Consider the following 72,089-nt stretch of genomic DNA (forward strand, 5'->3'; position numbering starts at 1 on the left):
GACGAAAAGGACGCCAAGAGGGCACATCAGCAATAATTTTGAAACGGCATGCAGTATCAAGGGGAAAGTTCCGGAATATCATGAGGGGATGTTCAACGGACCAAAAGGCAACATATACGTACTACTACTGTTATTAATACTACTGCTACTACTGTTACTTCAACTACTTATACACCGCTACTAATGCTACTACTTCTCTTAGTACTACTACTAGTACTATGATACTAGTATTATTAAGGCTAAAGCCTGTGAAGGCGAAAATTCGAGAGAATGCTTAGAGGAAACTTGAACTAAATCAAAATACAATACATGCATGCACATTGTCAAAAGAGCGTATCTCAAAAATAGATTTGAGCATTAAGTTGGAACTTTCAGAAAATGCTTAAAGGAGGAAATCATTTGACAAAAAGACAATATATGCATTTTACTACTAATACTACTACCACTGTCGCATTTACTACTACTAATTCAACTACTACTTCTATTGCCAATACTTGTAAGACTAAGAACATTAAGATGAAAATTTCAAGAAGTATGTAAATAGGTTGTCAACATCTCATATCTGCAATGTCATAGCGACAGCTGATAATTTTGAACTTCCAGGACTTGATGAGAGGGTTATTCAACTGACGAAAAGACAATAAGTTAATACTACTACTAGGTCCACTACTGTGACTACTATTACAACTATGCTTAAAGGAATGAAGGCGAAACGTTCAGGGAATTTTGACGGGGGGAGGATGAACTAAATCACAACACACCGTCTGTATACAGGTTGTCAAAATACCGTATCAGCAGTATTTTAGGAACACTTTGGTGTGTGAAGTTGAAACTTACAGGCCTTGTTGTGGGCTATTTTGAACTAACCATAGGACAATATTTGCATCCTAATGCTACTGCTTCTACTTATACTACTACTGTCGCTATTATTACTACTGTAAATGCTACTAAAGCTGAGGCTACTACAATTAATTATACTACTACAACTGCTACTACTATAACTGCTGGTGCTACCACTACTACTACAAATAAACCCAAGGGTATGAAGGTGAAAAATGTAGAGTATACTGAAACTGTATTGAACTAAATCGAAACACGCTACACCCACAAAGCTTGTCAAGAGGACGTATCAACAATACTTCAGGAACGGTTGATGGTATTAAGTTGAATTTTTCAGCGTGTATGGAAGTAGATGTTGAAGAAAACCAAAGGTGCTATGCGCATACTGCTACTAATGCTTCTACCGTTACTACAGCTATTGCTACTACGCATATTAAGGGCATTAAGGTGAGACTTGCAAGGAATATTTAAGTGGTTTTTGAACTAAATCAAAAGGAACTAGGAACAAGAAGAAAGACAAAAGGGTCACAAAGCAATATCTCAAGAACTTCTTACATTGCTAAGTTAGACCTTTCAGGGTATGTTGTGGCAGATTTTCAAATAGCGAGAAGGTAGTATGTGTACACTATTAATACTACTACTACAGCTACTATAACTATTGACGCTGAGGGTATTAAGGTGAAACTTACAGGGAACATTTAGACGGAATTTAAATTAAACGAAAAAACAATATGCATACTCTTTTGAATAAAAAGACATATAAGCAGTATGATAGGCAGCACGGCTCTATCATAGCTAGCAATATCATTGAAACTTTTAAACGAGCTAATTTGATTCGAAATTGAAAGTACTTGTCCTTTTCAAGAGTCAAAAGTGATTGGAGGGCAAGCAGCCCCCCTCCCAAGCGCATTAATTTTCCAAACAAACGCAATCAAAATTTTGAGACATCCATTTAGTTTAGCATATTTCAACTGTCCAGTTAATACGTGTATTATACTGGTAAGCCACGATAGCCCCAGTATTCGTGTGGTAAGGTACGGGTGTCACCACTTATTGGTGCAAAAATGGTGCTACACCGCTTACTGGAGGGAAAAGCCCTCAGCGGCGCCAAATATTATAATGGGATGCCCGCGCTTACCACAACGGTTCTTTAAATATAGAGTTTGTTTATACCCAATTTACAATATACCCTACCTCAGGGTGTGATAACGTGATCGAACGGTCAAGTGGCCAAATTCTAAGGCCAAGGGTGCACCCAACTCGGTTCACCACTAAAATTTCTAGCTATCTCCTTGGAAGGTAAACGAACCCCCCTGTCAATATAATAATGACGGTATCTCGTAACTCTGTTCCTACCCTGTCTGGGTTCCTGGTAAAAAAAAGTCTACACAGCTGTAGAAAATATCTTACCTGTAATCTTCCAAAAAGTCACACACATATAACGACTCTGAAAAAAAAAACAGACTTCCCCAAACGAGGTCTCAATGTCGACTAACTCAAAAATAATATTCGTTCTGTACAATAAACTTTGCATAGGGGTGGACCTTTGATTGGCCCTGGCCAATCCTCTAAATTAACGTCGAAAATCCATTCTACTTTTCCGTAATTTTGTCTTTCAATGGCCCAAACCCGGAAGACCAAAATAGAATTTAAGTTCAAAGCTTACTTATTACGAAAGAATCTAGCTTAGCAACGAGAGTCAACTTATGATTAAAATTATATTGTAGGCAAATATAATTACAGCAAATAAAATAGGTCATTTACCTGTAAAGAAAAGAAATAAGGGGTGGAATTCCAACACCTTCCCCCATAAGATAAATGACCACCAATGCGCCACGCTGGTCCACCCTTACAAATATAACACTGAACTTCAAAATCACCAAACTTGTCCATCTTCTCTTCTTTCTTCCATCAGTGCCTGTGCTTCCACCGCTAGACTCAGGATTCGTCGTCATCCACACGTCTCTACCGTAGAACCACCATGGTTCTATTACGCGGCATCCGCATCTTGTTTTGAAGATTGTAACCCCAAGATTCGCAGGACACAATCGTGCTCAGCACAATTGAAAATACAAGTTTTCTCGCTCTCATGAATTTACATGTGAGAGGAGCAGAGAATCAGTTTCTTGCACATTTGATGATGCCAGCCATCATGAAAAATTAGCTGCACTAGCCTCTTAATTTCCATCTGTGGAAACAACCCCACATCTCAATTAAAATGCAAATTGCCCCTTCGCATAATTTCAAATAATCTAAGGCGAGAAATGCAAAGGCCTGTGAAAACGATAAGGGTACAGGGAATAAAGTAAAATTTTGAGCGAACCATGAATCCCCTTTTTTCTGGGTTCCCTCCCCTGGGATAATCCAATGAAGAATATGCGTTGATAGTAGGAACCCATTATTGACTCCGAACAGGCACCACTGCTGCCATCTATAACCAGTCTAACTGTACCTAACCACATAGACAATGTTATTGATCCCTGTACGAACAAGATCACGATCGGGACATGTGACAACATCAGATAAGAATATTTAAATATTGGAATATTCTTATCCGAGAGTTGAAAATACAGACAGGACAATCTAACTGATTGACACAATTTCTCCAGGAGACCAGATAAATTTGAAAGTAGAAACGAAAATGGTAAACCATCTGAGGGAATGCAAACTCCTATTAAGAGATACATATTATTTTTTTTATTTGGCCGGTTCTAGACTGTGTTCGGTTTAATACACAATTACCATTTGAATGGTGTTGTAACGTCCCCTACCCCTATCCCCGAAGCCCCTCCCCCTCCCCCAACTTTTTTGCCCCCCCCCCATTTTTTTTACATTTTTTGCGCACTTGAGACACAGAATGCCCCCCTCCCCCATTTTTGTAATACTTTTTTTGCACGCTTGAGACACGGAAAGCCCTCCTAACCTCCAAATTTACGGGCCCCCTCCATTTTACATGTCTTCGAATGAACAAGTACACAATAAGGGATTATGTGAGACGATTATGGATTTGAACATCAAGGACAGCAACCATCAATGACCCTAGTCATCAAGGACCTCAACCTCCAAGGCCCCCATTACCCCAACTCCCAAGGGCCCCCCTCAACCCAACTTTTAGCCCCCCTCCCATTTTTTACACTTTCTTTTAACTTTTTTATATTATTTGATTTCAACATGGTATTTTTTTCAACTTTTTTTTACATGTCTTCGAATGAGATAAAACATACTTAAGACACAAAAAATTCACATTTAATATTTTCGAAACTCAAAATGTGAACGCTGTTGATAATGTTAGTCATGACTTTTATTATTAGATAAAGTAATGTTTGTAGTAGCACTTTTTTTGGACAGAATTTTTTTGGACTAGATATTCAACTTTTTTTTACACATCTTAAAATGAGATGAAATATTCTTGCGGCTCTACCAATCTTACTCTATGTTTTCTCATAGACACGATGCAGCTTTCCACTGGTACTCTATGGCGTTTATTGACACTGCATAGTTTATTGCATGTATTAAATCAGTATTTTTCACGCTTTGGAGCGACATAGACATAGCTCATATCTTTAAAAAAGTGAAGATGAAGCATTTTAAGAAAGTGTATTCACATGTTAATGTTATTGTAGCATCGAATACTGACACGGAGAAGCATTTGAACTATGAAACAAGTACCACTATTGGAAATGTATGCGTGCATTGTCATGACAGTAAGGAAATAAATTTCTTTGGAGCACCATAAAAATTCAACTCTTATGATTATGGATATGCGAGATTGAGATTTCCGGAGATGATCGCACTCAAAGAGAATGCCAATATAAAAATAATAGTTGATGAAGAGGGGCATCTTCTTGCTAGTGCTTCTGGTAACATGTTACCCTGTGTTAAACCATATCGTCATCTTTCGGGTATTAGCATTCAACGGAAAGCAAAGAGGAAAAGAAAGGCCAACTCTTCTACTAACATCATAAACCAAACCTTGTCTACCTGCAGGAACTGTTACCTATGTAAAAATAATATGGTAATAGACAATGAAATTGCCAGAAAAATAAAAAGGGCAATGGCAGAAAATATCACTAAGGAATATAAAGATGAATAGATGAAAAACAAAGTGCCAGCAAACGTTATTACTACTATTGATCGTATAGTAAATGACCTAATAATACCAAAGACAAACGCACATTGAACATTTAGAACATTACGTATATTGAACATTTCTACCGGTGACACACCAGTAGAAATGTGTTCACATGTTAGTGTTATTGTAGCATTGAATGCTGACAAGGAGAAGTATTTGAACTATGAAACAAGTACAAGTGGTCGCACTATCGGAAACGTATGCGTGCATTGTCATGACACTAAAAAGAATTAAATTTCTTTGGAGTACCAAAAAAATTCAATTATACAAATAGGTGGATATGCGAAAGTAGCATTTCCAGAAGAGTTAGTACTCAAAGAGAATGCCAACATAAGAATAATCCTTGATGAAGAGGGGTATCTTCTTGCTAGTGCTATAGGTAACATGCTACCTATTGATAGAACATATCGTCATCATTTAGGAATTAGCATTCAAATGAAAGTAAATGGGAAAAGAAAGGCCTACTCTTCTACTAATATTATAAACCATATCTTGTCTACTTGCAGGAACTGGTACCTTTGTCAAAAATAATGTTGTAATAGACAATGAAATTGCAAGAAAAATAAAAAGGCCATTGGCAGAAAACATCACTAAGGAATATAAAGATGCATCGATGAAAAACAAAGTGCCAGCAAACGTTACTACTACTATTGATCAAACAGTCAGTGAACCTAATAATACTAGACGAAACGCATATTGAACCTGTCGATGACACACCAGTAAATATTGTCTATGACTCAAAATGGAATAATGATTATTCTACTGATTACGAGCGAAGAGAAGACAATAGCTACATTATCAAGAGAGAACATGGTGAACTATTTTATGGAACAGATTCAAAATGTCCAAAGTTTCTCATTGATATTAATAATGTATCATAATATATGTTTTATATTAATATTATGTATGGCATTATTTCATTAAAAATATACTATGCATTACATTTTTACGTGTTCATTATTTTTAGGATATGCTAGAACTTCAAACGTTTAGAATATCCACTAAAACATTGGAGATGTAAGAACAGGAATTTGCACACATCTATTGTTGGACACATGAGATAACATTAAAAAATCTAAGTATCAGAGTGAATAAATTCTTTATCAACATCCTTTGTCGGATACGTAGGATAATATTGACAAAATTTAAGTATCAGAGTGAATGAATTCTCTATCAACATCTATTGTCAGATACATGAGATAACATTGACAAAATCTAAGTATCAGAGTGAATAAATTCTTTATCAACATCTATTGTCGGATACGTAGGATAACATTGACAAAATTTAAGTATCAGAGTGAATGAATTCTTTATCAACATCCTTTGTCGGATAAATCGGATAATATTGTCAAAATCTATGTTTTAGAGTGGATAAATTCTTTATTAACATCTTTTGTCGGATACATGGGATAACACTGACAAAATCTAAGTATCAGAGTGAATAAAATTGAGAAAATCTAAGCATCAAAATAAATAAATTCTTTATCAATATCATTTGACAGATACGTTGGATAGTGTCAGGGTGATTAAATTCTCTATCAACATCTATTCTCAGATACATAGGATAACATTGACAAAATATAAGTATCAGAGTGAATAAAATTGAGAAAATCTAAGCATCGGAATAAATAAATTCTTTATCAATATCATTTGACCGATACGATTGATAGTGTCAGAGTGATTAAATTCTCTCTCAACATCTATTGTCAGATTCATGGGATGACATTGACAAAATCTAAGTATCGGAGAGAATAATATTGAGAAAATCTAAGCGTCAGAATAAATAAATTCTACATCATTGTCCTTTGACAGATACGTTTGTTAGTGTCAGAGTGAACAAATTCTTTATCAATGTCTTTCTTGAATTCACCTCTTGGATACACAATACAGAAATTTTATTCAAAAATTATGAAAAAATTTTAAGTAAGTACCAAATGCAAAAATTTTGATACACAATACAGAAATTTCATTCAAGAAATTATGAAAACATTTTAAGTAGGTAACAAACTCTTTATTGAATTCACCTCATGAATACACAATGCAGAAGTTTCTTTCAAGAAATTATGAAGAATTGTAAGTAAGTAACAAGCTCGTTTTTGAATTCACCTCTTGGATACACAATATAGAAATTTCATTCAAAAAATTATGAAACAATTGTAAGCAGGTAAGCAAGAAATTATGAAAAATTGTAAGTAAGTAACAAGCTCGTTCTTGAATTCACCTCTTGGATACACAATACAGAAATTTCATTCAAAAATTATGAAAAAATTTTAAGTAAGTACCAAATGCAGATATTTTGATACAAAATACAGAAATTAAATTCAAGAAATTATGAAAACATTGTTACAAGAAATTTATTGTACGCGCTTTTCCTCGTAAAGTTCGAGAAATTTTAGTACAATATGAAAAAGAAAATGTCAGAGTTCAGTTCCCATTTGATGACGAAATATTTGTTTCTGGGGTAAAAGTAAAGAAGAGTAAAAGTGAGAAAAAAGATGCAAGACAGAACTACAATAAAGAAATACAGTCAAAGATATTGAACGCTGGAGTCCATTTCAGATTTCATAATGATTTAATATGCCCGATTGGAAGGTTTGAGAAAAATAAAGATGAAAAGAGAAGTGAAAAAAAGAAACAACATTTGGCGATTCAGTCTGCAATGGCGAGAAATAAAAAGTTGGATGGGTTGTGCCTAGCTAACATAAATAAAATGGAAAATAGGGTGAAAAATAAAAAGTTGGATGGGCTGTGCCTAGCTAACATAAATAATAGGGGTACAAAGAGGTCCAAGACCCATGGGAATAAAACAAGATGATTACAAAATAGAGATGAACGACCTACACCGGGTTTGGAAAAAGTTCGGAGATATTGAATGTCGGGTTGGATTGGAAAAACTTGGGAAGGAATCTGGGATTAGTACTATCAACTCAAAAGTTTCTGGCACATCGATGATGCCATTCATCATGAAAAATTGGCTGCACTAGCCTTTTAATTTCCATCCGTGGAAACAACCCCACATCTCAATGAAAATGTAAATTGCCCCTTGGCATAATTTCAAATAATCTAAGGCCGGAAATGCAAAGGCCTGTGAAAACGATAAGGGTACAGGGAATGAAGTAAAATTTTGAGCGAACCATGAATCCTCTTTTTTCTGGGTTCCCTCCCCTAGGATAATCAAATGAAGAATATGCGTTGATAGTAGGAACCCATTATTGACTCCGAATAGGCACCACTGCTGCTATCTATAAGCAGTCTAACTGTACCTAACCACATAGACAATGTTATTGATCCCTGTACGAACAAGATCACGACCGGGACATGTGACATCATCAGATAAGGAAAAGATGACAGCTGTCAATTACCGGATGCAATACTATGATAACAAGGTGACATCATCAATTAAGAAAATTTCAACATTGGAATATTCTTATCCAAGAGTTGAAAATATAACCAGGACAAGATAACTGATTGACACAAGATAAATTTGAAAATAGAAACGAAAATGGTAAACCATCTGAGGGAATGCTAACGCCTATTAAGAGATACATATTATTTTTATTAGGGCGGTTTTCGATTGTGTTCGGTATAATACACAACTGCCATTTGAATAGTGTTATAAGGTCCCCTACCCCAACCCCGAAGGCCCCCTCCCCTCCCCCTAATCCCCCCCCCCCATTTTTTTAATACTTTTTTTGCGTGTTTGAGACACAGAAGGGCCCCCTTTCCCCCTACTTTTTGCCCCCCACGCCCTCCCCATTTTTTACCTTACTGTCATGACAATGTACGCATACATTTCCAATAGTGCTACCACTTGTACTTGTTTCATAGTTCAAATACTTCTCCATGTCAGCATTCAATGCTACAATAACATTAACATGTGAACACACTTTTTTAAAATGCTTCATCTTCACTTTTTTAAAGATATGAGCTATGTCTTTATCGTTCCACAGCGTAAAAAATACTGATTTAATACATGCAATAAACTATGTAGTGTCAATAACCCGCCATAGAGCACCAGTGGGAAAGCCGCATCGTGTCTATGAGCAAGCATAGAGTACGATTGGTAGAGTCGCCAGCATGTTTCATGTCATTTTAAGATACGTAAAAAAAGTTGAATAATTTCTAGGTCCAAAAAATTCTGTCCAAAAAAAGTACTACTACAAACATTATTTTTCTAAAAGTAAAAGTCATGACTAACATATCTATAGCATTCACATTTTGCATTTCGAAAATATTAAATGTAAATTTTTTATGTTTTAAGTATGTTTTATCTCATTCGAAGACATGTGAAAAAAAGTTGAAAAAAATACCATGTTAAAAAAATAATATACAAAAAGTTAAAAAAAGTGTAAAAATGGCGTGGGGGGGCGGGGGCAAAAAGTTGGGTGGAGGAGACCCTTGGGGGTTGGAGTAATGGGGGCCTTGGAGGTTGAGGTCCTTGATGGCTAGGGTCATTGATGGTTGCTGTCCTTGATGTTCAAATCCATAATCGTCTCACATAATCCCATCTTGTGTACTTTTTCATTCGAAGACATGTAAAAAGGAGGGGATCCACAAAGTTGGAGGTTAGGGGGGCCCTTCCGTGTCTCAAGCGAGCAAAAAAAAGTATAAAAAAATGGGGGGGCTAAAAATTTGGAGGAGCGGGGGCCTTCTGAGTCTCAAGCGCGCAAAAAAAGTGTAAAAAAATGGGGGGGGGGGCAAAAGGTTGGGTGGAGGAGGGCCCTTCTGTGTCTTAAGCGCGCCAAAAAAATATTAAAAAATAGGGGGAGGGGCAACAAAGTTGGGGGAGAGGGGAGTCTTGGGGGTTGGGGTAGGGGACCTTATAACACTATTCAAATGGTAGTTGTGTATTATACCGAACACAGTCGAGAACCGCACAAATAAAAAAAATAATATGTATCTCTTAATAGGAGTTGCATTCCCTCAGATGGTTTACCATTTTCGTTTCTACTTTCAAATTTATATTGTCTCATGGAGAAATTGTGTCAATCACTTATCTTGTCCTGTCTGTATTTTCAACTCTCGGATAAGAATATTCCAAAATTGAAATTTCCTTATCTGATGATGTCATCTTGTTATCATAGTATTCCAACCGGTGATTGACAGCTGTCATCTTTTCCTTATCTGATGATGTCACATGTCCCGGTCGTGATCTTGTTCGTACAGGGATCAATAAAATGGTCTATGTGGTTAGGTACTGTTATTCTGGTTATAGATGGCAGCAGTGGTGCCCGTTCGAAGTCAATAATGGGTTCCTACTGTTGATACTAATTGAAGATGAAATTTGGATACATCTCCCACTGAATACAGTTTTCCGGATATAATTGTCGATTCTCATGAAGAATAAAAACTATGAATAGAGTTACTGGACACAGGTTTGAACGAAGCATGAAGTGACTGGGAGCGAGTATCCCCCAAGGACTCCAGATCAGAGAGGCAAAATCTCGGTAAAGAGATCACAATTTGTCCGCCAGTTGTGCATTGAGGAAAAGGGCTACGTTTTGTGACTTCCCGCAGGGGATCTTCCCCAAAGGATTCCTCCCCCTCATAAAGGATCGAAATCTCTTTTGAGTTGATAGTACTAATCTCAGATTCCTTCCCAAGTTTTTCCAATCCAACCCAACATTCAATATCTCCCAGCTTTTCCCCAACCCGTTGTATGTCGTTCATCTCTATTTCGTAATCATCTTGTTTTATTCCCCATGGGTCTTGGACCTCTTTGTACCCCTATTATTTATGTTATCTAGACACAGCCCATCCAACTTTTCATTTTTCACCCTATTATCCATTTTATTTATGTTAGCTAGGCACAGCCCATCCAACTTTTTATTTCTCGCCATTGCAGGCTGAATCTCCAAATTTTGTCTCTTTTTTTCACTTCTCTTTTCATCTGTATTTTTCTCAAACCGTCCAAACAGGCATATTAAACCATCATGAAATCTGAAATGGACTCCAGCGTTCACTATCTTTGACTGTATTTCTTTATTGTAGTTCTGTTTTGCATCTTTTTCTCGCTTTTAGTCTTTTTTACTTTTACAGCAGAAACAAATATTTCGTCATCAAATGGGAACAGAACTCCGACATTTGCTTTTTCATATTGTACTAAAATTTCTCGAACTTTACGAGGAAAAGCGCGTACAATAAATTTCGTCTCCTTTTTCTTTGGTACAATCAGTGCTTCATTTTGGGAAACAATTTTTGGCGTCTCACACTCGTTAAAAGTGTTCTCAAGTTTTCCATTTTCTGGAAATTTTCCCGAAAATTCATTCTCGCGCGTCTTATTTTCAATATTATGTTGTCTTTTAACTTCCGCATCCCGTTTTTGTGGATTATCAACATTTCGAACACGAGTATCAAGCATTTCATTTTTCAGACAGGGGGGCTCAGCCTCCTAATTTGTTTTATGGGCCGGTCCACCTTCCTCCGTGGTCAACGAAGTTGTATATTTTTCCGTCTTAGAATTTAATGTCTGGTAATTTTCATTTTCTCGCGATTGATTCTTAGACACATTATTATGGCTATCTGACAGCCTAGAAGTTAGTTGTGATAAAATCTTACTTTTCGGAAGTCCCCAGCGGGCTTCTATTAGGCCTATCGTGGTTCTTTTAAACTCTTGGTGATATCTTTCTTCTTTCTATCTAGCTATTTTATCATTCTCCTTTTTTCGTTCTCAAGCTATTCTATCAGCCTCCTCCTTTTTTCTGGCTATACTGTCAGCCACAATATTAGTCTTTCTACGGGTTTATCTTGTTCTTTCTAACTCCTCTCTATCTCTTTTAATTTCATCTATTTCAACCAGCATTTTTCCATATATTCTCGGTGCTCTCTTTCGCTACTTTTCCTATGGCCTCTCTGGCTTTTCTCTCTTCCTCTTTCTCTTTTATCTTTCTCTCTTTGTTTCCTATCTTCCTACTCTTTTCGTTCTCTGGTTATTCTATCAGACTCTTCCTTTCGTTCTCTGGCTATTCTATCAGCCTCGTCCTTTCGTTCTCTGGCTATTCCCTCTTCCTTCATGAAATTTAATATATATTATGTCATATCTACATGACTACTTTTTCGTGAGCCCCTGGTGGATCTCGATTCAACGCTGCTCCTTCTATTCGGACTACTTTGATTCCGTCTGTCATTATTTCTTCTTAATCCATTTTCTGAATCTGTTCGTTCTCTATCCGTATTTTCTCTTATCCGCAACTCCCTTTCATTTTGCACAGCATCTGAGGGGTGAGTTCGTCTTGTTTTTTCATATGTTATATCTTCCTTGTTTATTTCGTACCCCATAATTTTACTGAGTATACTCCTTCCCGATTATATTATCTCTTAATTAATTAGTCAATCTTGTCAAGTTCAACAATTGGCACACGCAAAAATCGTGGTACACAATTACTATTGTCTATTGTAAGCTCCGTGTAATAATATTCGACAAATTTTCAAATACCCAGAATATGTAGACTTCATTAGGGATTAACGACTTCTTTCGCAGAAAGCAATTTTATGCGAGTGAAATATTGTATATCTCCAAAAACGAATTAACAGGGGTTGGACGAGAAAATAAACCGAATGACCGCGCGAATATTCCACTAGTGAATTAGCTGGACTAAACTCCAACAGGAGAACGACCCTGTAAAAAGATTATTTTTCCTCCCTGGATACTCGTACTCCAAGTGTTATCTCCTCTTAGGCCGATCACTCAATAGGATAGGTGCCTCCCACATTCCTTGTCCAATGTGCGCACAAAACTGACAAATTCTCCTAATTTGCCGTCTTCAATAATCTTACAACCTTCGTCACTGAAGATTATATCTAAGTCCGCCAATTTACTCAAATAATAACCCGACTTTCACTGTTTTCTTATCTGTCCTTAAACCCTGTAATACTTTCTAATAAGGAGAGATTCCCCCACCGTAAACTCAAAACTCGATTAATTTCACGTTATTTCTTTTTATTATTGTCTAACTATTCCCACGAAAAACGGTCGATTTTAAGTGGGAGGCGAAACCTCCCTTGTCTCACAAATTAATAAGTCACGTGATATATTGATTCCTAAATTTTATTTCTTATTATTGTCTAACTAGGCCCATTTAGATCTTCCTAATATTTTTAATTAATTTCCTTTTTTCTATATATAATCACAAAAGGCTACTTTGAAGGCCAAACTAAATTGTCTCTTCGAAAACGCGGAATTCTTTTACTATCAGGTTTACCGATAGGACCTTTGCTGCTGCCACCAATATTATACTGGTAAAACACGATGGCCACAGTATTCGGTGCAAAAATGGTGCTACATCACTTATTGGAGGGGAAAACCCCCGGCGGCGACAAATATTATAATGAGATGCCCGCGCTCACCACAACGGTTCTGTAAATATAGGGTTTGTTAATACCCAATTTATAATATACCCTGCCCCAGGGTATGATAACGTGATCGAACGGTGAAATGGGCAAATTCTAAGGCCAAGGGTGCACCCAACTTGGGTCACTAGTAAAATCTCTAGCTATCTCCTTGGAGGGTAAACGAACCCTCCTGTCAATATAATAATGACAGAATATCGTAACTTTGTTCCCATCCTGTCTGGTTTTCTGGAAAAAATAGTATACACAGCTTTATAAAATATAATACTTATTATCTCCAAAACGACACCCATATATCTCGACTCTGAAAAAAAAACGGACTTCCCCAAACGAGGTCTCAATGTCGACTAACTCAAAAATAATATTCGTTCTTTACAACAAACTTTGCATAGGGGTGGACCTTTGCATGGCCCTGGCCAATCCTCTAAATCAACGTCCAAAATCTATTCTACTTTTCCGTAATTTTGTCTTTCAATGGCCCAAACCCGGAAGACCAAAATAGAATTTAAGTTCAAAGCTTACTTATTACGAAAGAATCTAGCTTAGCAACGAGAGATCAGCTTATGATTAAATTTTCTTGTAGGCAAATATAATTACAGAAAAGAAAATAGGTCATTTATCTGAAAAGAAAAAAAAATAAGGGGTGGAACCCCAACAACTAAAAAACTAAATCAAAAGGTACTGTTCATATGTTGATTGCCAATAAGTCATCTCAGCAATATCCCATGAACGACTGAGGGTATTAAGTTGAAACTTTCAGGGCTACTAATATTACTACTTCTACTCTTACAATTTAGCTCAATCAAAAGAGTGTCAGTGTATTCTGGTTCTTAAAGAGCATAGGCAGATTTTTTTGAGAATGGCATTAAGTCTTATTTTTCAGGTAAACTTGAGGAGGTACAAAACTAAATTAAACAATACTATTTGTGTCCAGACTTTCAAAAGGGGGTATGTTGTTAAAAATTATTGCAAAAGATTCGCCAGCATTTAAATAGCAAGCCAAGCTATGGATTCTTATAGAATATATATGCATATATATATATATATATATATATATATATATATATATATATATATATATATATATATATATATATATATATATATATATATATATATATATATATATATATATATATATATTATTGTACATAGGAGGCATTTCGCTCTTTACTAAGTCCATGACAGTGCTTATCCAGAAACTATTGTTGTCTTGCGTTTAAAAAGGGTTGGGAATATTTTTTCTTCTTTTTCCAGTTGAAGTTCTATCTCAGCTTTTGATTGATTTATTCTTTTTATATATTTATTTTCATTTATTTTTCCTTAAAGAATGTGATTTTGATTTGACTTTCTTGACTTAAGCTTCCTCCGTCCTCAAAGGCCGTTTTGGGACCTCTTTGTTTACTATGTAATTGAAGTGACGGCTGTATCAGTGTCTATCTTTAGCCGGGTGGAGAAGCTACGGCAGGTGAGGTGTTGAAAAGTTAATTTCTATATCTTCAGGGGCGATTCTTAGGGCGAGAACCATCCACATGACCATCGAAGACTATTTTTGGAAGATGGAAGTGTTCTATACGTTGGATGCAGCCTAGCATCCTAAGTTGCCGTAACTTTTTTTAATCAAGTATAGTGTGTTTGATCTTTTAAACTTTAACGGGCTAAGTTCCCCCAAGAGATCTTCGTTCCAGACAACAGATTTTCAAGAAAATAAGAAAAAAAATCAGGTGAATCCTTTACCTCATTGAATCATTTAGCAAAATATACAATTTTCTTGCAAAATAAATCTTATTACCAAATTGTCGAAAATTCTTTAACTCTTTTCTATATTATGTTCTACAACTTAACCGCGGTTCAGTATATTTTCAAAATATTTTGCCTCTCTCTCGTTAATGTTGTCCCTCCCTCTCTCATTAACTTTATCAATAACTGAGGCCATGGGCGTAGGGAGGGCGGGGGGAGGGCAACTTACCCCCCCCCTAGACCTTCAAATTTACATTACATATGGCTGAAAAAGCAGTTGATAAAACTCCATCACATTATCGACTGCCCCCCTAGACAAAGTGCTGCCTACGCCCATGACTGAGGCCCCAACAGTTCTCACTAAATTCTGTCTTCAGTACTAAGAACCTCAGCTTGTGCTCTTTTGGACTTGAAACGAGGGTAGCAGTTCGTTAACATTGGGACCCAGAGGCATTTAAAGGTGATATAATCCCTCCCTAGACTAATACTCCCTTTTGGGGTCCTTCCATCTATATTGCTGGGTTACTGTGCAACTGAACCGTGGTTTAATTCATTCCATTTAACTGAACCCTTGTTCATCTCAATCCCCGTGCAAATCAACCACAATGCAAGTCAAACCCCATGCGATTCAACTTTTATTTAACAATTTGACCGACCCTTTTTCACTCAAACCCTTTTAAATCAACAGTATAACTAGACAATGTAATTCCCGTTGTATCGGAAGTGATAAAAGTTGACTCGATCAAAATGATCTATATTCATATTGTTAATTCTTATGAGGTTTTTATTTTATTTTATGGTGATTTCATGCAAAACTATTCCTTCTCTCCCCATCTGAAAAGAAACAATTTATCATTCCGTCTTACACCTTTGAAATTAGCAAAACCTTTAATGCCCAATATATGCCCTTTTTATACCCAAACACACTTGAAGTTCATGGTTGCAGCAATAGCTGCAACCATGAACATTTTCATGGACTAAAAAGACTATGAAAATCTTAACGGGTCAGTATATAATCGCGGTTCAGTATATTGATACGGTTACATTAACAAAAAAAAATGCATCAAAAATTTGTTTATATTCATTTTTTTACGTTTTTACGAATCGGGAAAACATTTCGAGGGGTGTGGGGTAAAGCCCCCTACCCCCACCCCCTGGATACTGGAGACTTGATGTTTCTTTATGTAATCTTATGGAATAGATGTTGGTTGTATGCCACTGGCTAGCATCATAGGGCACTGGAGCATCATAGAGAGCTGTTTAAGGTCTCATTCAAAAGAAAATTGCTATATTTAGTACTTTTAGTAATTATTGAAACATTATATTTAGATTTTTTTTTGTCGTGTTAGCAAATATATAAAGAGAATAAAGAGAATAATTTACATTTCTGTATATTTTTTGTAAAAACAAAACCATATAGATCCATTCCTGAAAGTTTCTTTTAATTTATAACAAGTTCTGGAGTTAGCAAGTTGGGCAAGCTTTTCGTGTTTTCCACTAATTTTTAAAGTGAAAGTTAACCATTGGATTCGCAACACAGAGTTGTTCCAGATTATTATCACGGCTAAATTTGCAACTGCATCCCAGCCTCATTATATCCTCTAGGCCTCTAGCATCATCCCATCACAGACTCCGTACCTCTATTACCAGGATATAGCCCTAGGCTATATATAAAACTTCCAATTATTTTGTCGGTTTGTATTATTTTTGTGTGCTTATTTCTCATCAACAGTTTGTTCATTTTAAGAATTAATCCCAATAAAAAAAAACGAAATAAACCTGCGACATTTTGTATATAATTTAGGGCTGCATTCAGGCAATAGGTGAGCTGGGACGCAATTACATAATGCCACATAACATATTTTTTATGTGGACATAACATATTACATAATTATATTATGTAACATAATATTATGGAACATATTATTTTATTTGGAAAGAACACTGGATCGTAAATCGAGTGATTTGTTTATCTTTCAGCTAGGAAATGAATCTCAGGTTAAAAAAATTTATTGCTAAAACATTTAGGAAAAATACCTTAAGGGGCGACCATACTTGAAGCGACCTTCCTATCTCTCCCATAGTAAGCGTTTTGAGTTTGTCTGACATTAATAGTTGAGGCAGTTAGGCGGTCTCAGTCTTTTCTAATAGAATAGAATCAGGTGAACATTTTGATTTAGCAAAATGCTAAAGCCGACACCTATTTTTCCTGAAATCCCAAAAAAAACTCAAAAACCTATTTTGGGTTTGCCAGCAAGATCGCTGCAGTCAATATTGTCGTAATTGGTACTTAAAAATGCAGCGAAAAATATTCTATTGAAGCGGTTGCAGGATATTTTTATAAAAAACACTTGCTGACTGCAGTCCCTTCAAATAGTTTACATACCAACGTTTCAAATTGCTTATCACCCGACAAAGAGCCTAAAATGCTTGGAATCAAACGGATGTAGGCGCATAAATTATGCTGAGGGGGTTAACGCTTCCTTTTGTTCAAAAGCGGTCAGTTGTTCAAAAGCGGCTTCCTTTTGTTCAAAAGCGTAAGGAACCCCTGGAAGTCGCCCTTTTCGAGTTTGTTTACTCAAGTCTGTGTGAAATCTGATACCTTTGTGTTTGAGCCTTTTTGCCGACCAGGAAAAGGGCTCGAATTGGCCAAAACGGCTTTGGACTGGCGTCCCCCCTTAAAAAGCTTGATTTCAGTTAAAGCTTAAACCCTGTAAAACTATTAAAACGTCAGATCTCACCTTAAGTTTAGGGCATTGCAACATAAGTTGGAAACTGCAAGCGAAGAAAGAAGCAAATTTTGAGCTTCTAATCAGCGTTAGTTCAAAATTATTAGTAGGCCAGGGGTTGAGTAGGGTCAAACAGGGATTAGATTAAATGGGGTTAATTTACAGGAGGGTTGAGATAAAAAGAGTTGGGTTAATCAAGGTTGACATAATTGAAAGTTAAGTTGCATTAGGATAGAACTGAAAGAGGGTTGACTTGGATAGGGGTTAATTGCACGGGCGTTGAGTGAAGTGAGGGTTGTGTTGCACGCATACCATATTCTTGACTTAGGTATTTCTGGAGCAACGATTTTAGCAAGAATTGATACACTGGTATATCTAGGCACTGTTGTGCCCTTTAGGATTACTTTATTTATTTCCTGAGTACCAAATTAGCAAACTGCTGCCCTAAATTTAGATCCAAAGAAACCCCAACCAGGTGCTATAGAAACGACTTTAGTTTTACCAGGCTGTTTCTATCCTTAACTGGGACAATTCCCGAACAAATACTGAAACTTCTAAATTCTCAGTAATTTTATCCATGACCTCCATTTTATATACCCTTAAATCACACTTCAACACCTACTCTACTTCCCTTATTTTTCCCTTATTCTCGTAAGATCCATCTAACAAGCCCCTGCTCTAACAAGCAATATGGCTAGTAACCTAGGCTGACGTTTTAACTTTCCTCCCTAAGACATCTTCTGCTACTATGCAAACTATTTTCAGAAATTTTCCATCATTTTCAACATTACCAAATTCTAAACTATTTAATTTCGTATCCAAATGTTCTTGAAAAGTTCCCCTGAATCTTTCATTCTGGAGTCTATTATCAACCTCATAACCACCCCGGAAGAAGTTACCACACATACATTAACAAAGACATTAATTAGGTGCAATATAATTTTATTATTTACCCATACTATCAATAGAGCCACAAACCATAGTAGTTTACAAGAAGAAATAACATAAGTAACACACCAAAAATAAAGTCCACTGAATCGACAAGTAATTAAGGTTTCCATCAACCACAGTTGACCACAAATTAAAAAAAAAAAAAAAAAAAAAAAAAATCAGACAGTAAAAAGAGAAAACATAATAAAACAACGCAGTCTAGCGGGATGGGCGGAAATTATAGATATTCATGGTGTCACCCAGCGTATATGAACAAGAAGAGAAATATAGAAAAGAAAACATTACCAAAGAACAATAAGCCCTGAATAACCCTTTTCAAACCGACCTGGCAAATAGCTTCAGTATTAAAATTCTGAAAATAGGTTCGATGACTATTTCTTAGTTCTTAGCTTGAAAACTAACTAATAACTTACTTTATTCAGAATAATATTCTAATTAAAATAATAATCTACGGTAAAACTAAAATTAATTCATCAAAAAACCTTTAGATAACCAAATTTCTTCAGTGCATAGAACGATGAAATAGTAAATGATTTCTTGGACAACACTGCTTTTCCATTTACGAAAAATTAAGCAAGAAAATTTTAATAAAGGAGGTTTTAATTTTAATAAAGCAGTGAAACAACAAATAAAAACAAATAAACACTTTAATTAAAAAAGACTCCCGGACGTGGGGCCGAAATATTCAGAATATTTTTTAATTAAAGTGTTCATTTGTTTTTATTTATTGTTTCACTGCTTTATTAAAATTAAAACCCGTTTTTTCTTGCTTAATTTTTCACGAAATAGTAATTCAAAAATTTTGCTCAAACAAAAAAAAATATCTCACTAGATTCGGCCTCACATTAAGTTTAAACTGCACAATCTTAAACCCCATCTTAATTAGTGAAATAGCTTGAATTAGCTAGCGATTAGCCCTAATGCAGAACACTGCTGAATTTTTCTTACTCATCTTAGGATTAAAGAAATGCCCGGTTAGGTCATATATATATATATATATATATTTATATATATATATATATATATATATATATATATATATATATATATATATATATATATATATATATATATATATATATATATATATATATATATATATATTTATATATATATATATATATATATTGATTATGAGAATTAGGAAGCTATGGTCTCTTTTAATCTTCTTATATCTACTAATTAGGAGTCTAAGATAATTTCTTAAACCACATTAGCCTGACATAACATGAAGAAAGAAAAACGAGCAAAATTGGGGTTTTTATGGTTGGTAGGCATTTGGTTTTAATCGTTATAATTTTTGGCTTTTATTGAATTTTATTCATCTTTTAATTTTTTGTTTTTTTCATTGGTTTTTCCACATTCACATTGACTTTCCGCGTTTTAATTTGTTGGTTTTTTCTTCGGCACTCTCATTGATTACATTTTTTCATTTCGCGCTGAAGAAAAGAGGTGTTTGTCACCTCGAAATACTCGCTTTGTTGTGTTTTGTCAGTATTTTTATTTGGCCTTTAAAAACCCCATTTTTGCTCGTTTTTCTTTCTTTATGTAATTAGGAGTCTAATAAAGGGAGTCTAAATAAAGGAGACGAAGGAGTTTATTATAGGAGAAAAATATATACTAACAAGGTGACTAAAAAACAAAAGGAAGGTTTGGTTCAATCTAACCGTCATATACGTGGATCGAAACTTAAAAATTTACTTTCTACATTTCGCCTCTTAGGGTGTATAATCCCTATGAATCTTATCATACCAATTAGACGGGGCTTTAAGCACAAATGTCTGATTAGGTAAAAGAAAAAGAAATTAACTGATTTACTAAATTGTGTATGCTTCAACAGTTTGCTTTGAATCATGAGTAAAAATGACAATTCTGTGAAAAGTATAACATAATTTCAGCACACATGTGAATGTAAATAAATATGTTTAAGGGTGAGAAGAAAGTAGCAAAGTAGAAGAGGAAAACAAAGAAGGGATTTGGAAGAAAGCACTTTTATAGAGAATGAAAATAAAGAATGAAGAAAAGAATGGAAATGATTTTCTAAATATTAAGGATAATAAACAGGATGGGGAGATGTAGTAAAACAGGAGAAACTTAACTGATCAAATTTGGATCAGACTTCCTTTTCTTTGATTCAACCCAAACTATGGCCCTAAACTGGCCAAAATATAAACTCCTTAAAAGCTACTATCCGGTTCATCGCAACACTATCATCATTTAAAACGGTGGTAGCTTGCTGTATTATAAATTACAATTTGTTATCATTAATTAATTTTAATTCATTTTTATTTATTACCGTATTAGCTATTTCTATTTAACTATATAGCAATTTAAACATTGTGCACGTTTTTTAAGATTGTGAGTTATTTTTTTGATTATTAATACCAGTCTGGCCCTACTGAGGAAATATGTCTGAAAATACTCCACATCAGGCGTTACCATAAATTAATTAATTTTAAATGTTTACTATTATTTGAATTTGACTTTAATTCAAGTTAGTTTTTTTTATTATTATTTAAAGTTTATTGTTTTTTATTTATTTTTTTCACTGCTTTATTTGAATTAAAACCATTTTTTCTCTCTTAATTTCTTAAATGGAAAAGCAGTGTGGTCTAAGAAATTATTTGAGCTGCTAATATTTGTTAAAGAAGAAGAGATAATAGATATTGAAGAAGAATAAAAAGTAAAGAAGTAGGAGGAGCGGGAAGAAGGAGAAAATAGAAGGGGAAAAAAGGTCTCTCAGCCATAATACAATAAACGGTATAAATGCTCGAAGCAAAGCAAAAATAGTTCTTCTAAATATTTCATCTAGGGAAAGTAATAGGGAGAGGCGAGGGATGGAAAAACAAAAAAATATTATATTTACATGAGGCCTTGGAACTATTTATTCTCTTAGAAATGGGCGATCTTAGAATTAGGGAGAAAAGTTTGGTTTTAATCAAAGATATTGAAGAATCTAGATCCAGCAAAAAAGGTTAAATATAACCTTGTTAAAATTTTTATTCTCAATTTTATCTTAATTACTTTATTTTCTGTTTACACTAGTTAGACAGTGAATTTGGGTAAAATTATATCAGCCATTTTCTTTCATTACTATCTTAATAACCTTAATCAGAAATAGATGTATAGCAAATCTGATATTTTATTGTCATTTAGGTGCCTGAAAGTAGGGCTTTAAGATTTTTTTCAGATTATTTTAAGATATACTTTAGTTACTTCTTCATTTTGGATATTTCTTATGGTTCGGTGCCCTATTGATGCAACAAGCACAACTTATAAAGTATCACCGTATCCAACAAATTATCTGAGTTTCCTGAATAAACTAATTTTAATAAATAATTTAATTATGTTTGCAAAATTCAACACTTGGTTTATTTATTTTGTTAATAGTGCATTAAGTTCATACCAATTGACAAAAAAAAACTCAGGTGGAAGACCGAACGTGTTGTTTGCGTACAATTTCCTATGAACATCCTAACAGCAGAAACATATATTAATATGTTCTTAATGTATTAAAAAAGGCAATATTCCAAATAAAAGAGTAAAAAGAAGCCATTAATGAGATACATAGAAAGAAAATTCTGAAAACACATAAAAAAGTGGTTAAACAGAGCAAAGCTTTAAACTGCTTCAGGTTTCACTTTCCAAGAACATCCATTAAATCATTTGACATTTAATAAGGTCGATCTTCACTTCCGTCGTTATTTTCACAATCGATCACTCCATAGAAGCTCTTGTTGGAAATAAATCTTTTTCGACTTTGCCGGGTTTTATTTTATCAATTAGGTCAAGTATATTTGGTGTTATGCCTCGGTGTTTAATTTCAGCCTGATGCAGACCCAATTTACGTTGGACCCAACCGTTAACTTCTGCCTCTGACACATTGATTAGTCGATTACAAGGCCCGTCGATTAGATGATCTCTCCATCCTTCAAGCCCTGTGTTCATCAAATAATTCTTCATTAGTACCAAAATATATACTCTAGTGTCCTTCGTAAATCATTTTAAAAGCTTTTGTAGTTGAAGCTTTTCTTCAGACAAAGAAATATTCAGTGGTAAACACCTGTACCAATTCGCATAAATGTTACAGCCTATCAACCTGTCTAAACTCTCGGTTATTAGTCGAACTTTTCCAATGTCTGTTAATTCTCCATACAATAGAGGTGCTTTGGGCCAGTCAACAACTCCACGTTGGATTTTGTCCATTAATTGAAGCAGCACTCCGTCAATGTCACTGTTATCAAGATCAGTGTAAAGCCAGTTCACATGAGGGCTAACTCCCATTGAAGTCATCCAATTTGTATAAGCTGCGCAACCACCTTTACGCTCCTTATTTTCCCAGTACTGTTCCAGGGGTCCTAAGCTTCTTAGTACGTTTTCTTGGTCCTGAGCACCAAGCACTAAACCATGGTGCTTGATAAATAAATTTCCTAAAAAGAGCAACTTCAGCTTAACAATTCCATTCATGACATCTTCAGGCGTTACAAAATTTTGAGAGCATAGTTTTTCTGCTTGTTGCAACATTATTTCTGCTCTCTTTTCCAAGTCTTTCTCCTTCAAAACCTCTATGGGACTTCTTACTCCTATATTTGGTGGCAAAATCTTCTTCTGTAGACATGAATATATCTCAGAGTCACATAAATCGGTAGTAAGGTCAAAACAAAATCTTGCACTCCCGTCCTTTTTAAGATAGTAGTTGATCCAGTCCTGCAATATCGCTTCTGGTGAAAATTGTTTCTTAGTAAATCGTCTAAACATTGTTTTCCACCATTGCGTTGATTTCTTTTTATCATTTGGATCAGGTTTCTTTTCATCATTTTCATCTGCAACGAGGTAAAGCAATCCAGGATAACGTTGTAAAGTGATTTGATTCATGTATCCGTTGCGAACGATCTGCCATATAAGCTAGGTAGGTAGGTAGGTACAGGTTTATTAATAAATCTGTTTCATAGCACTTGCTAAATTACAAAGATTTTTAAAAACTCAAATAAAAACAAACAAAAAAAAAAACAAAGGGTAAAAATACCAGCTCTTGTTATACATTTTGGTAAAAAACGGCACGAAAGAATATTCATGCCTTCGCTGCAGAAGTCCTACAATATTGTAAATTACAGTCACAAATAAAGCAAATCATATTCATTTATCACATATGAATTTCAACTGAAGCTACAAAAGATACGGCGAGTATTTATATGAAAGTGAAAGTGGTCGAAATTAGTCTATAGTATAATCAAATACTGAATAATCTACAAGTTACCCTCGGCTTTTCGCAAACTATAAATACAACGGGCGTCAGATGAATAGGACGACTATCTCTTGACCATAACGATAAGCAAATAGTATCCTGTTAGAAAGTTCTCACAAAAAACTCAAGTATAATAAAGAGTTTTAAAACAAGCCTCTATAGAAAACGATCCGATGCAGAAAATATTATTTTGGTAAGATTTGGAAGTAAGGAATGCAGAAAATAATGTTTGGGTAATATTTGGAAGTAAGAAAAATGAAGGGAGAAAAATGATGACAGGCGTGCCTTATACCTACAGCATGCCCTATCGCGCACCAACCTTTACGCCTTAAAAAAGAGGAGGGCGAAATGTGACCTCTTAAGAATTTGTCCGAAAAATGCCCCTAGTAGAAAATTTTTCTTGAAAGTAAAACCAGACTAAATCGCAATTTATAAGTCTCAGATCTCCTAACTTTACTTTTAATACAAAAAAAAACTTTGGCGTAAAGAACAAGGCGTCGAAGATGGGACAGACTTTTTCATATACGAAATAATGACTGTTCATGACTATATCTAATTTTTAATAACTAATATTTATTTGAATTTACGAAAAACCTAAATGGCCTGTTTTATAGTAAAACTGCCTTTCCATTTTTTAATTCCTTCAAGGAATTTTGCATAATAAAGTTGATCAAGTTAGTTCCCTGCAAGGTCGAAAAGTTACTCATACGAGTGTTAATAGGAGTTTTCTATTATATATCATGATAACTGTGAAACTTACTATAAAAAGCTATGAAAAGCTAGAGGTAGTTATATACATCGAAAATAAAAAGCATTATAAACGTACTAGGGACTGAATCTGGTACCCTAGACACTGAATGGATCCAGGGAAATAGAGCAAATTTGTCTCTAAACTATTTGAATACTCAGGCTAATATAATGACTTACCAAACAATGTGGTGAAGTCCAACAAAAAAGTTTAGGTAACATTGTGTTTAAATGTATACACCCTTTTCCAAGGGCTATTTACTAATTTAGACCAAAAATTAAGCCAGTTACTAATAGTTAAGGTAATAATAAGTAAAATGTTGCATCTTATTAATTTAAAACCTTTTCTTTTGTTTGATCCATAAGAATAAACATATAAATTAACAATTTGCTTGATATATAGTAAAATAGTAAACAAAATAATCTGTTCAGTTAAAATTAAGTAAAATAAAATAAACAAGGTGAAATTAGAATTAAAAACCAGATATCTAAGTGGTCAAGAATTGAAGTCCACCCTAATAGCTCGAAAAATTAAACCAGTTACTAATAATATTGTATCAAGTATAATTTTTTCAGATTCATTTTTGATTAAATTTGGTATTACTTTACATTGATTGTAATTTAATTTTCTTCATTGTTTCAATCTTTGAATGGGGGCTTCAGTTCTACAGACTACAGAAAGGAAATATTAAGAACATCAAGAAATATTTTAGAACTTTATCAGACGGGAAAGTTTGATTTTACTTGATCAGCTCAAAGTGGAGAGACAAAGAAGGGATTTGAATTTTGAATAGCGTGGTCCTGAAAAGATTGAAGAGCACAACAATTAGCATGAGTCGACCAAAGAGTCAATCCAGGTTGTGTTCAGATAGTCCGAAAGGTCATGATGCTAGTGCGAAAAGAAAAAGACTAAGCAGTGATTCAGAAGGTGCTCCGTCTGGTGAAGAAGGTCCTACAAAGAGGAAATCAAAGAAACAGCAGACTTTGAAACGAATTGCTGCAACTCATTTACTTTGCACTGAAGAACTGGATTCACACAATTTCATTTTGTCCTTCTCTATTTGGATCAATGCGAACTTTCGTGAGGATTCAGATTTGAATCATTTACTACCCATTACAGAAGAATCGCTTTTTGATGCTGTCAAAGACGGCATTTTGTTGTGCAAGATTATCAATCAGTCTTGCCCAGACACGATACACGAGAAATCCATCAATAAAGGAAGTCTGATCTTGAAGAACGCATAGGAAAATATAAACTTAGCATTATTTTCAGCTAAGTGGTTCGAGTGTAACATAAAAAATATAACAGTGGACGATTTGGCGAATGGGGAACGTCATTCAGTTCTGCAGCTCATATGGCAGATCGTTCACAACGGATACATGAATCAAATCACTTTACAACGTTATCCTGGATTGCTTTACCTCGTTGCAGATGAAAATGACGAAAAGAAACCTGAGCCAAATGATAAAAAGAAATCAACGCAATGGTGGAAAACAATGTTTAGACGATTTACTAAGAAAAAATTTTCACCAGAAGCGATATTGCAGGACTGGATCAACTACCATCTTAAAAAGGCCGGGAGTGCAAGATTTTGTTTTGACCTTACTACCGATTTATGTGACTCTGAGATATATTCATGTCTACTGAAGGAGATTTCGCCACCAAATATAGGGGTAAAAAGTCCCATAGAGGTTTTGAAGGAGGAAGACTTGGAAAAGAGAGCAGAAATAATGTTGCAACAAGCAGAAAAACTATGCTCTCAAAATTTTTTAACACGTGAAGATGTCATGAATGGAATTGTTAAGCTGAAGTTGCTATTTTTAGCCAATTTATTTATCAAGCACCACGGTTTAGTGCTTGGTGCTCAGGACCAAGAAAACGTACTGGGAAGGTTGTCGAATTATGTGTATTTCTTAGTCCAATAGGAATACGGGTGACATATCTCAAGTGACGCCTTAATGTAACCCTAGGTAAATTCGAAAAGTATAGTAGCTAGGATTTGCAGCTAAGGAGGCAGTCAATTTTCAGTCTAGATAGAATCCAGTTGGAGTGTATTCTCGGTGTATGGAAAATTTATTGTCGGTTTTTTTTTGCAGTTTTCTGAGTCTATTATGAGACTATTTTCGAACTTAATGCAATAACAATTGTGCTCTGTAACCATAGTGCCCGTACCAGTGTAAAAAGTGCCCTTATATTTGACGTTCTTTTACGCAGTATTATTTCTCTCATGTGAGTGAAAATAAATCCATTACTTTCTTATTTGCGTCTCTTTATGTTATTATTTCTCAGAAAAGTAGTCTTTTGTGCCTCCAAATCGCTCCTAAAGGAATCTGAGCCATATGACCTGATGTATTGGTAATAAAAAGAAACTTAGTAGTAAGACGACCCTAGATATTATGGCTATGCCTTGTGGTAAGGTTCTTTAAAAGTAGAATCGAGGGTCAGTCGAACTAATTCATATAATAACAACCTTTAAAATTTCCCCCCATTAAACCCCCCCCCTCCGTTAGAAAGTTATGAATTTTAAGAAAATACTGCACTACATCTTATCAGTACATATGATGTGCTAACGCAACAACCGCGGTAAGCATTCAATTAGAAAAGTTTAATTTCTCACAAAGCTATGAACTTTAAGAAATATCTGTGCCAAATCTTACCCCCACAAATGAAGCGTAAACGCAGCAAACGCAGTAAGCAGTCTATTAAGTAAGTTTCATAAAAAATATAGAATTTTAACAAATATATGTGGTAAATTTTACTACCATAAATGACACGTAAACGGAATGACCGCGGTAAGTACTCTATTGAACAATTTTACTTCTCATAAAGTTAGGAAATTTTTCAGAAATGTCTGCGCCAAATCTTACCCCCACAAATGACGCGTAGGTGCAAAAACCGCACTATGTACTCTATTTAACAAGTTTACCACAAAATTTCAAATTTTAAGAAATATCTGCGGTAAATCTTGCCAATATATATGAAGCGTAAACACAACAATCATGGTAAGTACTCAATTAAACAAATTTCATTTCTCACAAATTTATAAAGTTTGAGATTTTACAACCAAATACGGTAAATAAACGCAACAACCGTGGTAAGAACTCCATTAAAAAAAGTTTTTGTTTTTCTCCCAAAGTTACTGAAGTTAAAAAAAAAAAACCCACTAATTAACTGAAAATATTTTTAGATCTTGAAAATATTACCTTCTTAAATAAACTAAGAATATTTCAATTAAAAACTAACGAATTTAAAATAAAATTAGCATTAGGAACTTGCATAATTGATAATCTAGCAAAACACTGAGCAACTACTATGAAAAAGTAGTCTCCAATATGATTGGTTCACTTGCATTGAGACACCTCTAGATTATCATGCTTGAGAGTATGTATGCATAGCAGATTTTTTCTTGTCCTCGCTAAACTTCAGCCGGTTTTGATTCATCAAGATTCAACCAATTAAACGCTTTAAAAGTTCAAGTTTTCAAGTTTTTTTAAAGTTTCGAAGTAATTTTTGGAATTAATTAATTTATCACTGTTTTCAAAGGACGAAGGCAATAAAGTTCTAACTATCTTAAGAATGAGGATTTAAGATTATTTTACACAAAATCCTAAATATGCAAAAAAAAAAGAAAAAAGAAGAGAAAACAGATTAATAACCCCACATTCTAATAATCCAAGTTCTCAACAGAAGTAACAAAGCTATTTAAATCATCATAAAAAAAGCAAATAAAAATGAGAAGAAGCAACAACAAAAAATATTGTATTTTTGTATTTTGTATTATATATTTTTACAACAAAAAAAAAAAAAAAAAACACAAAACAAAAACAAAAATAACTCATTAAGAAGATAGTGAATTCTATTGAAAAGAGAAGGGACACAAATAACCAGCTGAGCTTTTTGTCAATACTTAGAAAAAATCTAAAAAAACGAAAAAAGAAAGGCAATAACGAAATATATACGTATATCTAGGTGACACCGACGCCGGACTGTTGTTACTGCTAATATAATGTGTTACTGCCACATGTCCCCACCAGCCCTAAATTACAAGACTCCTAAACCGTCCTGATCTATAAGGGTACGGTCCGGTATGGCCTTAAATGGGCCAGGCTTGAGGGACAAGATTGGCTTAAGAATCACCCAAGCCGAAACAGTGTGGACTTGACTAGAAGCATCCGCTTCAAGTATCGATTTGACGCCAATTATATACCAGCTTTGTTGTTCAAACCCATGGTGTCCATCCTCCATAGAGCAGAGCAAGATTTTCAATGTTGGTTGCATTCTTAATTACAGAGTCAACCTACAAGAAAACAACATTAATATGTTGTTTATTTTGAATTAGAAAAGAAACGAATTAAAAATCATTAGAAAAATCAACATCGAAACAATAAAAATACAAAATAATCCAAATAACATGCCAGAAAATGAAACAAATGATTTCGTTTCCTTTTTTAGATTTTTAGCTACTATTAGTGCCAGTTGCTCTTTACTTACAGGTCACACCTAGAAGTGTTTGATTTACGGTGGCCACCAGATAACATGCATAGATAATGCCAAATGGCAGGAAACGAAACGAATGCTTTCGTTTCCCTTTTTAGATTTTTCAGTTACTATAAGTACGAGTCGCTCTTTACTTACAGTTCACTCCTACGAATGATTTGCGTTGGATTGTCTCTGGCCTTAGAGAAATATATAAGCTGCAATGTTGAATTAATTCGACATTTCATTTCAAGTAGATAAAAGGGTACCCCTGCAGTGCTCTCTCTCGTTCCAGTTTATCTATTCCTGTCAATATACTTTGTTGATGAATATGCTAAATTATTAATCAAAAATGCGTAGTAGAAAGATTTTAAGTAGATAAATAGCCATGTAACACCTCGTTTGAACTGAAAATATGCAGATATTTTCAATCAGTAGGATGATGCCGCGCTTTTTTTTGGAAAAATGAGACGAAAAACTCGGTTTTTTTTTGGAAAAATGAGACGAAAAACTGGTAATCTAGATAGTGTGGACTGCAACTGTCGTACTTCCTTCCCGTTCCTGGGTACGGCACATAAAAGACACCAATAAATTGGCCGGCATGCCAAAAACTAGGAAGTGAAGATGGTTTGTTCTGTTTTGTAGGAGCTTTATAAATTTGAAAAAGGAAGCCATGGGGTTTACCAAGAAATATAAAGAGTAAATAAGAATTGGGATTTACCAAAGGATTGGGTTTACCGAGACGCTTCTAAAAATTCCCAAAAAGGTCAAATGAAGAGTCTTTCGCACAAATGGGAAGCTGGAAGGACAGAAAACTGAGAGATAGGCAGCATTTTACTCTAGCTAAAATAACCAATGTGGACTGCTACCCGTCTCCCAGTTTTCCGTCCCAATTTTCAAGAAACCGCCGAATGTAGACGCACTCTGACAGGAACAAAGTATACCTTTGTCTCATCCACAATCTCGCCCCACCCCCAATTTTCCTGCCAACCTTTTGGGAGAAGGGTGGGCATTTTAGGCCTTGTTCGGAATAACGGAAAGATTTTCAATCTACAAAGTAGGCCAGCGGCCCCTCCAAGATTTGAGTAAAATTTCAACACTGGTCACACCTTTAGTCACAGAGCGAATGTACAAGAAAACGACATTAATGTATTGAATTTTTTCAGTTTCATTAATTTCCCCTCCCCCATCACTAATTTTCAGATGATTCGTAGCAGCTTATTCAAACCAGAATTATGCAAGGATTTTCAACCAATAGGATTGGAGGCACCAACTAGACCTTTGCCCCCCCCCCCAACAATTTTCCTGCTTGACTTTTTAAGAAAAAGGTTGACGTTTCACAGCTTGTTTGAAACGAAATCACGAAGAGATTCTCAAGTATACAATTAGAGAATCGAAGTAGTGCAAGATATTCAATGATAATTGCATCTTAATTACTAAATCAAATTAATTACTAAATCAAACTAAAGAAAAAAATAAGAGTAAGTACTTTTTTTATTAAGTATTTTTCATTAAGCACATTTTTCTTACATCATTTTTAATATTATCTTTTTTGACGCAGATTACAATTCTATACTACAATATTATGGTAAACCAGTCACTGTCTTTTAAGAGATAAAAACTATATATAATAAAAACTTAAGAAATATTATAAAAACTATATATAATAAAAACTATAAATAAATAACAAAAACTTAAGAAATAAAAACAGTCAGTTCATCGATACAAAAAAAGTAGCTCGAACAACCTGACTAATGATATTTCCCTGTATTTTTCGAAATCTGAAAGACTAGCAATTTACTGGAAATGCAAAACCTACACTAAGAACAGATGTTGTTTTAGGAGTAAGTCCTTAAATGGGCTTCAGAAAATACGGAAATAATTTATAAGACTCTCCATAGTCTTTCATCAGCAATGATATAAAAAATTTTAATTCCTAAGAAAACTCAATCAAGCTTAGTTTCCAGTATGTTTTGTGTTTAGGATATTCCAGTAACTTTTGCGGAACAAAATGGCAATAAACGGCACTTTGCTGTGGCGCGATCTATGTCGCTACTTAACGACATAAATGATTTCTTAAACTATACTACTTTTCTATTTACGAAAAATTAAGCAATAACAAACGAGTTTTAGTTTCAGCAAAGCATTGAAACAAAAATAAATAAAAACAAAACAACACTGTAATTAAAAAATATTCTGAATATTTCGGCCCCACGTCCAGGAGCCTTCCTCAACGGGAAAAAAAAGCGAAAAAATAAATAAATTGGTTTTTAAAAAATAACACACATAGAAAAATACGCGACAACTAAACACACGAAGAAAAAAAAGAAAAAAATATATATAAATAAATAAGACCAACTCACATTATAAACAAACTTCCAACATTGACGTTATAACACAAGAACAAAACCAAAGCAAATGTCTATAGTGAAACCATGGGTCACTCTCCTCTTAACATTCAGTGTATAAATGGGAATATTATAATTAACTATTAACCATGTGACCCATGGTTTCACTATAGATATTTGCCTTGTTTTCGTTCTTCTGCTATAACGCCAGTGCTGGAAGTTTGTTTATAATGTGAGTTGTTCTTATTTATTTATTTATCTTTTTTTTTCTTCCTCGTGTGTTTAGTTGTCGTGTATTTTTTTATGTGTGTTATTTCTTTAAAACTATTTTTTTTCTGTTCTTTTCGTTTTTCCCCCGTTGAGAAAGGATCCCGGACGTGTGTCAGAAATATTCGGAAATTTTTTTAATTTGAGTGTTGTTTTGTTTTTATTTATTTTTGTTTCACTGCTTTGCTGAAATTAAATCCCGTTTTTTCTTGATTAAAGGAAGCATTATATATATTCTATATTTTATACCCACCGCTTATGAAAAAAGAAACAAAGTGAGACACATTAGGACTCCCATACGAAAATATAACTTTCCACAATTTATAAAACGGGGGGAGGGGGGTCTTTAAAACTCCGGTTAAGGGGTTTCGAAAATGTCGATCTCAAGAGTATATTTTTATTTCTAGCTAAAGTTGTTTTTTGTTTAGGGATTTCATATTCATTTCAGAAATTTTCAAAAATTCGTTGAGTTAACTCTGAAGAAAAATTAATATTTTCAAAACAGGGTCACTAGGAAAATATTTGTCACCAGAAAGCTAAAATTATTTTTCTTGAAATTTCAGCTCCTATACGCAGGTCTTTACTTTGCTCTAGCTACTACTGAAGGAATGATAAGATTAGATTTTTTGAAAATAGAATTCTTGATATCCTCCAGCTTATATGCATCTGAAAAGAGGAGTGACACCAGGCACAAAAAACAATTTTTGTGCCATATGGCACTTTACTCTGGCACTATCGAAGTAAAAAAAAACACAAAGGTATAAGCATTAGCTCTTCAATGAGCCCTTAACCGTCTCCATAGCCTACAAGGCTACAATTTTTCAGTAGCCTACAACCGGGGAAAAAGGATCCACAGCAGTGCTATACATGTAAAAAAGCAATTGTTTTAGTTTTTCAAGGAAGGGAGCCATAAGTCCATTTCAAAGGTTTTCGTCAACGGCAGTTTCAACGGAACACTTTTTGCTTCGATTTGAGGTCAAATTATGTAATAGCGGTGTCAGGACCTTTTCGAAGCTCTGAAAATTCACACAGCTTGAAAATTATTGTTCTTTTAAACCCGTATAGTAAGAAGTTACTATCTCTGATTGGATTTTTTAGAAGGGAGGGGGGGGGTTAAGCTCCACTCTCTCTCTGCCTCCAAGCGTAGTACAGGAGAAGGGAAGACCCCCCCACAATGTTGGTGTAAATAAAGCCACCCTCTAGAAAAAGTGATGAATAGTCACCTATATGAAAAAGGACGAGATTTGATAGGACCGAATTTTCAGGAAACAAGGAAAAAGACCATGAAAAGGAACGGGTATCCGAGCAAAATTAAAAATCTACATCCAAAAAATAGCATTTTTCATACTTTGGAAAATCTTATAGTTTTTTCATAACTGGGCCAAGTACTTAGCACTGGCTCTGAAGCTAAATATGTTCAAGAGGCGTGTCCCATTCGAAATCAGAATTTTGATAAATATTTCTTAGTTTTTAACTCCTGCTTACCGTTCCTGATTTTCAGGCAAGGTTTACTTTCTTTTAGTTTTTTAAATAAAGTATTAATATAAATACTAAACAATAAAATCTATAAAATATATTAAACATAATAGCTAACCTCCTCTTTGATAGTTAGAGGTTTTCTAGATCAGTTTCTCTTCCTTCTAGCTTGAGCTTGACTCGTCGCCAGACAGGATTTCTACCGGCATGGACATCTATAAGTAAATAAATTAATTATAATAAAAAAGCAATAAAGCAATAATTTTCATAATTCCAGAAACCCAAGAATTAGTAAACTAGACAGAATATAATAGTTCGCAAACACAAACATAAAATATTTATTTTCTTTCTCTTTTTTTGTTATTATCAAAACTTGGTCAAGACTAGAAATTTAAAACTAACTTCACGCAGGTCGAAAAAAAAAAAACATAATTGGAGCGTGGAGGTTAGCGGCAGTTACTCTCATACTTCAGTGATTTCTGTCAGCCTCAGATTCTAGCATCGCTCATTACTTTAATATAAAAAAAAAATTAATTTTATCAAGAAAAAAGGAACTAATATTAGATAAATAATATTCTTGGTTTAAACTAAAAACGACAAACCAATGATTTCAAAACAGCAATAAAAAGATAACACTCCAAGAATTTTAGGAGAAACTATTGGGTTGAAGAAGATGTCATTCCCTCAAGTAATATGTGAAGAGGCCTTAGGGGAGGATTTAAAAAAAACTGGAAGCATCGAAGAGACAGGGAGGGGGAGAAGGATCAAGCATCGCTGTGTTATGTAGCACTTCTACTGTAGCTTCAGTTTCTTCTTTTTTTAATTTATCAAATATGCAAATATTTAGGAAAAATATAAAATACCGCGATTTCTGAGTATTTTACAAGTTGCGAACTGGATCTAAGGCAAATAAAACTTCACCCTTAGATTCATACGTCTCCTTTAACCCCTGACAGCAGAAATATCGTATCAAAATTGACCAGCAATTCAAGAGAGTAGATATACACTTTCTAAACAAAAGAATATAAAAAGTATGGTTGAGAGAGACAGTAAACAATTAGAAAATGACAAACATCCTAAGTAATCTTAAGCTAAGTTCTCACTGCCCAGATTGCTGTTCTCACTGACCAGAAATCTGGTCAGATTTTCGTCTCCAGAATTCTGGCCAGATTTTTTTCCCAGATTTTACTGTTTTCTGACCAGATTTTTCGATCAACTGAGTTTGATATTTTCTGGCCAGAAAAAAAATCTGGTCAGATTTTAGCCTTAAAAGTAGTTCAAAGCATGGTTGATGTAGCTGAAGAACAAGCAGATATTTAAAGATCACTCAGAAAACGACAACCACCAACCAAGATCAAGGTAAAAAACTGAAGAAGCTGACTTCACAAGAATATTAGAGAAAAATTCGTTGGAGATACATGAGAAGGTGTAGATTAGTTCCCCCTGATAAAAACAACTTTTTTCTCTTAAATAAAACAATCTGTCCAGAAAAATTATCTGGACATTTAGAACTGACGTCCGGGGTGAACAGGCTTAAGTCCCCGATTTTTTTTCTGGACCTTCCCAAATTATTCCCCGAAAAAAATTAGTGGCCGGGAGACCCCGTCTTTAGGTACCAAAGCCACCAAAAATTGTTGGATTGACTTTGATTAATTCAATCAATTCATTTGTATGTACAACTTTCTAAGTTTTTTTTCGAAATTATGAAGTTTTTAGGGCAGTGCCATGTTTTGCCAGTGTTGCTACGTTGAACTGTAAAAATAAATAGGCAAAATTAATTAGCTAAATTTGACAACGCTTGTCGTCCAGAAAAACGCAAACGTTACCAATCTCTTTATTCCCAAAAGAACTACACCATCAAAGGAAAACAACAACTTCTTAAGTTGTTTGGCGCTTTTTTTTTCTTTAATTTGGTACAATCAAAAGTGCGTAACTGCATATGAAGATCTGTTTCATTAAAAATGAAATTCACAAGTTTGTCTAGTCTTTGAAGATATATAGAGTTGTGTAAATATCCAATTAACCCATGCAAAGAAACAGATTTCGTTTTTACAGTCAGAGTAAAACTTCATTTCGGCAGCTGGATATCATGTACCCCGACGAAAAAGAACAGAGGAATTCATCTTTCCGGGTAGCAGGGCTTTTCTTCAAAACTAATAAAGCTTTCTGTTTTGTCTACTGGAAAAAAATAATAATCAATATTGACTTTTTTTAGATAGGCATATACAGAAGTCTTCCCTTTTTAGTCTTCTTACTAGGGTAATCTCATATGATAAGTCAGCGGCCATTCAAGAGAGGGAAGAAATACTTTCTCAACAGGAAACATGAAAAGGATGACCCTGGGAGAGAAGAAAACCGTGAATGAAAAGCGAACATTTGAACTATACAAATCAACTAGAAAATCCTTGTTATCTTCAAGGTTATTGTGAGGCGGTCTATACTTTTTTTATAACGAGCTAAATATAACGCTTTCCCAAACCAGGGAAAAAATAACATATTTATCAAAAAGCAAGATTCGGAATGCACGAGACAACTCTTCGACTTCGGAAACTACTAAATGTTCCAATAATAGTAAAAAAAAAATAAAAATAAATTGGCGGTTTCTATATATTTTATCGGTTACAAATTAGAACCGAGGCACAAAAAATGCCATCTCAATCCCTGTGCCTCTTTGAATCCTTGTGTCAGCAACGTCCTATCATAAAAGATCACTTTGCATGAGTCAAATTTCGCCTTGGAGATGTAGATACGGAAAAAGTCAGATGAAGAACAAAACCGTACTGACTGGTCCAGAACCCTATTTACCGAGAATTTGATTCTGGTGATGAGATTATGCGAAAGTTTCTCCATAACAATCCAAAGAAGAAGAAACGAGTATTCGGTTCACTTTGTTTCTGGGCCATTCTTAACACAAAATTACACAGCGAACTCTCAGACGGTTTGGGTATCTCCTTCGATTGACCCCATACCCCGTGGTTGGTTAGACACGAGGGGTAGACCTCGGAACAGATAGCAGGACAGTATTAAGAAGTTCCTCAACATCGCCGACATTGCTGCTATCGAGTCCCTCCTCATAGCAGCAGATCGGTCCACCTGGATGAACAAAGTTGCTATACTCTCTACGCCACATACTATGCAGCAGGAGCCTAAGTAAGTCAAGCGTTAAAGAATTCGTCTTTCTAGCCGGAAAAACTTCTTTATAAACACAGTTTTCTGGAATTATTTTTTAGTCAGGTGTTTACAGGAGTCTTTTTTGTTTCCGAACAAGGGTAAAGCCATGTCACAAGGGAGCAGTCATTCAAAAGAGGTGAGAAAACACTTTCTCAATACAAGAATATCAAATGGATGACCCTGGGAGAGAAGCCGACAATATGAGAAACACAAACATTTAAACTGGATAAACCTTACCGAGGGGAATATGTTCTAGGCTTTTTGTTGATATTTTGACGATCAACGATTTTATGATGTTTTTTTTACCAAAAAAAACCTTTAAAACTGTCATAGTAATTCTAATAAATAGAGATTTGAACATACAGCAATCCGATGATATTTGTTTGGGGAAATGAAAAGAACAAAGTCAATTTGCTTGTTCATCAGTTTGCTTGACAAAGTCAAGTTTCGAGAATAAATCTGGCGAATGACAACACAATATATTTTTCCAAATTTAGTCCGAAATTTTTTTTTTATGATACCGAATTAAACGTTCTGAATTTTAAGTCACTGTATAATTACTTGATGAGAGTGGAGTATGACAGAAGATGTTTATTTTTCTTTCTTTTTTTCTACCAATCTGTTCAAGTGACAGTTTTCCCAAAAAGTAAATGGATGAATTGGTCATTCTGTTTGTTTAATCACATCTTTGAGCTAGTTTTTACTGCATTTTTTAAATTTTTTTTATATTATTGGACTTTTCTCTTTTTATTACAGTGGACTATTTTGACAGTACGGCGGATTCCAGATGTTTTATTCAATAAAAGTAGTATTATTAACACTGAATCTTTGACTGCAAATAAACTGACTACTTGCTATTGAAGTTTAAGCTGATCGAATCTCACTTAGTGCGCTCGTTGCTGACCGGTCTGACAAAACTTTTCATTAAGCATTCTAGTTCTAAAAATCTAAAATATTTGCAAATAGACGCTACCTTTTTTATGACAAACTGTGTATATCACTCGCGCGTATATACTATTAAAACGCTAAGCCTGTCTAGTCTTTAGAATTAAAATGTACAGTGGTATGAAAGTTAGGCGTCATGATTTTCGGTCAACAGCTTCTTTTTTATCATCTTAAAGCATGGCTGGTTATAGATAATATAAACGAGAAAAATTATTCAATCATAAAAAGACAAAGAGAAGAAAACGAAAATCCAGGTTTTATAAGGCCAACGAAAATAAAGGCTGCAACAAAACAGATATTTCGAGAAGGCAACTGCTTCCCTTCTTGGCAATATTTGAGATAGTCTTTAAAAACCAAGTTCACATTTTCCGAGCGAAAATGGGAACGACTTAGACCAGAAAAAAGAGAATAAAATAAATGAAATGACAAAAACGAACAACGTGGATGCCAAAGGAAACTAAAGGAAAAATTAGAAGAATTAAAAAGCTAACAACGTGCAATAAAATAACAGATAGAATAATTCAAAACAATAAACCCAAATCATAAAAGGTCAGCCACTCACCCCAAAATCAAGGCCGTATCCAACGGGGAGAGTTTTCTGGAGGTTTGAACCCCCTCCCCCCACGAAAGATTTTTCGGAAGCGTAAACACGTACCAAAAATGAATATAAAAAAATGTTTTATGCGTTTTTTAAAGTTGCTCCCTAGAAGAAATCCTTTTGTAAACCCTCCCCCTTCAGAAAAAAACATCCTGGATACGACCCTGCTCAGGATGTTCTTTGAAGGAAGACAAAGTTTCGCAAAGGATTCCTCCGAAGATAGTACACGAAGACAGTAAAGGCCACAGACAATTCCGCCATACACTGATTAATAACAGAAAAAGGTAGAGAATTAAATAGTGCCAACCTAAAAATCCACGACCTAAGTCAAAGAAGGAGAAGAGAAGACAGGCAGAGAAGATAGTAGAAGCTGCATGCAACTCCAGCATCCACTGATCATCACCAGGAAAAAAGAAGGGGGCTAAATAGTATCAATCAGAAAGTCCATAGCCTAAACCAGAAAATAAAAAGAAATTACTTGAAGATAGAAGACCTATCTTTGAAGGAAGACTAAATAGCACCAACCTAAAAGCCCAAGAACTAAACCAAAAAAGAAGATGAAATACCAGAATAGCCGATAATGGAAGTTGCATGCAACTTCAACAAAGTAGAGAGGATAATAGCATCAACCTAAAAGCCTATAACCTGAGCAAAAAATAATGAAGACTTTACTTAATGATAGAAAATAATAGAAGTAGCAAACAAGTCCACGGATCTACTGATTAGAAACCTTTTAGCGGGCTAAATAGCATCAACCTAAAAGTCCATAACCTAAACCGAAAAAGAAGAAGATAGCACATAGAGATAGCAGACCATGTCGGATGCACCTTGACCATTAGTGATTAAGAGCAAGAATAAAGATGAGGGCTAAACAGCGCAAACCAAAAATCCTACAGGAGCCTAAAAGGAGACGAATATTTGATAAGCATGATTATTAAAAGTGAAATGTTTTATTTCCTGAACATTAGTCAATAGTAGTATTTTTAAATAAAAAGATTTTTTTTTTTCAAGTAAAAAGGAGAAAATGCAACTTTGAAATTTTCTTTAAATGATCAAAATTACTCTTTTAAGCCGAACTTTTGCTTTTTTCGTTATTTTTTTTCGTAGTGAAAGAATAAAAAAAAACTCTTTAAAATAACCATGAAATTAGTCAACGTAACTGTCATTAAGCTTGACAGTTTTTGTCAAATTAAAAGGTAGAAAAATACCTTTTAAATTTTCTTTTCATTCCTTTTCATTATCTTTTCAAGTTAAAAGAAAACAAAGTACATTCCCTTGATATTAAAAAAAGTAAATTTCCTTGACATTAGTCAACATAACTGCTCTCAAAGTTTTTATTGAAGTAAAAATCCTTTTTTCTTTATTTCTCTGACATTATTCAGCCCCACTGTTATTAAGCAGAACCTTCACAAGCGCGAGTTAGCACGATTATTTACTTTGTTTCTTAACATTAATGTTGTTTTCTTTTTTTTTACCAAAAATTAAGCTTCAATATCAAATGTATACTTTCAAAATTAGGGAACTCGTCCTTCGTTTAGACCAGAATGTCCAAATGAATTCTCCTCCCCCCTCCTGAAAAAAAAATTCATTACTGCGGAAAGGTATAATACAAAACATAACCTTAACTTTTTAACATAACCTAAACATAACATAACTTTTTCGAGTTTTAAGAAATTCTTAAATGGAGGAATTGAGACATTGAGGCAAAATCAATATCAAGATTGGGGAATTTCGGCACTGCCGTACAACAGAAAACTTTTTATCAATATAATTTGCGTATAAATGGCCTCAAGCAGACAAATGACGTCACAAAAAAATGAAACGGGCAGACACAGAGTAAAAAAGGAAAAAGATCCTCCTGAGCCATTGCTGGCGCATAGAGCGTCAAATTGACGTTTCAGTTACTGGTTGTTGTTTTTTTTACAGAAGCAAGTAGCAAGCTTATCAGCCAACGTTGATGCGGTGGGGATTGAACCCTGGGCCCCTCATTGCCAAGCAGAGCATCAATTCACTATCCAACAACTATGTTAGACAAAAGAGTAGCGGGTGAAAATGGCCTTAAGCCTTACCTTTTAAATCTTGTTTAATTAACCCTAACAGGCTTGTTAACCCTGTCCTTTTTATCGACAGAGTAAGCATATAAATGGTCTTAGGGAGCAGAGTTGCCATCGCGGTCAGTTTCTATGGTGCTACAATTGCCCAAATTTGCGTGCTACACAGCGATTTACGGTGTTATAGTAAAAAAATTGACTGTAATAGTGCTAAAATAGCATTTTCGTGCTAATTTTAGCAGCCCTAAGCGCGTGCTACAGTACTACACATAATAAAATAGTGCTAAAATAGCACTTTCGTTCTACTGGTGGCAACCCTGCTAGGGAGACAAGGGACATTACGATACCACTACATGAGCGGACTGAGAGTTGAGGAAGAAAACAATCTTAAAGCCTTGTACTTCTAGTTTAATGACAACACTGTTTTTTCTGTAAACGCTTAGCATGTAAATATTCTTGAGCACAGAAATGACATTATGAAACAATGACGTGAGTAGACAAGCAGTAGAAGGGGATAATGAGCACAAGCCTTGCCTTTTACATCGGGTTTCGTGTCAACCCTGTTTTTTTTTTTTTTTTATCGAAACAATTAGCATGCACACGGCGTTAAGCAGACAATTAACACCACGAAAAAAGGACGTTAGGTGACAAGCAATAGAGAGAAAAAGAGTTTAAGCCTTAATATATCCTTTTAAGCCGACAAATGACATCAAGAATCATCTAAGGTAAGGCGACAAACACTAGAGGAGGAAAATCAGCTTAAGCTTTCCCTTTTACATCTGGTCTAACGTCAACCTTGTCCTTTTTATCTACACGGCCTGCATGTAAATGGTCTTGAGCATCTGGCGATGTTAGTTTCGGAAGTAAATTGTATATATCAGCTGAAAGAAGACACAAAATTATAAATTTAAGATAACTTTTTTCCACAAATTATCGAGTTCATTAAAATATCGTAGAGACCAGTTTCAATACTGTGGATAAATTACCCACTTGGCAGACCTAAATTAATCGAATCACCAACTGAATTGTAATCAAAAAGGAATATTTTTCATGAGCTGGATACATAGGACACACAGGACACACATTCAAAACTTGTCTCTCCTGCAGCTGCTTCTTAGAAGCAATTTTTGTTGTCTAGAAAAATTGCCGGATAAACTGCTCTATTCCCCGAAAAATATTAATTTCATTGATAAATGATCCACTAAAACTGCTCGAAGCCTCGTTCGTTTCATGTAAAGTGTCAACATAAATAAGAACTAGAGTGTTTGATTCATATTTATGCGGACAGTATACAAGAGCAAATAGGTGAGAAATTGTGAGGCTATTATATAACTGAGATCGGTGTGATCTGCCCAAGGCCGTGCCCGGGGGGGTGGGGGGGGGGGTGAACCCCTCAAAATTTTTGTTTGACTCAAATTTTGTATGCGTTTTTTGAGTTTTTTTTTGTAACCCCCTCCCCCCTCCCCGAAAAAAATCTTTGAGTAAAAACCCCTCCGAAAAAAAATGGATACGGCCTAGGCTCTGCCCAGATGCTACAATTTAAAGATATAAATTTAATTATGTACTACAAAGGCCCAAAATTGTGATAGATTAAATAAGTTTTCGCAGATAGTAAGTTTTCGCAAAATCGTATATAGATATGTAGCCACCCAAAAAGATATACAGCCAAAATCCCGTGCGTTTAAAGAGCAGATAGCAATTTCACACTTCCTGACTCTTAAACGCGAACTCAAATTAGCATCTAACCCAGCACTCGGTGCAAAAATTTGCAGAGATGATATAGAGGGGTTCACAAAATCAGACCCAGGCTGTCATATAGCCATACCCAGACAGCCCTACACTGTCATTCAATCATACCCAGACAACTAACTGTTCATCCTTTTTTCATGATAAAGTGCATTATTCCGGAAAAAAAAATCATCCAGATTCAGAATGAGATCTTCAGCTTGTTTTTACTAATACTGATTTAAGTTCCACGATTCTCTTCTGTGGAAAAGAACTCAGACGATATTCCTCTTGTGAACTATGAATCACCCACTGAAAGAAATTTGCATATAAGCGAATATTTCGTTCGCTTCTGTTCCAAATCACAGCTGCTAACGTTCTTTTTAAAGAACAGAGCTTGTTCCAAGGGGGAGGGGGAGATTACAAAACCATATCTGGGGGAGTAGGTGCTGGGTTTGAACCCGCCCCCCGAAAAAATTCCGAGTCGTAAAAAAGTGACACAAAGCATGAAAACAACTTTTTGACGCGTTTCGTATTTTTTTTTACCCCATCCAGGGGCGGGAGGGGGTACCAGGTTGGAACTCCACTCCCCTGTAAAAAAATATTCCAACTCATAAAAAAGTAACAAAAAGTACATAAGGAACTTTTAATGTGTAAAGTTTTTTGTACCCCTCCCCTTGAACAAGATCCTGGATGCGCCCCTAGGGGCTACGGTAGAAAAATCCTTCAGAAGATCTAAAAACTATTAAAATCAAAATTCAATTTATTTAGCAATCTAAAGCTAATATATAGGGCTAAAGAGGGTGAGGTTGCCTAAGGCGGGCTAAAGAGAGTTGAGGGTGGGCTAGAGTCCACCCTCTGCAGGGCCAAAGGAATTCATTTTTGCTGAATTTTATCACTTTCAAATCACAGCTATTGTTTTTCTGGGTTGTGAAATTATCTTTAGTGTGATAAGATTTTCACTTAGGTTTATTTAGATATACATTCCAGCACAAGGATAATTTAGATAAGCTCGTCTTAAAAAAAAAAAGCAATGTGAACAAATATAAATAGAGGACGTATGTAGCCTATGTATATGTTACTGTGAATGTCTGAAATCTGGTTAATGAATTAACCAGTGAATGTCCAAATACCTTTTTTCTCCTTGGATTTAGTCAGCGTTATCGCTCAGCTTTTTCGGTTTTATGCAAGGTTTGATGGTGACAGGCTAGATTAAGCTAAGTTTGATTAGGTTATTAACCCATTTCTGAGCTTTATAACCTAATTTAACCTAACTTTAACTTTTAACCATCAAAGCTTGCATAAGACGGAAAAAGCTGATTCGCAAAGCCAATTAAATCCAAGCAAAGAAAAGGGAATTTCGGATATTCACCTGTGAATCTCGACATAAACCAGATTTCGGAAATTCACGCTAACATATATGCATATATTACATGACACATATACTTCAATATCCACTTGTCCTGATGTGGAATAGGTTGATAAACTTTGAGCTGTCCAATAAAAAAATTCTTGTATGTTTACTGCTTAGTTTTTACCAAAATAAAAAATATATTCTTGTTACAGAATATATAGGCTTTGTATAGGCTAATATATAGGAGTGTATAGGCTTTGAGAATGTGGTTTTATGGTAATATAATACCAAGCGTGGTTTGGTAAAAAAAAATATTACTTGTTATAAATTTTCACGAAATAGGGGACAACCGAGATTTGATACCGATTTGTCTTGAATTTTATGGGGTCTCATTTCAAAGTGAGCAATAATTGTTTACTTTAACATCAATAATCAACAAAAAACTTAACATAAACAAATCCCCTCCAAATGTCACAGCATGATATGGAGAGGGGATAGCTGAACAAATCCACAAAAAAAATAATATTAACCCAAGAAGGGGTTAAAAAAAAAACCTACTGAGGTTAAAAATTATGTACTCTGCAAACACCAACTTAACACTCAAAACCCAATTCCTTCTTTAAAAGCCTCAATAAAAATAAAACACTAAATCTAATGTAATTTTTGGTTAAAAAAAAGAAAACAACATTAATGTTAAGAAACAAAGTAAATAATCGTGCTAACTCGCGTTTGCGAATGTTTCCAAACTAGCTTAAAATATAATATATATATATATATATATATATATATATATATATATATATATATATATATATATATATATATATATATATATATATATATATATATATATATATATATATATATATATATATATATATATATATATACATATACATAAAAGTTGTCATCCCAAGAGGACACCTGTGTGCAAGATTGTATTGGATTACCAAAATGGTAGCCAAGAAATATTATTCCTAAAAGGCTATGAACTTGTATCTATAAGTTCTTGACCTAAGCAGATTATAATGTAAGAATAATTTTGGACTGAAAGGACCTTATCCTCAGCTCATATACATAGGTGATATTTTAATTCCCCACTAGTTAGCTAATTTAACACTGAATCTATGTATTGCCCTGACATTTGCTAATAAGTTGACTAATTTAAGCTCCCTGTATACACATAACTTTGGTCCAGTCATCAGACTGACTAATCCAAACATATAATAAACACAAAATAGTTAACACTAGCCTCCTCATTGTCATGAACAATTTAATATAGGTTATACAATATATGGCTCCAGATTTTCTCTTTAGAGAAAAATTTGCTGTTTTATATTAGCTATCCTGAAATCATCCCATTCTGATGCATAGCCACTTCTAAAGGAAACACTATTAAATTCTTGCACACCTTTTGCAAGAGTTGCTTTGCTTTACTTACCCCTAACCTCTCTTCCAATGAAGAAATACATACAATAGCTGAAATTATAGGCTATACATTTATGGTATTTCTCATAGTGCTAAATCTTCTCTTCTTATTAATTTAAGGCAAATACTAAACAAGTAGCAGAAAGAAAATTGTACTATTAAAATTATAATGACTACCTACACCTTGGTCTACATGTTTTAATTATGGGGGGGGGGGGAGTAAAGCAAAGTAACCTGTAAGAATGGTATAAGTAAGTTTTAAAATGTTTTAAAGCAGTTTTCCTAACTTTATAATGTTGCCTTCAAAGTTGGTTAGTTGAGATGCAAAAGAAACATAAAATAGTCAATTAAAATAGTCCCAAAGCCAAAAACATTGTTCTATATGACTCAAAAAACACTCAAACAATGAAATAGAAACAAATTTTACCAGAAAAATCTGATGTATTATTTTTCCATTGATTTTTGAAATTATTTACAATCTCAAATTAAGATTGTCCTAAACTGTGATAAGAGTTACAGGAAAAGGTATGGATAAAAAATGAAAGTTTGTGACACTTTAGATGTGAAGGCTTTGTAAGGAAGAATTAATGATAATGCTAAAAGAATGAAAAACAATAAGGCCCTAGGTGCTGATATTGTGACAAATGAGCAAGGAGGTGATAAAAGTGAGTACTATAAAGGCATTTGCTTGGTTTCCGTGGGAAGCAAATAACTTAGTATGATGTAATAAGGTCCTTTCCTTGTATGGTATACCAGATAAATACATTAAAGTAATGAGTGCTATGTAAGAGAATAAGATAGAATGGTTTAGAAGAATAGAAAGATAAGTCTGCAAACTAAGATTAAAATATTTGAACCTAAAGTGACAACAGTAGTTAAGTATGGTTCTGAGGCATGGGCACTCCAAAAGATGGAGGAGGATTTGCTAGATGTTTTCCAGAGAATTTACCTACAAATAGTTAACTGACTGACTGTATCTCAAACAGTAAGCTATATGAAAAATAGACTGTTCAATCTAAGGCTATGTTTCTAAGCTATAAGCTTTCCAAGGCTTTAATGAGAGAAAGGTTGAGATGGCTAAGATAAATTCTGCAGATGAAGGATTGCCAAATATTGTCCTTGTTGTCTAATTATCTAGGGCCAAGAAAAGAAGCAGTGAATTTGTAATTAACAGTACACTTTAGCTAGGATGAAAGTCAATACATCACTTGATACTTTTTGTATGCTTTTTTTACAATTCAATAGCCTAATTGCTTCTGGGGGAGATTACATTTTGACCCCTTAATGGGACCCCAAAAGGTAAAAACAGTCCATAAGAGCTAAGAATTTAAAACAAGTTTAGTCTGGCAAGAAACATTGCCATTTACAAATGAGTCAGGAATGGTAATTGTTATTGCCCATAGTCTTAGGAGTGAAATATTATTTTGACATTAAATTTGCATGGATTTTTCAAAAGATCCTGAAACCTTCAAAATGGCATACGGGCAAGCCAGACATCATTTTTAAGGGGTTTTTGGTTCTTTTTAAAAATATCTACCAATTTTTTTTAATACAAACATTTTACCATTAAGACTAATGAACATAATAATGACCATTCCTGATTCAGCTTCAAAAAGCAACTTTTCTGACTAGCCATTTTTTTTTTAAAGCATAGGCATATTTTTGAGTTTTGGTTACTAGCCTATGGGCTATATTCAGCCAATAAGGCATCAATATGTAATATCCCCCAGAGGCAATTATTGGATAATGAAAGAGCATAAAAAAGCATCAAGTGATGTAGTCACTTTCATCCTAGTTAAATTATGATGCAAACTACAAATTTACCAAAAAGACATACAAAACCATAAAAGTAAACATAAAATTAGCAAGATAGTAATAGTAATTTATTTCAGTCAATTCTGTCAATATTAAGTGATTCAAATCATCAGTTGACAAGGAATGGTGCAACAAGCCCAGGCTATTACTTTGGGGCTCACCTGATTGGTCAGCACTCTATCATTACTGACCAGTAACTACAGGATCATCCTGTAGCTGGCAAGTGTGATTTAAGGTAATTTTAACTTCTGCACAAGCCTTTAAAACACCACATTTTGAACAAGACACACCGTGTCCACCCTTTTGGCATAAGTTATGCTGGGAGGACTTTGTCTGATGTTGGCTTTGCCAACAATGTAGCCATCCTTAGCGAAAATCTCAACCAACTTAAATCTGCACTCAAGACGCTCTCCTTCGCCGCCTCCGGAGTTGGGCTGCAAATCAACTGGAAGAAAACGAAGATCGTGCCCTTAGAAAAGACCGCATTGGCATCACCCTTAATTGTTGCAATCAATAGCCAAGCTGTTGACATGGTAAGGCAGTTCGCTTATCTCGGATCAATTATATCATCAAATGGCACAATTGACGCCAAAATCTCAGGCAGATCAGCCAAGGCAAACTCTGTATTTGGACAGCTCCTGAGAGCAGTCTTCCACAAACTACAAATTAGTCGCCTTACAAAAGCCCGTTTCTACAACACCACAGTCTCAAGCATCATGCTGTACTCTTCTGAGACATGGCTGATAACCCAGGCACAGCTAAGCAAGGTTGATGCCATCCAAACTAGACACCTGTGTTGAGTTGAAGGCTTCAAATGGTATGACACGATCAACAATAATGAGATCCTGAGGACCTTCAAGTTAGCAAACCTATCCACCCAAATAGAAGCTTATTCTCTAAGATGGTATGACCACTTACTCTGCCTCCTGCCAACTACCCCTGCAAGGATCATATCGGACTTCAATCCCTCGATTGACTTGAAACGTCGTCGAGGGAGGCCGCGCACCAGATGGGCTGATATTATAAATCAATCCCTCTTCAACCGCAACATCAACCCCAATAAGGCCCCATCCTTAGCCCTGGACAGGGCTGATTGGAGAAGACTGAAAGCACTGTCAAGCAGTTCCCTCTACGCTGGCGACCCTCCTGAGCAAGAGCATTAAGTCAAGTAAGTCAAGTATATATTTGCACATAAGGGAGGGGGTAAATTATATGGACAGTTTGAAGTCAGAAAACAATTCTTACTTCAAAATATGCAGAATAATTTTACATAACACATTTTGCACGCAGACCCACTACACTTTACCCCCCCCCTCCTAATGTGCAAATACAAAGCCCAAATGTTTCTAAAGTAATGAAGAAACTAACAAAGAAGCCAGTTTGTTCTTGACTTTTACACATTGTAAACTAGAGTGAGAGGTGAATAATACACAAGGACTAGAATTTTTCGTGGAGAAAGTGCCAGATTTTCCAGTATTATTCAATAACAATTGGAAATTGTTTTTTTAAATTAAAAAAAACAAGTTTCTTCAACTGAAAGTGACAAGCAATATCAAAACTTAAAACAAACAGAAATTATTATGTTTACAAAAGGAGTTGCCCCTTCCACAAGACCCTGCTCTTATACTAATGTTTGGACTTTTTGTCCTAACTCTAAGAACAATTCCTGAAACAAAATGGCCATTTAATTAAAATAATAAGCTTTGTTTTAAAATTTAAAAAAAATACAACTTTAGTGTAAAGAGCAAGGTTTTGAGGAGGAGGCAATCCCTTTCATATACATAATAATTTCTGTTTGTTTTAAGATTTGATGTTGCTCCTTACTTTCAGTTGAAAAAACTTTCTTTTTAATTTAATTTCTGATCGTTTTTAAATAATACTGGGAAACCTGGCTCTCTCTCCATAAAAAAAAATCTGGTACTTGTGTATTATATACCACTCACTCAATTTTACAATGTGTAAACCTCAAGAACAAACCAGTTTTGTTACTTTAGAAACAAAGATAGAATATATATTTGCAAATTAGGGGGGAGGGGAGTATAGTAGGTCTACATGCAAAATGTATTATGTAAAATCAATCTGCATATTATGAACTAAAAATTGTTTTCTGACTTCAAACAGTCCAAATACTTAACTCATCTCCCCCCCCCTTACGTGCAAATATATAGCCCAAATTATATAGCCTATTTCCCATATATTCTGTCACTTGTCTTTGTCTTGTCTCATGCTTAGCTGAAACAAACTAACAAAGAATTCAGTTTGTTCTTGAGAGTATAATACACAAGTACCAAATTCCTTCCTCCGCAGAAAAAAAAAACAAAGCTCAAATAAAATTCTCAAATTTGGAAAGCCTTATTTTCCACAGTGGAGGGGAGGAGGGTATTTTCTGTGGGGGGGGGGGGGTATTTTCTAGGTGATAAATGCCTAGAACCATGCAGGCCTAAATACAACTAACAGTAAAAGTTTGGTTTTTCTGGTTCTTGGTTTTTTCATAGTTGATTCAATTTACAGGGGTATAGGTTAAGATAAGGAAAAAATATTGACAGAATATATGAGAAAAATATATGGTTTGGGCTATATATTTGCACACAAGGGTATTATAGTGGAGAATGATGTAATCAAACCATGTTAACTACAATTAAGCCTAATCTGTACATTATGAAGTAAGAATTTTTGGTAAATTTGCAGTTGACCTTATACTTTAGCTAAGATGAAAGTGAAAATGTCATTTGATGCCTTTTTTAGGCTCTTTCATAATTCAATGATTGCTTCTGGGGCTAATTGAGCCCTTAAAGGGGCCCCAAAGGTATTTCATTTTTGTAACCACACAAGGAAGTTATCAACACTAGTTATTGAAAAGTGGCTAAAAACATCACTAATTTATAAATAAGTTGTTCAAGAATAATGTATTCCAAAAACTCTTATTTATAAAAATTCAAACCTTGTTTATTAGGTAACTCAAATATAAACTGTTTTCCTAACATTTCAATTTAAGGGTGCATTCTTCAGCAGTTTCAAATTGCAATATTCAGCACTGAATTTTTTTCAGAAAATGCACCCTTAAATTGAAATGGCAGGAAAATAGTTTAAGTATTTTTGGAATATACAATTTATTCATAAACTAGCAATATGTTTTAACTAATTTTCAATAGCTTAACTACTGTTGATACAACAACACTATTGAATTATGAAAGAACATAAAAGAAGACATCAATTGATGTTTTCATGGTAAAATTCTACTTTAGCAATTTTTGGCAATCTTGGTGATGGGTTAGGTTGGAAAAATAAAATTTTCAAATATGGGATCTGTGGTTTATAGGATATCCCGGGAAGGTATTTTGAAGTACCTACCTCTGCTCTTTCTCCCTCTAGAGCAGAGGTTCCCAACCCCTGTGCCCGCGGGTGCCATGGCGCCTGCGGAACGATTCGTATGTGCCCGCCTCTCACTATTCGACAGAGACAGAATTTTTTCATAAACATTATTTTAAAATATGACTTATTTTTATTCAGTTGTTAGAGTTTTAATTTTTTTTTTTTTTTACTGCCTAGGTTTATTATATATGTTTGACACTTGTCCAAACTTGTCTAGCGGCGAGACATCACACCTTGTACACGCAGAAAACCCGATGTGAACGAATGGAACGAACGCCACGAACTGATCCAATGAACGTCAAAGGCACAAAATAACAAGGCATATTACTCTGATTGCTTCGGCAATCATCGGCTCACTTTGGGTTTTCCGCGTGTACATGGAGTGATGCGCAAAAAGCATTCCCCGCCTGGAACCGCGTTGTTGTCACTGTGATAGTGAATAAAAAAATTAAGAGGCTAAAAGCAAGGTGCGTTATTTATTGTAATTATAAGCGATGATGTTGAATAAACTATTTTGTTGAGGAGATAGTTATAGTTTTGTTATAATATATTTATACATATAATGCAGAACAGACTTGCGCTATAACATTGATATTATATTGTAGTTCAATTATAATTTTTTTATTTTTTTATTTATTTATTTTAGCCCTAAAATGAGTGGACCAAATAAAAAACAACGAACTTATAATTTTAACACTGACTGGGAGGAATCATATTGTTTTGTTCATTTGAAAAATAAATGCGTTTGTTCATTGTGTGGTAGTAGCATTGCAGTGCCGGTAAAACATAACATTGAACAAAAATTTCAGACCAATCATGGCACTTTTAATGTAAATTATCCTCTTAAATCTGAAGTAAGAAAGAAAAAAATGTGTAATCTAAAATCAAGTCTGAAAGCAAAACAGACTGTTTTCACTAGACATGTCGTAAATTCTAAAAAGGCCGCTATTGCTTCTTTCCAAATATCTCACATGGTTACAAAAAAGAAGAAACCTGTCATTGATGGTAAGTTGTTTAAGGAACTATTATTTATTGGTGCTGATTGTCTGTCTTGTGGATATTCTATCAAACGTAAGATTTTCTCAGCAATAAAAGACTTAAATTTGTCAAATAAGACAGTCACACGAATTATGCATGCAATTTCAACAGACCTGCAAACTCAGTTAAAAACTGACCTGGAAATATGTGATTGGTTCTTGCTACAATTTGACGAGTCAACAGATATATCACACAGCACAGTTAGTAGTTATGGTAAGAATGGTGTTTAGTAACTTCACAGTAAAAGAGGATGTGTTACAAATATTACTTATGAAAGGACAAACAAGGGGTGAAGATATTTATAATACATTCAAAACATACGCCAAGTCAATAAATATGCTTTTGTACAAGCTCTCTGCAAAAACAACTGATGGGGGCACCAGCAATGATGGGTAAGAACAAAGGATTTATTTCCCTCTGCATGAAGGACGATTCATTTTCAAACTTCATGTCCTACCATTGTATTATCCACCAGGAAGCTCTGTGTTGTAAAATTTTGCCATTTGAACACATCATGAAAATAGTTACAAAAATAATCTTTTCAAGGCCCTGTTAGATGATACTGAAGATAAAGAACATGATCTTATTCTGCATACTGAAGTACGTTGGCTCAGTAAAGGAAAGGTTCTTACAAGAGTTGTGAGTTAAATTGAAGAAATAAAAACACTTATAAACAATAGAAAGGAAAATTATGATGAACCAGCTGATCATGGATCAGCTCACAGCCATCATGGAAAAATTGAATTCTTTAAATTTGGAGTTGCAAGGTAAAGACAAAAGCATACCTGAAATGATAAGCTCTGTAAAGTCATTTAAAGCTAAATTGGATTTGTTGATATCACATCTGCAGATCAATTCTCTTGTGCATTTCCCACATATGAAGAAAATGCTAGGTGACAATGAATTAAATGGGACATTATTTATTAAGCATCTTCAAGAGTTAAAAAAAAACAGTTTGAAGAGATATTTTTGCAGTTTAAACATATCAAGCCAATAGTTTCCTTCTGTATCAATTCTTTTGATTGCCAAATAAATGTTATGGAAATAGCCGCATGTATTGCAGATTTTGTTCAAGGTAAGACAGAAAAACTAGAGTTAGAAATTTTGGACCTTAAGAATGATGTTTTGCTAAAATCCTTAATGTCACAGGACTTTTGGAATGCAGGGGATAGAGAAAAATTCCCATTGTTGAAAAAAGCAGCATATAAAATTGAATCCTTTTTCAGTTCAACATATTTATGTGAATCATTGTTTTCAAACATGAACTCACCAATGAGCATCTTTATGATTGTCTGCTAACAAGATTATTGTTTTATGCTCCTCATTATGAAGGTCTGGCCAATGAAATACAATGGCAAATATCACTTTGACTTTATTATATTTTTTAATTAAATGTTTTCTTTGTATTTGTGTGTTTTGTTTACTTTTTTTACGTTTTGTAAATACATTTCTTTGTGTGTATGCAATTTGAAAAAATGCCAAAGAATTTTATTAGAAACATTTTGTTTAATATTTATTAATACATTATGACTATAATAAAATAAATTATGGAAAAATGAGAAGTTATGGAAGGAGTATCTTGATTTAAAATAGGTGGTGCCCGCCACCCTATTGATATTTGAAAATGTACTCTAGAGTAAAAAAAGGTTGGGAACCCCTGCTCTAGAGGGTCATGACCTTTAAAAATCTGTATGTTATAAAAGTGAAACCTTGCAAAATAGATGTTCTGGTTAAATGAAGTACAAAAAAATTGTTTTCAGCTTCAAAACTTTGCTCAATCCCAATTTATAAGGTTATAAAGATATGCAAATACATTTCCAAAATTTTGAAAAAAAAACATTGATTCAGAACTAAAGCCAGAGAAAAAGAAACTGATGACTGAAATTAAGGTAAAATGTTTTTTTTCAAAATTTTAGGGTAAAATTCTACTTTAGCTACTTTTGGTTATCTTGGAAAGGGGTTGGGTTAGGAAAATGAAACTTTCAGGGATGGATCTACATGCTAAGGTATGTCCCGGGAAGGTACTTTGAAGTACCTACTTCCACTCCTCCCCCCTCTATATAAAGGTAAATTACTGCACATTACTAGTTGTTTTAGCTCACATTTCATCCTATATTAGGCCTACTATCATAATTATAAATCACTGCTTACCTTAAACAACTTCGGCTTTTAACCTTGTTCATTAAAATATATTCCCAAATCCTATTTTCATTTAACTTTTATTGCTTTAACTTATTTACTATCTAGCTGACATTGCTTATGGAACCTGTTTGTGATGTCACAACTTTGCTTATCATAACCCCTTTAACAGTAGCATGCAGGTCCCATGGGGTAGAAGACAACTCTGTGTTGATAAGCTATTTAAACTTTATTAATTGGGGAAAGGATTGGACAAGAGATAGACCAGTAAAAAAATCCAAATTGTGTTTAGAGGACAAATTATGTTATGAGAAGATGTTTCTATTTTTATAGGTCCATACGCTCATGAAGCTTTTTAAATATTTCTGAAGCACTAACTGATAGAGCGCCACAAACATCAGAATCGACTTTAGAGGACAATTTATGTCATGAGAAGATGTTTTTGAAATCCCCCTTCCCCCAAACTCAAAATTTTCTAAAATTCTACTCTAGAAGCTTTTTAAATATTTCCAAAGCGCTAACAGATAGCGCACTAAAAACATCAGAATCGACTTTAGAGGCCAAATTAATTCTACAATAATTCCCCCTTACCCCCAAACTCATTTTTTTTAAAATCCCCCTTCATCCCAAACTCAAAATTTTCCAAAATTATACTTTAGAAGCTTTTTTAAATATTTCTAAAGTGCTAAGACATAGAGCGCTACAAACATCAGAATCAACTTTAGAGGACAAATTATGTTATGGGAAGATGTTTTTGAAATCCCCTTTCCCCCCAAACTCAAAATTTTCCAAAATTCTACTTTAGAAGCTTTTTTAAATATTTCTAAAGTGCCAAGACATAGAGCGCTACAAACATCAGAATCGACTTTAGAGGCCAAATTAATTCTGCAATAATTCCTCCTTCCCCCAAAACTCAAAATTTTTTTGAAATCCCCCTTCACCCCAAACTCAAAGTTTTCCAAAATAGTACATTAGAAGCTTTTTTAAATATTTCTAAAGCACAAAGACATAGAGTGCTACAAACATCAGAATCGACTTTAGAGTACAATTTATGTCATGGGAGGATGTTTTTGAAATCCCCCTTTGCCCCAAACTCAAAATTTTCCAAAATTCTACTTTAGAAGCTTTTTTAAATATTTTTTTTTTTAAATCCCCCTTCACCCCAAACTCAAAATTTTCCAAAATTCTACTTTAGAAGCTTTTTTAAATATTTCTAAAGTGCCAAGACATAGAGCGCTACAAACATCAAAATCAACTTAAGAGGACATCTTATGTCATGGGAAGATGTTTTTGAAATCCCCCTTCCCCCAAACTCAAAATTTTCTAAAATTCTGCTCTAGAAGCTTTTTAAATATTTACAAAGTACTAATAGATAGTGCACTAAAAACATCAGAATCAACTTTAGAGGCCAAATTAACTCTACAGTAATTCCCCCTTCCCCCCAAACTCAAATTTTTTTTGAAATCCCCCTTTGCCCCAAACTCAAAATTTTCCAAAATTCTACTTTAGAAGCTTTTTTAAATATTTGTAAAGCGTTAAGACATAGAGCGCCAAAGACATCAGAATTGACTTAAGAGGACAAGTTAGGTCATGGGAAGATGTTTTTGAAATCCCTCTTCCCCTCAAACTCAAAATTTTCAAAAATTCTACTTTAGAAGTTTTTTTAAATATTTCTAAAGTGCCAAGACATAGAGCGCTACACACATCAGAATCGACTTTAGAGGCCAAATTAATTCTGCAATAATTCCTCCTTCCCCCAAATAAAATATTTGCTTTTAAAATATTTCTAAAGCTCTAATAGATAGAGTGCTAAAAGCATCAGAATCGACTTCAGAGGACACGTTATGTAACAGAAAGATGTTTAAGCAATCTATCTTCCCTCCAAACTAAAAGCATTCCATAATTTTACCTTAGAGATTTTTCAAGAATGTATAAAGCACTAATTAATCGAAGGCTACACACCATAGAATTAACTTTATAAGAGAAGATATGTTATGATACGATGTTCTTGAACCCCCCCCCCCAAAAAAAAACCTCAAAAATGTCTAAAATTCTACTTAAGAAGCTTTTTAAATATTTCTAAAGCACTAATTGATAGAGCGCTACAAATATCAGAATCAACTTTAGAAGACAATCTATGTAATGGGGAGATGTTTTTGAAATCGCCCCTCCCCCCAAACTGAAAATTTTCAAAAATTCTACTTTAGAACCTTTTTTAATATTTCCAAAGCACTAATAGAAAGCGTGCTAAAAACATCAGAATTGACTTTAGAGGCCAAATTAATTCTGCAATAATTCCTCCTTCCCCCCAAACTCAAAATTTTTTTGAAATCCCCCTTCACCCCAAACTCAAAATTTTCCAAAATTCTACTTTAAAAGCTTTTTTAAATATTTCTAAAGCATAAATACATTCTTAGACCATAAATAAGTGTAATTCTTAGCATAAATAAATCCTTGTTTTTTCACCCTTTTTGATTTTATTTTTCATTTTGTTAGCTTCTTTCCTCTCTGAGTTTCATTTCTAAAGTGCTAAGACATAGAGCGCTACAAACATCAGAATCGACTTTAGAGGACAATTTATGTTATGGGACAATGTTTTTGAAGTCCCCCTTTGCCCCAAACTCAAAATTTTCCAAAATTCTACTTCAGAAGCTTTTTTAAATACCTCTAAAGCGCCAAGACATAGAGTGCTACAAACATCAGAATTGACTTTAGAGGACAATTTATATCATGGGAATATGTTTTTGAAATCCCCCTTTGCCCCAAACTGAAAATTTTCCAAAATTCTACTTTAGAAGCTTTTTAAATATTCCTAAAGCACTACAAACATCAGAATCAACTTTAGAGGACAAGTTATGTCATGGGAAGATGTTTTTAAAATCACCCTTCCCCTCAAACTCAACAATTTCTAAAATTCTACCTTAGAAGCTTTTAAAATATTTCTAAAGCATTAATAGATAGAGTGCTAAAAGTATCAGAATCAACTTCAGAGGACACGTTATATCACGGGAAGAGGTTTTTAAAACCCCCTTCCCTCTAAACTCAAAATTTTCTAAAATTCTACTTTAGAAGCTTTTTAAATATTTCTAAAGTGCTAGAATTTTTAAATTTATATTCTAAATATATTTCTAAAGCACTAGAACAAAGCTTCTAAAGTAGAATTTTGGAAAATTTTGAGTTTAGGGGGAAGGGGGATTTCAATAGCATCTTCCCATAACATAATTTGTCCTCTAAAGCTGATTCTGATGTTTGTAGTGCTCTATGTCTTAGCTCTTTAGAAATATTTAAAAAAACTTATAAAGTAAAATTTTAGAAAATTTTGAGTTTGGGGGGAAGGGGGATTTCAAAAACATCTTCCCATAACATAATTTGTCCTCTGAAGTCAATTCTGATATTTGTAGTGCTCTATCTATTAGTGCTTTAGAAATATTTAAAAAGCTTCTTAAGTAGAATTTTAGACATTTTTGAGTTTTGGGGATTTCAAAAACATCTTCCCATGACATTACTTGTCTTCTAAAGTCAATTCTGATGCTTGCAGTGCTCTATCAATTAGTGCTTCAGAAATACTTGAAAAGCTTCATGAGTGCAGGGACCTATAAAAATAGAAACATCATCTCATAACATAATTTGTCCTCTAAATACAATTTGGATTTTTTTACTGGTCCATCTCTTGTCAAATCCTTTCCTTAATTAATAAAGTTTAAATGTCTTATCAACACAGAGTTGTCTTCTACCCCATGGGACCTGCATGCTACTGTTAAAGGGGTTATGATAAGCAAATTTGTGACAACACAAATGGGTTCCATAAGCAATGTCAGCTAGATAGTAAATAAGTTAAAGCAATGACTGTTAAATGAAAATAGGATTTTAGAATATATTTTAATGAACAATTTTAAAAGCTGAAGTTGTGTAAGGTAAGCAATCATTTATAATTATGATAGTAAAATAGGATGAAATGTGAGCTAAAACAACTAGTAATGTGCAGTAATTTACCATTATATAGAGGGGGGAGGAGTGGAGGTAGGTACTTCAAAGGGTAAATATCTACCAAATCATATTATTGAAATAGGAATAAAGTGAATACACCATTTGATGCCTTTTGGTCAATATCTACCAAATCATATTATTGAGTTAGAAATAAAGTGAATATACCATTTGATGCCTTTTTTTATGCTGATCACGAATATAATAAGCATTTGTATTCGAAATGAATTTTGGCCTCCCCCCTATATAGGCTATAGGCCTACCTAGCCTAACCCTGAATTGGCATATATAGGGGGGGGGGAGGGCTGTAATTAATTTCCGATATAAATGCTTATTATTTTCGTAATCAGCATAAAAAAAGGCATCGAATTGTGTATTAACTTTAGTCCTAACTCAATAATATGATTTGGTATATATTGACCTGCCTTTTTTATGCTGATTACGAATATAATAAGCATTTCTATCATAAATTAATTTCACCCCCCCCCCTATATATGCCAATTTAGGGTATGAATTTCTACATTAGGGGGGGGGGGGCAAATTTTATTTCTGATGTAAAGGGGAGGTAATTTTAAACTTTACCCCCACCCCCCTAATGTAGAAATATATACCCTGAATTGGCATATATAGTGGGGGGGGGGGGCTAAAATCCATTTCGAATAGAAATGATTATTATATTAGTAATCAGCATAAAAAAAAGCATCAAATGGTGTATTCACTTTGTTCCTAACTCAATAATATGATTTGGTATATATTTACCCTTCAAAATACCTTCCCAGGACATAGGTTACCTTAGCATGTAGATTCATCCCTGAAAGTTTCATTTTCCTAACCCAACCCCTTTCCAAGATAGCCAAAAGTACTACAGTAGAATTTTACCCAAAATTTCAATAGATATATCCTAGGCTAGACCTGTCATGTAGTCTAGGCAAATTTCAGGACTCTAGAGGGAGAAGGAGTGGAGGTAGGTACTTCAAATGACCTTCCCAGGACACACTTTAGCCTGTAGACCAATTCCTGAAAGTTTTGTTTTCCTAACCTGACCCCTTTCCAAGATAGCCAAAAGTAGCTAAAGTAGAATTTTACCCGGATTTTAAAGGAAATCGGCGTCGATTTGAGGTTGAAAAATTTTCAACAGATTTTACAAAATCAGCTCTGATTTTCATCATGATCATCACCAAAAAGTAGGGATACAAATAAATAGTCAGCCAGAGGTATCTTCCGTGTGAAAGACCCGACTATTGAGCTTGAGAATTAAACTGAGAACCAAGCTATGATAAGTTCTGCGCAATAAATTTTTCTTTCAACCAAATTTTTCTTACCGCTATCGTTTGTTCACTGATGCTGAAATCAGTTCCCGAAATCAGCTACCTGTGCCTAGCCCTTTAGCTCATCTTGTTCACATTCAGCGATTCAGCTCTTCTTCTGTTGTGATCAGCGTTGCCACTCGGATCATTTTCGGCGAAACAATTTACTAGATTGGCTTGGTTTTACATCTTACTAGATATTGCCAAAAAATTGCGCGTGTCGCGACTTTCGCCGCGACTCGCATATTGGCCTGAGAGAGCTAGTAAATACTTTTTGTCATCAAAATGAAAACAGAACTATAAAAGTAGCTAGTGCGCATTTTTCTGCTTGTGCGACATCTTAATACGATTTCTTTTGGTCATTCGGCTTATATGCCTTCAAATATGTAGGAAATGTGTTCCCAGTTATTCATTAGGTCCAAACAGTTTCTTCCAGCCTTGAATGTTCTAGTACTTTCAAGGGTAAAAAATGATGAACCTTCCTTCTGTGACCTTTTCTGCCCCCACTGACCCCTCCTTTGGCATTAGAGCTCAAAATTTCTGAATATTAAATTTCCCAAAATAGTCGAAAAGTCCCATGAACATGCTTCCAGGGATGACAATAACGGTGGCCAGAGTTTAACCCCACGAAAAATTCCCCCCACACACGAAAAATACCCTCCCCCCGGAAAATAAGGTTATCTAAATTGGAGAATTTTATTTGAGTTTTTTCTTCATTTTCCGTAGGGGGAAGTAATTTTGGTACTTGTGTATTTTAAGCCACTCACTCAAGTTTACACTTTGTAAAACTCGAGAACAAACTGGTTTCTTCGTTAGTTTCTTTCAGCTTAGCACGAAACAAGACAAAGACGAGTAACAGAATAGACGAGAAATATATAATTTGGGCTATATATTTGCACAAAGGGGAGAAGGGGAAAGTATTTGGATAGTTTGAAGTGAGAAAACAATCCTTACTTCATAATATACAGAAGAATTGTACCTAACACATTTTGCATGCAGGCCCGCTATACTTTACCCACCCTCCTAATGTGTAAATATATAGCCCAATTTTTTTAAGTAATGATGAAACTGGTTTGTACTCGAGTTTTACACATAAAGGGAGTGGCATATTATACACCAGTACCGGCATTTTTCATGGAGAGAGCCGGATTTCCCGGTATTGTTTAAAAACGATTCAAGCAGAAAACATGTTATCACCGGCGAAAAATGTTATTTCTAAGAGAAATTTGATTGTGTTAGGTAAAAATTTGTTAATACTAAGGAAAAGTTGATACTTTGAACAAAAAATTTGTTAACTTTAAGGAAAGCTTTCTACTTCTGGCAGGAAACTTGTTATCATAACGAAAAAATTTTTACTTCCAAGAAAAATTTGGTATCTTTGACTGAAAATTTGATCCTTCTAACAGATAACTTGTTATCGTTGACGAAAAATTGTTACTTTTAAGTGGCATTCACAAGCGTGTCTAGCTGAAATCCTATGTCTAGACACGTGTCTAGCCAGAATCCAATGTCTGGGCACTGGCTATTCACAACTAAAATCTGGGTCTTAGCTAAAACTGCCAATTTAGTTTCAAAGTGTCATTTCTAACCAATCAACAGAGCCTATGTAGGCAAAACTTTCAACTATTACAATTCCTATTTTTACTGTCACAAGCTAATAGATGAGATAAGTAAAACAATTTCCTTAGTGTGCTTCATTATTATGTCTGGTGTTGCATATTTGCCTAAAATGAAAAAAACAATTAATGAGAACACAAAAATTAAATTTCAGTTTACAAATGTAAACAAAAATGATGAAAATAATGGATCTTGATACATTCTGATTGGCTGTAATTGAAAATCCTAGACATTGAGTTCTAGAGGCTAGAACTTAATGTCTAGCTAAGCACCTTGTCTAGCGTGTCTAGCTAAGCGCCGAATTTTACTTGTGAACGGTCGTTGCCTAGACATTGGATTCTGGCAAGACACGTGTCTAGACATAAGATTCTAGATAGACACACTTGTGAACGCCCCTTTAAGAGAAATTTGTTATCACTGCAGGAAAGGTTGGTGCTATTAGAAAAAATTTGCTACGAGACGAAAAAATTAAAATTGACGAGAAGAGAAATTTGATTGTGTTAAGTAAAAGTTTGTTAGCATGAAGGAAAAAGCTGTTACTTCGATGAGAAAATTTCTTAGCGTTAAGGAAAACTTAATACTTCTGACAGAAAACTTGTTATCATAGACGAAAAAATTGTTACTTCTATGAAAAATTTGGTATCTTTGACAGAAAACCTTCTATTTCTAACAGAAAAGTTGTTATCATTGACAAAAATTGTTACTTTTATGAGAAATTTGTTATCTTTGACGAAAAAGTTGGTGCTATTAGAAAAATTTGTTACTGTTAAGAAAAACTTGCTAGTTCTGAGAGAAAAGCTGCTACCATAAACATAAAATTGTTACTCCTCACTAATCACCTAAGTAGTGTAATCATAAAAAGGAAAATTCAGATCCGATAAGCCCAGATCTTGGTTCAAAAGCCAAATTTCAATAGTGTTGAATTTCACGCCAAAGGACTTGAGCAGTTTGTCGCGTCTTGGGACCACAGAATAAATATCATAGGAAGAGTGAGACAACAGTCAACTGCCTCCGGTACGTTTCCCCAACAAAATGCTTTCAGAGGAGAGGGCAACGAAATTTACTAAATTTTGGCAAATATTTACTAGATTTGTTCGATACTAGATCTGACCCCCATTTTATTAGATTTACAAGGTGTATGTGCTTTTTACAAGATCTAGTAAAATTTTACAAGGTGTGGCAACGTTGATAGTCACACTTGTCGATAAAATGAAAATTACGCACGACTACAGCGCCAATTATGTTCGGCGTTCGTAATTTCTCGAGTTGAACATTTTCCAACTTTCAGACACAAAATTCTTGACTGACCAATCAAAGTCAAGGTTTAAGGCATAATTTTTAAAACTAGAAAATATGGAAACTTCCTATCTGGGAGAGGAATCTGAGAAAAGTTAAGAAGACTTATGCCCGTGCCACATCATTGTCACATCTATCGATAAAGAAAGACAAATATCATGAATGGCAAGACAATTTTTTCGATTTTAGCGTCACACTTGTATTTAAAAATCAAAAGATTTAAGTTGCAAGAAATTAGTTTAAAGAGTATGCACCAACAGTAATTTGTGTCCAACTTTTCTGTACTAATACCAAGTCTTCTTATTTGTAAAATTCACCTCCCAGATAGGAAAACCGCTGTTCTAAGTTTTCATCTTTTCTAGTTTTAAAAATTATGCCTTTAACCTTATTTCTGATCGGTCAGTCAAGAAATTTATGTTTGAAAGTTGAACGATGTTCAACTCGAGAAATTACGAACGCCGAACGTAATTGGCGCTGTAGTCGTGCATGATTTTGATTTTATCGACAAGTGTGACTATAATGTGGCACGGGCATTAGTATTAGTAAAGAACAGTTGGACACAAATTACTATTGGTGCAAACTCATTAAACTAATTTCTGGCAATTTAATTTTTTGCTTTTTAAATGCAAGTGTGACGCTAAAATCAAGAAAATTGCCCTATCATTCATGAAATTTTGTTTTCTTAATCAATAGATGTGACTGTGATGTGGCACAGGCATGAGGAGAAATGGTCGACTAGTCTGTCCAAATCCTACGGAGAGGGGGCAAAAAAAGGATTTAATGGTAAAACATTCCTTCTGTAAGAAAAACCAAGTAGAGAGAAATCATACAAAATGCTTGGAAAAGTTTGTTTTTTCCGTATAAGCTTCCAAATCTAAAACCTCCTAAATTTTCAAAGAGTCTGCGAAACTATCTATAGGGCTGTAATCATTATAACTAATAAAATAACTTTAAAAAGAACATTTGTGTCAATTCATAAGAACTAAGAGGTGTGGGAGGCAACATTTATTTTTCAATGTAAAGGGGGTGTAATTCTATTTTTCAACTTCTTAAAAAATCATATAAAAAATGCATTTTCATTGAAAATACCCCCCCCCCCAAGATATTTTTCAAAATCCAAGATAGGGGAAGGCAAAAAAATCTAGGGGGCTGAATGCCTCTCTTTCATTTGACACCCTTGACTATGAGTATCTTTAAACCTGCCTCAAGTTGGTTGTTTGTTGTTTACTGATTACTGATTTGTGATGTTTACTGATTCATTTGTGATACTGATTCCAATTTTCGTAAAAATATATTGAAGATCTTAGCACTCTTCATAAGTACAAAGGATCAGAGGTACCCACAGAATGATAATTGAGCTGCAAACAAGGCCGTACCCATGATTTTTTTTGAGGGGGGTTTACTCAAAGATTTTTTTTCGGGGAGAGGTTTACACAAAAAAACCTCAAAAGACGCATAAAAAAATTGTTTATATCATTTTTTTAATTACGTGTCAGAAAAATTTCGGGGGGGGGGGGTCAAACCCCCTTGCTTCCCCCCCCCCCCCCCCCTGGGTACGGCCTTGGCTGCAAATTGATCTATTTATAGAAGATATTAAATTTTAGCATTTTAATGGAGTACAATAGACAGGGAGTAGGGCTCATGATGAACAAAGAAGCTGCAAAATCTTGTTTAGGTTGAGAAAGTGTTAATCAAACAGTTCGTGGTAACGAACTGTAAGGAGCGACCCGGCTCAATGGTAACCGAAACTCTAGAAAACAGGTTTTGGATACCAATAGATACATCAAAAGAATCAGATTTTAATGCTGATTTTAAATACATAAGTTTCATCAAGTTTAGTCCTACCCATCAAAAGTTACGCGGCTGTCCCGTCCTCAACGCCTCGCTCTTTACGCTAAATTTTGACTTTCTCACAACTCTATTTTTTAAGCAATAAAAAACTTTAGCGTAAAGAGCGAGGTGTTGTGGAGGGGACAGCCCCTTTTATATACGGAATAATTTCTGTTCGTTTTAAGTTTTAATTTCGTTCCTTACTTTCAGTTAAAAAAACTTTTTTTTTTTATTTAATAGAATAATGGTCGCTCATTTTAAGACTAAAAAGTGTAGGGTATCAGTCATAGCAGTATATGCCTTTACAGAACCGACTGACAGAGATAGTAGTTACTCCGATAAATTTTACTTACAGCTACAGGAACAGCTAGACAGAGTCCCAGGTTGAAATATGGTCTTTTTATTGGGAGATTTTAAAGCCCAGATAGGTAGACATAGGGATATATTGTATCCTAGCCTAGGTAAATTTGGTTTAGGAATCGAAAACAGTAATGGTTTCAGACTGCTGCAGTTTTGCAGATATAGTAATTTAGGTATAAACAATACAGTGCTTGGTGTATCAACATCAATACCTGCGCAATGCAGACCATTGGTCAGAATGTGCTTTAAGAAGTTTTCTAGAAATACAGTATGTGGCCATGGAAAGGCCCATGAGTCAATATTGTATATTTTTTATTCCAGGAGTGTAATTTTATTTACACATAATTTACAGAAAACAAACGCCGAGGAACCTTTCGGTTCGTTAGGCCAACTCCAACCTTCAACACATAATTCAATATAGATAGACAAAAACAAAACAATATTCCCCGCCGACGGGCTGACAAAACAATGCAACCAAAAAACTCCATTATGGCACTACTAAAAAAAAAAAAAGTCAAACAAATTGATAAATTTTTTTTACAAAAATCCCTCAATTTTTCCCGGAAACTACTTCGGTCATGTTCACGCACAACCCCAATTGGTAAATGACTTCAGGAGCTCGGCAGCACATGCCGAGCTGAGAACTGTGACCGGGTTGCTTCACACTGCTGCCGCCGAAATGCATCTGCATTTCTTGTATTATTAAACAGTTCGTGGTAACGAACTGTAAGTAAGGAGCGACCCGGCTCAATGGTAACCGAAACTGTAGAAAATGGAATTTTGATTCCAATAGATACATCAAAAGAATTAAATTTTAATGCTGATTTCAAATGTATAAGTTTCATCAAGTTTAGTCTTACCTATCTAAAGTTACGCGCCTGAGAAAATTTGGCTGATTTTCGAAAAAAGGAGGAAAGAACCCCTAAAAATTATAAAACCTTAATGAAAATCACACCATCATATTCAGCGTATCAGAGAACCCTACTGCGAAGGTTTCAAGCTACAAAAATGTGGAATTTTGCATTTTTTGCCAGAAGAAAGATCAAGGATGCGTGTTTATTTGTTTGTTTGTTTTTTGTTTTTTTTCCCAGGGGTAATCGTATCGACCCAGTGGCCCTAGAAGATCGTGGGAGGGCTCATTCGAACGGAAATTAAAAGTTCTAGTGCCGTTTTAAAGTGACAACAAAAATGGAGGGCAACTAGGCCCCCTCCCACGCTCATTTTTTTCCAAAGTCATGCGATCAAAATTTTGAGATGGCCATTTTGTTCAACATGGTCGAAAATATGATAACAATGTCTTTTAGGATGACTTAATCCCCCAAAGTCCCCGGGGTGGGGGGGCTTAAAGTTATGAACTTTACACAATGTTAACATATAGTATTGGTTATTGGGAAGTATACAGACGTTTTCAGGGAGGAGTTTTTCTGGTAGGGGGGGGAGTGGGTCGGGGATTATGTGGGAGGATCTTTCCATGAAGGAAGTTTTCATGGGGGAAGGGACATTGCTATGAAGGGGGCGCCGGATTTCCCAGCATTATTTAAAAAAGATCAGAAATTACATATAAAAAAACAGTTTTTCAACTGAAAGTAAGGAGCAACATCAAAACTTAAAACGACAGAAAATATTACTTATATGATTGGGTTCACCCCCTAGTCAATACCTCGCTCTTTAAGCCAAAGATTATTTAGTACTTTCGTAAGAGCTATTTATTCTAATTAACGGCATTTGTGATTAAGGGGTCATTTTTAACGAATTGGAACAAAATTCGAGGGGCTGTCCCCTCCTCAACGCCTCGCTCTTTACGCTAAAAATTGACTTTCTCACTACTAGTAAAGCGTAAAGAGTGAGGCGTTGAGGAGGGGACAGCCCCTTTCATATACGGAATAAATTCTGTTCGTTTTAAGTTTTAACGTCGTTCCTTACTTTCAGTTAAAAAAACTTGTTTTTTTATTTAGTTTTTGAACGTTTTTGAATTAATGCAGGTTTTGATTTTGGCTCACCGTACAAGAATAATAAAAAAAATTTGAATATTGATTTAACTTTTATTTGGTTAAATGGCTTTCTCGAAACCTGTTTAATTTTATTTACGAACGTTTTTATTAGTAATAAATATACGAGTAGAGTCCTATGTTCCATTTTGGGGGGACGTATAGCCACTACTCTTTTCTTCCTTATTGGTTTAATATCATGAAAAAGGTTTAACGGTGATTCTTTGTTCCTTCCTGTGCTTATTTTAAGGGCTTATGTTCCCTCCCATGCTATTCTAGGAGCTTATGTTCCTTCCTATGCTATTATAAGGGTTTATGTTCCCTCCCATGCTATTCTAAGGGTTTATGTTCCCTCCCATGCTATTCTAAGAGCTTATATTCCTTCCTATGCTATTATAAGGGCTTATGTTCCCTCCCGTGCTATTCTAAGGGTTTATGCTCCTTCCTATGCTATTCTAAGGGTTTATGTTCCTTCCTATGCTATTCTGGGCCTTTATGTTCCTTCCTGTGCTATTCTGGGCCTTTATGTTCCTTCCTGTGCTATTGATAAGAATTTCATAAGAATGTACGTCGTGAGTTCACGTACACATTTTTTTTCCTAAAAAACTGGTTTGGTATAAAGTAGTCAAACATGTTTTGAGAGTATGGTCGTAATTATATAACTTAAGGTTTTGATTGACATTTTTGCAAAAAGGGATAAGGAATTCGCAAATTGGACACTATGAACGATATTAATTACTTGACTATTGTTTCATAACATGCTTGGGCACTTTGTAGCGTGCCAACTTTTAAAATGCCCATGTCTAACTATAGTGTCAAAGGCGTGGGTTTTTCTTGTACGCTTCATATCTTATACACTTTTGAGCATATTCTTGTAGGCGTGAATGTACGCTTGAATGTACGCTTGAAATTCCCTATATAGATACTTTTATTCAAATCCCAATCATCAATCAAGTTATCGTATATTGAGCAACCATCGCTGTCTCTGATTGGCTCCTAAAAAATGTCTTCGTCCAACGGTACAATCCTATGCAATTCTTATCAATAACAAAAACCAGTTTCTTGTATGCCTCTTATCTATTACACTTTTGACCATATTCTTGTAGGCGTGAATGTACGGTTGAATGTACGGTTCATTTCAATAGATAGGTTACTACTGACTATTAAAAAGTGAGCTCGAACTTTCAACTTTCAGTCAAATGAGCCCTCTCCGAAGTTTATACGAGCATCCTTTTCATAAGAACCATATATTCCTCAGTGCATAAGTTACAACGCCTGCCCCCGGGCCCTGGGGGGTAGTATCGACACCTGAGTTTTTATTATCGGATTTTTGAACAATTTTTAACTTAATAGCTACTCAAAATTTTTATCGGATGCATTTTGGGGGAAAAGGGGCGTGAGGGGAGGGTTAGTTGCCCTCCAATCTCTTTGACTCTCAAAACTGAACTAGAACTTTCAATTTCCAATCAAATGAACCCTCTCTGGAGTTTTTATGAGCATCCCTCCCATACAAGCCATATATTCACCCAAGGCATAACATTCAGTGCCCGTCTCTGGGCTCTTGGGTGCTGTTTCGACCCCGAAGCTTTTGTTATTTGATCTTTAAACTATTTAAAAAAAGGGTATCTAAAAGTTCTTATCGGCTGGCTTTGGGGAAATAATGATATTTTAAAGGAGCTAATTTGATTGAAAATCAAAAGTTATAGTGCCCTATTGAGATTAAAAAATGACTGAAGGGCAGTAGAACCTCCTTTTTCGACACTTCCAATCAAAATTTTAAAACAACCATTTTGTTCACCATAGCTTAACTATAACTACATCTAGTAACTATATCTCGAGGGTTATTGGGTAGGTCAACCAACAGATATTTAATCTGCCCCTTATGCTTAAAAACTAAATGTTTTTTTAAAATTAAATCAAAACCCACTGTTTGTATGCTGGTTGCCAATAAGACATCTCAGCAATATACAAAGCACGACTGAGGGTATTAAGTTCAAATTTTCGGGGCTACTTCTATTACTACTTCTGTTCTTAAAATTTTACTAAATCAAAAGAGTGTAGTTGTATCCAGGCTCTATTTTTTATTTATCAGGTCAACTAGAAATTGTATATGACTAAATTAAACAGCACTATTTGTGTCATGATTTTCAAAAGAGTTTTTAACAACATAAACTCTTTTGAAAATCATGACACAAATAGTACTGTTTAATTTAGTCATATACATCCTCTAGTTAACTTGATAAATAAAAGTTAATACTATTAAAAAAAAATCATATATATGCTCTGTCACAATCTGGATACAACTACACTCTTTTGATTAGTATCGTCAGTTACAGTAACTGTAGAAGCAGCTTTAAATTAAACACACAGTGCCTTCTGGCTAGTTCAAAATCCACAACCTATGAAGTTATGAAGGTGAAATTTTCAGAGAGTATTTCTGTTGTACGGATGACAACCTGCCATCCGTATGCAGGTTGTCAAAAGGGCATATCAGCAATATCTTAGGAACAGTTTCGTGTGTGAATTTGAAACTTATAACGGTTGTTCTGGGGGATCGAAACGCAACAATGCTGCAACAATTGATGTCTCGTAACTTTGTTTGGATATTTTTTAATGATGAACGCGGGGGGGGGGGGATTCTCTCAAATCACTTTGACTCTTAAAAAGGGCACTATAACTTCCAATTTATAATCAAATGAGACCCATTTTAATTTAATACGACCAACCGTTCCATAAAAACCTTGTATGTCCCCAGGGCATAACTTAAAGCCCTTGCCCCAGGGCTCTGGCAGGTGGTGCCAACCCTGAAGGCATTGTTATATGTTTTTTGGACCATTGTAAGCAAAGTTACCATCGCACAATTTCATTCAGATACATTTGGTGAAAACAGGGGTAGTTGGGTGGGGGGGGTGCTACTTGACTTCCATCACATATTGATTCTTAAAAGGGACCTAGAACTTCCAATGTCAACCAAATAAGCAACCACTAAAGCTTATACAATCATCCCTTCCATAAGAACCTTAAATACCCCAGGGGCATAACTTACAACCCTCGCCCTCAGGTTCTGGTTTATATCAACCTCAAAGGCCTTGTTATATGACATTTCCACAATTTTGAATAAAAGGACTATCTCAAAATACCTATTGGATACATCTCAAGAAAACACGACGTGTTTGTGTGTGTGTGTGTGTGTGTGTGTGATGGGGGAGGGTAGCTGCGCTTTGATCATTTTGACTCTTAAAAAGGGCACTAGAACTTATGATTACAAATACAATGAGTCCCATCCAAAGCATATACGAACACCCTGGTCATAAGAACCTTATATACCCAAGGGTAGAACATACAACCCTTTCCCTGAGAGCTGCAGGGGTGGGGGTGTCTTCCTCAGACATAATTTCCGAAACCTTCAACTACGATAAATAAAATTATTATCTCCAAATGTTGATTGGAGGTGTTAAGGCAAATGCTGAGCGTGGAGAGGAAGCTCTTTGCTCTCAAATCACTTTGATTCTTAAAAAGTGCAATATAAATCCCAATTTTAAATCAAATAAGCCCCATCTGATGTTTATGCGACTGTTAATTTAAATAAAAACCTTATATGCCCTCATAAAATAGCTTAAAACCCTATCATCAGGGCGCTGGGTGGCTGTGTCATCCCTAGAGACACTATTTACATGTTCTTTGAACTATTTTGAAAAAAATTGCTATCTCATAATTTCAAGCAGATGCGTTTGGTGAAAGGAGGGGGTTGTAGAAGAGGAGGGGAGCTAAATGTGATACATCCCTTTTGACTCTTAAAAAAGAACTAGAACGTCCAATTTTTAACCAAATGAGCCTCTTCTAAAGTTAGACAACAAACCCTTTCATAAATACCTTAAATACCCCCTGGGCATAACTTACAACCCTTGCCCCTAACCTCCGGGGTTTGTTTCAACCCTACAAGCCGTGTTATATGACATTTGGACTATTTTGAGTAGAATGACTATCTTAAAATTTCTATTAGATGCATTTCGGGAAAAAACGACGTGTGGGGGGGGGGGTAGCTGCCCTCCGATCACTTTGACTTTTAAAAAGAGCACTAGAGCGCAGGGGTGGATCCAGGATTTTTAGGGGGGTGCTAAATAGGTTGATCCGATAAACTTGCGCTAGGAGCAAGTTTAATTAAAGCAAACTTGTGTTAATTAAGTAAATTACACTACTTTAGACGACATTATGGGGGGGGGGCGCCTTCCTGGCCATCCACCCGGATCCGCCACTGCTAGAGTGTCTGATTACCAATCCAATGAGCCCCCTTCGAAGTTTACATGACAATGGTTTCTATAAAAACCTTATATACCCCCACGGGTATAACTTACAACCCTTGCCACGAGGGCTGGGGGGATTTGTTGTCCTCAAAGACATAATTTCCAGACCTTTCAAATACGTTGAACAAAATGGCTATCTCAAATTTTACATTGGAAGTATTTTGGGAAATGATGGGCTTGGGGAGGGGGAGGTCATTTGTGCTCTGATCACTTTCAACTAATAAAAATGGTACTAGTCCTCTCAATTTCCAATCGAACGAGCCCTTTTTGAAGCTTCTACGACAAAAATTTCTATAAAAACCTTAAATGCCCCAAGGGCATAACTTTTGACCCTTGTCCTGAAGACTATGGGGGGGGGGAAGGTGTCATCGTCAAAGACATAATTTCTTGACCTTTCAACTACGTTGAACAAAATGGCTATATCAGATGTTGATCGGAAATTTTTGGGAAAATGATGGGCGTGGGGAGGAGGGCTGATTTTTCCTCCAATATACATTTGAATATTAAAAAGGGCAATATCCCTCTCAATTTCCAATCGAATGAGCCCTTTTTGAAGTTTTTACGACAACGCTTCCTATAAAAACCTTCCATGCCCCAGGGCATAACTTACAGCGTTAGCCCTGAGGGCTGTGAGGGGGGAGGAGGGTTGTCATCTTCAAAGACTTAATTTCCGGACCTTTCAACTACATTGAACAAAATAGCTATATTAAAATGTAGATCAGAAGTGCTTGGGGAAAATATGAGCGTGGGGGGGGGCATTCGCCCTCCGGTCTCTTTTGACTATTAATAAGGGTACTAGCCCTTTCAATTTCCAATTGAATGAGCTTTTACGACAACACTTTCTAAAAAAAAACCTTATATCCCCCAGGGCATAACTTACAACCTTCACCCTGGGGGCTGTGGGGGGTTTGTCATCTTCAAAGACATAATTTCCAGACCTTTAACCTACGTTGAACAAAATAATAATAATAATAATTTATTTTTAACCCACATCATATACAACAATGACAATTGTGGAGTATAACGAAAAAAGTAGATAATACACTACATGAGTACATAAAACTTAAAAACTTCACAGGAGCAGAGTAACCAAAGAAAAAAAAAACATTCAAGATACAAAACACGAAGGAAAGAAATGGCTAACTCGAAATTTTGATTGGATGTGTTGGGGGAAATGGTGGGCGTCAAAGAAGATTTAGCTGCCCTTCAATACCTTTCGACTATTAAAAAGGGCACTAACCATTTTAATTTAAAATTGAATGTGCCTTTTTTGAAGTTTCTACGATAACGCTTTCTATATCTATATCTATAACTATATCTATAAAAACCTTATATGCCCCCAGTGAATAACTTACAACCGTTGCATTGTGGGCTCTGCGGGGAGTGTTATCCTCAGAGACATAATTTCCGGACCTTTCAGCTACGTTGAAGAAAATGACTATCTCAAAATTTTGATTGGAATGTGTTTGGGGAAACGGTGGCCGTGAGAGTGGGGTTAGTTGCCCTCCAATCATTTTCAACTATTAAAAAGGGCTCTAGCCCTTTCAATTTCCGATCGAATAAGCCCTTTTTGAAGTTTCTACGACAACTCCTTTGATACAAAGTGCCCTGGTCTAAAAAAACAAAAATAATACATTGTGCCACCATCGTTCTCTACTTAGGCAGCGATATTGCACTGTCTCTGATTATTTTATTCCCTTTTAATTTTACGAGTTTAAATTGTTTTTGACATTTTTACTGATTGACATTGACCTTTTTATGGTTTTTTTTCTATTTGGTTTTCCCCGATCTGTCGTTTTTTTCTTTCTTGTTGTTTGTTTTTGTTCTTTTTTCTTTTTTATTTATGATAAATTTAAAATTCGGCCCATTTGGGCTTTTGATAGCCACTGTTCAGTAATATACATTATCTTGCTTCTCATTCAAATACAACGACTCTTTGTTTTGGCGAAATAGCTTCTGTTCGTTTCAAGTTTTTAATACTGCGCCTTACTTTCGGTTGAAAAGGCTCGCTTTATTTTACATTTAATTTCTGACCGTTTTTCAAATCATTTCAGGATATCCCTCCTCCCCTCGTCTGAAATTTCCCCTGAAAAAATCCCCCAGAATCATTCTTCCCATCATAAAAATTTTCCCTTAGATTTACCCCCCCCCATAGAAATCCTATATAAAAATATATTTATGTCTATATTTTCTCAATAACAAATGCTATATATAGACAAAGGGCAAACTTCCTAGCTTACAGCCCAACTTTCCAACTAAGCTGAACCGAATGGCTATATCAAAATCTTGCAAATTTTCTTAGGCTCGTAGCTTTTGATGGGTAACATTAATCTCACTGAATTCCATGTATTTGGAAAAAGCGTAAAAAGCTAATATTTATGATATATTAATTGTCATCAAAATTGTTTTTGAACTTCGTTTACTATCGGGCCGAGTCACTTCTTACTTACAGTTCGTTACCAAGAA

The sequence above is a fragment of the Artemia sp. Qi Xiang Cuo genome, chromosome 13 (assembly GCF_049724085.1).
Source record: "Artemia sp. Qi Xiang Cuo chromosome 13, ASM4972408v1, whole genome shotgun sequence".
In the NCBI taxonomy this organism is placed as follows: Eukaryota; Metazoa; Arthropoda; class Branchiopoda; order Anostraca; family Artemiidae; genus Artemia; species Artemia sp. Qi Xiang Cuo.